Genomic DNA, 72,089 nt, shown 5'->3' with positions numbered 1-72,089 from the left:
TCGATCCTTGTATGAGGTGCAACAAGTTTATAGCAGAAAGGGGAACCGATCCTATGAACATGTGCAACACATTTTTAAGAAAAGCGGAACCGGTCCAATGGACATGTTCAACACATATAAGTTAGATACCATATATATGTGGGGAAACGATCCTAGTACCTAGTCAACCGAATTTTGGAAAGCTAGTGTGACTATGCACAATACTCACATGGAGGTAGAACCGAAACTTGTTTTGGTAGAACCGTTAAACCCATGATTTGTGATTGAGTGTTCTTAATCAATCACATAGTTCTTGAAAATCAGATGAACCAATTCTAAAATTTTTTGGAAGTGTGGAAAATCGGTTTCAAGATTGTAAGTATGAAAAACGACTTGCAAAGTAAAGATGTCGACATAATTGGAACACGTGCAGTAAAGCTTATCTTTTATTGTTCAAAGTTATTCCTTAATAGATAAAGGAAGAAAATCCCATGATCAAAATTAAATAAGTTAAGAATCTTTTATTTAAGGTTTTTAATTTTATATATGGAAAATAAGAATTAGTAATGTGCATTTACTAGTTAGAGTTTTCCAGGGAGATTTTCGGTCAATATTTTGGACAGAGCATTTCCAGAAATTATGAAAAATCGAATTTGAAACTTATTGCATATCTTGAGAATATTTTCGGTTTTGGAAATTCCTTGGTGTCCAAACTTCCTTGTCTATAAATACTTTAAGTTTGCATTTCGAGCAAACTAATCCTTCGTAACAACAAACATCCTCAGTTGTGATGTTACTGGTGTAGCTGCCTATTCGGAGAGGAGAGTAACCTAATTAGGCGAAATCTCTTACGGCCGCTCAATTTAAAGTCTTATTTGGGAATGATAAGCTTTAATAGTACCGTTGGTGGGAACCTAGATAATTACGATTCATCTTTTGTTTTCGATTGATTTGATTGACTAACGGCGGTTTAACTTTGATTGCACCTAGTTTGTTTATGCTTGAGGATCTTGTCTTCTGATATAAGATTCACTCAAACTAGATCGAAGTTTCGACAGGGATCTTTTGATGTTTGTAGTTCTAAAGACGGTCTTGTGATAATCCATTGTTAAGAGACTCCATTATGTGTGTGATTGATCACAAGACATTCATCTTGTTGTGAGGAGGTGTTTATTGAAGTTCTACTAAGATTTGAAGATAAAAAAGATATTGAAGATTTCTTATTTGGGTTTATAATCTTTGGTGTGCACAATACTTGTTTCGGTATAGGAGGGTACAACTATAATCGATCTATCCTTATGGTATTTTGATTGATTATTTGTGTAGATCGGCATCAGTACAATTCTTTGTGATTAAAAGTATTGATTGCAAAATCTTAACAATTACTTCGGTAGTTGAACATAAGATAGACCTAAGAACCGGACAAAGGAATTTATTGATATAAACAAGAGAAAGCTTTGTCGAACTCATGTCACTTGGTTGAAAAGAGTTGATACCAAAAAGATTTGTTGTTCTTTACTGTTTGGAATACGAACCAAAGGAATTTTTCCAAGTATGTGACTTATTACAGGTCGGAGGCGTGGGAATACAGACGGAACTAGGTGAACTATAGGTTTAGTTACTTGGTATTAACTATACGAAGTTTGGTTTGATTTTGTATAGAGGCTTAATCCTGCGAGTATTCAATTCTGGACAAGGTCCAGGGGTTTATCGGCATTTGCGGTTTCCTCATTATCAAAATCTTGTTGTGTCGTTTACTTTTATATTCCGCAAATATAATTGTCTTTATTATAATTTAAAGTAAATTACACAAACGTTAATTCCTATTTACTTGATAAAAATCCTATTGAGTTTGGTTAATTCGGAACCTCTCATCAAGTAAACATACTTCGTTGTTGTATTGTCTCGATCTCGTATCCATAGACGATCACACGAAGTGTGAACCGATTAGTTGTATTGTCTCGAATAAGTCCATAAACAATCACTTTCAGAGAAAGGACTTATAGGTAGGAAAAGTTTTAGATTGAGGTATATTTGGGTACCCTCGTATTTTCAATTGGTATCAGAGCAGGCAAACACGAAAAGATATAACAATCTGTGTTTGGTGCGATCCAACCTATAATATATGAGTCAAAATAAGAAAATCAAAGCTATTAAACTTATGAAAAAAGACTCAGTTAACTATCACAAGATTTGGGAAAAACTATTTATGGGTTTAATTTCAGAAAATGTTTAGAAGGAGCATCTTTTACGAGTTCCACTGACTCTTCTGACAATGTGTCCTCATATTCTCAGGTAGAAGTTAAGCTAAGTCATGTATTCACAATCAATGATTCAGATTCTGAATCACTTCATGAGGATAAAAAAGAAAGTGATTATGTGAATGTAAAGGCTTCTCAGCTAGATGAACTTAGTAAAGAATTCCTCTCATGTGCAACATAACTCACTCTTGCACTAAAAAGGGAAGGAAAGCTTCTTGAAGACCTGTGTTATGTGAAGGATGAAAACGATCAAATCAACCTTGATCTAACAACCTTTAAAGACGATATAAACTCTCTCAATATCTCAAACTCCTCAAGGATTAATTCCTTAGAATAAAAGCATTGATCAAGAAAAGAAGACTAAGATCTTAAGAAAAAAGGCGACAGATGATTATGATTCCTTAAAAATCTCATATGACTCTGAGATAACGACAGTTTCCAAACATGTCAAAAGACTGTAAAATGAAATGTGATCTTTAATGTCAAATAATCAGTTGACTACCTCATCTCTGGATAAACCCTTGAAAACTGGTATAACTCCTTTTTCAAAAAGGAAGAAGAACGTCAACATTAAGAATTCTCAAAATCCGCGGAGTTTGTCACATCATCATAAACATCATTACAAACGATGTTTCCATTGTGGAGTCAAAGGGAATGTTGTCAAAGATTGTCATCAACTATTTGATTCAAACTCTGAAAAAATCACCTATAGTCTAAGGTGTAACATGAGAACTCCTTTTAAAGGAATCCTTCATAAACTTGATTGTCTCCAATCGAAGGTTTCTCCAAAGAACTTTTCTAGAAAAGTTCATCATATAAGAAAAGAGGATCAGAAGACTAGAAGCTCTTGGAAGTGGATGGAAAATAAGACTATGGAGCTAAACAGGAAGGGATACAAAAAATTCTCCAATTCATCAACACATAAGGTAACTCCTAAATATCTTGATCATAGTCTTTTTTTATGATAAATTTGGTGTGCCATCCAAAAGGATTAAAGTTGTTGACAAATCAAATAAGAAGAAATTCTTCTTTAGCCATGGAGAACTTAATCCATCAGATATTTAGTATTTGGGAGAAATACACTGACTCATGAAGTGCTCGAACCTTGTTTGATGAGTTCGATGTATATTGTGTAATAGTTCAAAACTTGCGAGAATCAAGAAAAATATTCACAGGAAATCACTTTCCTAAAATCCTTAATATTGAACAATTCCGGTTATTTTATATTAAGGAAGAATATTTGATTTCCATAATCATTGAAAAAGTTTTAATAACTATTGGTATATATGTTTCGGTCCTATGAGTATTTTTCAATTTTTGGAATCATAGATAATTCAGATCTTTTTGCAAAGCTTTCTTCAAAAGTTTCAGAAAGGTATGCTGAAAAAATGGATGGTAACTCCTTCGGATTTCCTAATATCAATGAAAAAGAAACCATCTCCTATGAGAATATGAATCTTTCATCTTGTATGATCGATTATGAAAAGAAGTTTCATAAGATGGCTCGAACTTTTGCTGAATCCAAGCTGGAAGTTTTGATTCTGAAAAGAAGTCTTGAAAAATCCTTACTAGTTCAAGCTCAGAATCTGAAACAACTAGATTTACTTTCCATAAGAGTAAACGAGGAAGAACCTAACCTCCAAAAGGTTGAGGAATTATTCTTCAATCAAGGATCGCTTCAGGGAATTCAAAGAATCATTCCTATCAAGCAGAAGAGATCTCAAGATCATGAAGGACTCTGATTCCTTGAAATAAAAGATAGTATTTGTTGATTTCTTTCAATGATTGTATTAAGTCTATTATGAATAAAACTATCTAATTATGATGAATAAAATTATTTAATTTATAATTTTCCTGTGATAGTTTTTGATTTACATAGCCTGTGCTTGAATGCTTTATCTTATTGATATGTGTGTTTACGGGATGTTTGATTTCGGTTTGCTAACCTTGATATTCGATCTCATAATGTTATGAACCCTTATGGTTTGGGTGACTTTTTTATTTAGCAGGATTAAGTTATAGCCCATGTTGGTAGGATTTATCAAAGGAAAATGAGGGGTTTATATAGAAACAATATGTGAAAAAGTCACAAAATGTTGAATCGGTTTTGGTTTAGCATAAAAGAATATGTGTTTCAACGGTTTTTTCAACTTTTGCTTGCAAAAGTTAAAAACCGGTTTTCAACCTTTCTCTGGTAAAGGTTGGTTGTTGTTATTCTTTTTTTTTGGCATAAGGATGACAATATAATGATATTTCGATATCAATTCTCCCTGGGCGAAGATGCAAACATATTGGAGAAGTGGATGCGAAATTTGAGATAACGACTTTGTTAGCTAATCATTTTCCTATTGAAGAAAAGCTTGCTTTTATTGCGTATATTTAGTGCTTTTTCTTAAATAAAATTTCGGTACAATTGATGTTTTATTCCATTACTTGTGTATGGATGTGTGTGATTCAATTGGTTCCTGTTAAGAAAAACTATTGTTATCTTGCTTTACTGTTTGATATCAATTGCTTAGGCTTACAAAATTACGGTGCAATTGCGGTACTTTACCGTCTATGTTGTTTCAATTGCTTCCGGTTAAGGTGAATAATTATGCAAGTTTATTTATTTGGTTTGTATGAATTATTTATGGCTTGATGATGGTATTTTTGATAGTGGTAAATAGAGTTGTCGTTCACTCGGACTTAGTTGAGATTGATTCTAGGCTTAAATATAAAATAAGAAATTATATACAAAATATGTCATGGGATGAAGAATTCACTGGGACTTGGGATTTCATTGTTTTTCATATTCAAGTGGTTCAGAAATTAATCCTAACCAATTATAGCTCCAAACACAAGAAATATTAACTCTATTCTTTGCCAAAATAGATTTCGTAAAACATCAATTGTAAACTACAAGCATAGTGTATCAAAACCACCTAAGACTAAGCATACACTATGAAACAAGTAACAATTGATTAATAGAAACATCATAAATCATTTATAATCGGTGCAAAAAGTAAATAAGGAATTAATTAAATTTACCACATGATGATATTCAGCTTCGTCCGTCGTCCCAGCGATGGGGTCTAGCTCATCATGTTGAAAACCCTCTCAAAGAACTTACTTATGCTCAAAAATGGTTTACAAATGATGAAAAGGGGAGAAATGATGAAAAACCGGGTTTGTAACAATTATGCATTTTACAAACTAACTGTTACAAAGAACGATACAACTAATGTGTCACTGTCACTGTAGCATGAACGAATGTCGACATGCGTCTTATGTTCTTCGTGTTCATCAATGGCAGCAGCAGAAGCAGGTTTCTCAAACTTGATTTTTCTCCATTCTGTTCTTCCACCTAACGCTGCATCCCCTTATCTGACTCCAAACTCAGCTATAAATACACCACAGGACCATCAATCTCTCGAGTAAATACAAGAAAATATCGTATAAGATTTTAGGAGATTTTATTCTCCTTTCCTCTATTATACATGTCTGAGTTGTCCGAAACTTTTCAAACTCTCTCTGTATTGGATAGAAACAAATTTTCAGAGAATATATCCTCTTAAATCCCACGTAATATGCTCTTATAACTCAAGCGTAATCCGAGAATATTTGTTACCCTGTTTAACGCAACAACCATTCATGGGCAGATTTTATTCTTTGTTTTCCTTCCAAAAACACGTCCTGCGACCTATTGATTAAGTGACAACATAATCGCAGCATAATATCCATGAAAATCTCCCAGAAATCTTTTCCAAAATCTCTTGTAGTGGTGATGAAATATTTCCCGCCGAAAATGATTTTCAAATGAAGAAGAAGGGGGTGCCCCCTGTCCAGAGTAGGGACGCCTTTAACAACAGGGGTGCCCCCTATCCAGAGTAGGGACGCCTTTAACAACAGGGGTGCCCTAGGGTTTCCCTTATCTAAAATTAGGGTGCCTTTAGTACTTTTCCGAAGGTGCCTCCAACAACTTTTCGAGCCGAATTTTCCAAAAATGTTTATTTCCCAAAAATACCTACAAACACATAAAATACCATAATAAGTACGAAATCGAGTACAAAAAATACAGAACATTGAGGACAAATTAGACACAAAAATGTGTCTATCAGATACCCCCAAACTTATTATTTGCTAGTCCTCGAGCAAAACTAATCTAGAAAAATAAAATCCTAACTCGCTAGGTGGCCCTAGCGACCGAGTTAATCTCGGGAGGGTTTACCAGGGGTGTACCCACAAAACCTTTACTCCAGACCCTAGCTATCTACGCAAAACCTTGGAAGGCACTAAAGAATCTCCTTGGTTGGCATACTCTCATTGATTATAGGAGGAAGTACCCTGATGCGAAATTCCAATTGTTGTACACGAGTTTCCACTCAACATACTAAAATTCATATATAAGTGACATAGATCTACTCAGATACTTTCTGGACATCATAATCGGAGTCAACGAATCACATGGAAAGATTAAGAAGATGGATAAAGAGAAAAGTAGATGGTTTAAAGTGAACGGTGTTTCCCATATCTGTCTGAAGGCCTCTTCCAAGATGAACCTATCCTAATGGACTGAGATACCGGTCTGACTAATATCAACACAACTGGCATATACAAGGGGACCAGTGGTCGATAAACCTAACTCTAGGTCAACACAACTGGCATATACAAGGGCACCAATGGTCGACTTTATTGAATTTATTCCGGTTGGTCTGATGGTCTGGTCTCAAAAAAAAATTTTGGTATCTCAATCACCCTAATTCACCCTAGCAAAGGTAACAACTTGAATCGTGTGCCTCACCAAGTCACTTTAAAAAAAACAAAACAAAAGGATTAGGATTAAACGACATATGACGAAACTACCATGTTTTTTTTTTTTTTTTTTAATTCTAATACCTGAGCTCTGTGCTTTTATGAATAGACTCTTTAGATGTTTCCATCTAATCAGATTGGTTCCTCAACTCCTACAACCAAGATGTTCCCATCCACTAGATTGGTTAGTGCAAACCTTAATAAGCATAAATTTCTAGGCTTTGGAGTTTATTTATGGTAACTAAAAAGTTTCTCCCATACCACCAAACTTAAATCTAGCATTGTCCTCAATGTTCTAAAGATAAAATTAAAAGCATGAACAAGGAGAAACTGTTACCATTCGAAGCAAAAGAGTTAAGGAAAGATATTACCGTGTTGCATGAGATTGGGTTACCTCCCAAGAAGTGCTAAGTTTAAAGTCTTCAGCCAGACATCGGAAGGAATTAATCACCTCATAGAATCATAAAGTAATAGTCGGAATAACTTCGGATCACCAAAACCAAATAGAGCTATCACAAGTAAAAAGAATCTGCAACATGCCAAGAAAATAACAAATAAAGCACAACCTTTTCTAGTTTCCTTTTTAAGACACCTACATCTAGATGTGGTTCATGTTCAGGTTCTATAACAGGGTCTAGATAAAACATTTCCATGGGTTGCATTTCCTCATAAGTTAGATCCCAATGTTCAGGTTCTAGAGTCTGGCAAAATTCAAATACAAACTTAGAAGCACATAATAATAACCTGAATAAATGGGGATCCTCTAAGTCAATCATATTTGATTCACACATATGACCACAATGAGAGTGGTGGTGTTCCTTAAACAAATGTGTCGACCCTAATCTCCTAAAGTAATTAGGTTTAGTCTCAAAACTCAATAATTGACATATTTTAAATTCAAACGTTCCCACAATTGGAATAAAAGTTTTTGGTGGGAAAAAAAATCAATCTGGGTATCATAGCCTGGGTAAACCACTCAACCAGAGGATGGGTTTCTAACAACTGAACTTCTTCCTTGACATTATTAGGTTCGGGAAAACGCATATGAAGATAATCTTGTAAAATGGTTGAGGCACATATGTCAAGTCCCAAGTGAGGGACCTTTATAAGAGTTAAAGCATATGGATAATGATGATCACCCCCAAACTTAGAGTTTTCAGTGTCTCTAGAAAGACTAGTCACAACTTCTTATAAGAGTAGAGTTTCTAAATTTCTTGACTCGAAAACAATATTCTAAGGATAAACTAGTTCCTCTAAACCATCATTGGCTTCGTAATCAAAAGGAAGTACAACTTCGTCTAAAAACGGTATTATCTCTAGTCAAATCCCCGTCCTTTTGAATAGGTGGATAATAATTACAATTATCGGGATTTGAACCATAAATATCATTATCATTATCAAGCTCAATAGGAGTAACAAATTCCTGATCACCATGCCTAAATACTTCAGATTCTTCATCAACATTGTACACATCATACTCATCATTATCATAACATGGAAATGGTTGAACCTCATCTACAAAAGGAGTATCACCAATTCTAATCTTGATATATTGATTATGAAAATAACTATCCTCATTTTCAAGAGTATTATTGGATACACTATATTGGAAATTCAAGTCATTTCGAGCAATAATTTCGTTCGTCTCTAACTCAAGTATACGTGTCGACTCAACTATCCTCTCAAGGGTATCTTCTAAATAAAGCTCCCTAAGTGTTGGATCTAAGTTTTCACTTAATGTGTCACTGTCACTGTAGCATGAACGACTGTCTACAGGCGTCTTATGTTCTTCGTGTTCATCAATGGCACCAGCAGCAGGTTTCTCAAACTTGATTTCCCTCCATTCTGTTCTTCCCCCTAACGCTCCATCCCCTTATCTGACTCCAAACTCAGCTATAAATACACCACAGGACCATCAATCTCTCGAGTAAATACCATAAAATATCGTATTAAAGTTTAGGATATTTTATTCTCCTTTCCTCTATTATACATGTCTGAGTTGTCCGAAACTTTTCAAACTCTCTCTGGATTGGATAAAAACATATTTTCAGAGAATATATCCTCTTAAATCCCACGTAATATGCTCTTATAACTCAAACATAATCCGAGAATATTTTTTACCCTGTTTAACGCAACAACCATTCATGGGAAGATTTTATTCCTTGTTTTGTTTCCAAAAACACGTCCTGCGACCTATTGATTAAGTGACAACATAATCGCAGCAAATGATTTTCAAATCTCGTGCAGTGTTGATGAAATATTTCCCGCCGAAAATGATTTTCAAATGAATAAGAAGGGGGTGCCCCTATCCAGAGTAGGAGCGCCTTTAACAACAAGGGTACCCTAGGGTGGCCCTTATCCAAAAAGAGGGTGCCTTTAGTACTTTTCCGGGGGTACTCTGAGCAACTTTTTGAGCCGAATTTTCCAAAAATGTTTATTTCCCAAAAATACCTACAAACACATAAAATACCATAATAAGTACGAAATAGAGTACCAACAGTACAGAACATTGAGGACAAATTAGACACAAAAATGTGTTTATCACTTGACGAAATAAAAATGTTTACGGGATGAGTTGTTTAGTCCAATTCGACTCCGGATAAGATAAACTAATTTAATTCTGATCTTAGTTAGACTTATCAAAGTGGAGGTTTCGGTTATTCAAGTCTAATCGAATGCCTTAACAAGAAATACTAGTTAACTGACCTAGTACTTGTCTTGTTTAAAAATTAAAGGTATAAGTTATATGGATAATTAGAACCTGATGAAAAAAATGGACTTTATCTTTGTTTTGGTCTTATCGAACAAAGCGGTTGTATTTGTACAATCAGTTTAGCAAAGGAACTAAGATGCTTTGTTGATTTTTGGTTTGCTAAACTAGTGAGAAAAATTGCTTCGGGCAATTGTTTCCTTGGTAACATATCAAAACAAAAATGGTATGTAAAATCCTCGTGCTTAACTCTATAATTTGCAAGTCTATTTTGAGATTTCTAAGATACTTTTCGTGTTGTCCTTTATTTTTTCGTTTCTTTGTCATTTTGTGACAAAAAGGGGGAGAAATATATGAATTAAACAAGTGATACTGGTATTGATTTATATTGATTGGTATCATTAAGGGAAAGGACATTGGTGCTTAAACGTTTATCTAACCCAAGAGTGAAAGAATAGACTATGGGGGAGTAACATATCATACCTACAAAGGGAATAACAAAGACGTGCGGATTGAAAATCTACCTATCTTACCTTTAGTGGGAGTATTATATTTGTTATTATAATGTCAACAGCGGAATTTATGAATTGAATGTATGACAGGTTATTATGCTGTTGAATTCGGGAATCAAGCATATGTGTAATGAATTCTTGTAATTTGTTTATCCATATCATGTAAGAGTTTTGTCACTAAAGTCGACAAAGGGGGAGATTTTTAGAGCATAGCTCGGTTGAACCCACCAAGCATTGGTATGTCAAGATTGGTTGTCATATTTTAGTGAACCAAAACTCATTTAAGAGTCGCTTGATTATGTACTAGAGTAAAACTTCGTATAGGTTAGCTTGAAAGTATTAGGATATGAGACATTACAAGTATTGCGAAGACTTGAAGAAGTGAAGAAGTAAGGACCTACAACGACAACATCATCCTTCCACTTTAGGTTTGTGATATTTGACTTGAACTGTTTCATTCCCTAACATATCTTTCAAGTCGTGCATATTGAAAACAAAACTGCGAAGCATGAACACTCTAGATAGACATAGTATTAAGGAATACAATACGAGGTTTATTTTCTTAACCATTAAACTTTGTATATAAGACATCGACATAATCGTTTGAATGCTATTGTGATTATGTATGGGTATGAGGTGAGGATTTCATCCTAGGAAACAATGTTCTACATGTGTTTTAAGGAAGTAAATTCATAAACTTGTTTTGTGAATCGAAAAGGAAATCGCCAGGCGTTATTGGTATTTTTATTCATTGCATATCTTTTGAAATAACAATATGTGTGAAGTAGTATAACCTTTCATGACTTGTTGTGATCTTGGTAGAACTATTCACAAAGGCCTGACTTTTGTTTTGGTATGAATTTTATTTGTGAAACTGATCTTAAGTAATCACCTGAGATGGTATGGTCGATTTACTGTTTTGTGTATGACCAACTCTGGGTAAAGAGGAACCGATCCTAGTAAGAGGTGCAACACATCATAAAGGGGAATCGATCCTTGTATGAGGTGCAACAAGTTTAAAGCAGAAAGGGGAACCAATCCTATGAACATGTGCAACACGTTTCTAGGAAAAGCGGAACCGATCCAATGGACATGTTCAACACATATAAGTTAGATACCATATATATGTGGGGAAACGATCCTAGTACCTAGTCAACCGAATTTTGGAAAGATAGTGTAACTATGCAAAGTACTCACATGGAGGTATAACCAAAACTTGTTTTGGTAGAACCGTTAAACCCATGATTTGTGATTGAGTATTCTTAATCAATCACTTAGGTCTTGAAAGTCAGGTGAACCAATTCTAAACTTGTTTGGAAGTGTGGAAAATCGGTTTCAAGATTGCAAGTATGAAAAGGACTTGCAAAGTAAAGATGTCGACATACTTTGAACAAGTGCAATAAAGCTTATCTTTTATTGTTCAAAGTTATTCCTTAATATCTAAAGAAAGAAAATCCCAGGATCAAAATTAAATAAGTTAAGAATCTATTTAAGGTTTTTAATTTTATATATGGAAAATAAGAATTAGTAATGTGCATTTACTAGTTAGAGATTTTCCAAGGAGATTTTCGCTCAATATTTTGGATGGAGCGTTTCCAGGAATTATGAAAATCGAATTTGGAACTTATTGCATAGCTTGAGAATATTTTCGGTTTTGGAAATTCCTTGATATCCAAACATCCTTTCCTATAAGTACTTGAAGTTTGCATTTCGAGCAAACTAATCCTTCGTAACAACAAACTTCCTCAGTTGTGCTGTTACATGTGTAGCCTCCTATTCGGAGAGGAGAGTAACCTAATTAGGCGAAATATCTTACGGGCGCTAAATTTAAAGTCTTCTTTGGGATTGAGAATCTCTAATAGTACCGTTGGTGGGAACTTAGATAATTGCGGTTTATCTTTTGTTTTCGATTGATTTGATTGACTAACGGTGGTTGAACTTTGATTGCACCTAGTTTGTTTATTCTTGAGGAACTTCTCTTCTGATTTAAGATTCACTCAAACTAGATCGAAGTTTCGACGGGGATCTTTAGACTGTTTATAGTTCTAAAGACGGTCTTATGATAATCCATTGTTAACAAAATTTGTTCTGTGATTGATTGATCAAAAGCGATTCAAGTTGTTATGTGTAGGTGTTTGTTGAATATCTAAGAAGATTTGAAGACAAAGAAGATATTGAATATTTCTTATTTGGGTTTATAATCTTTGGTTTGCACAATACTTGTTTCGGTATAAGAGTGTCCAACTATAATCGATCTATTCTTGTGGTATTTTGATTGATTAGTTATGTAGATCGGAATCAATACAATTCTTTGTGATTAAAAGTATTGATTGCAAAATATTAACAATTACTTCGGTAGTTGAACATAAGATAGATCTAAGAACCGGACAAAGGAGTTTATTTATATAAACAAGAGGAACCTTTGTCGAACTCATATCACTTGGTTGAAGAGAGTTAATCAAACATATTTTTTGTTCCTTTACTGTTTGGAATATGAACCAAAGGAATTGTTCCAAGTACGTGACTTATTACAGGTCGGAGGCGTGGGAATACAGACAGAATTAGGTGAACTATAGGTTTAGTTACTTGGTCTCAACTATATGAAGTTAGGTTTGATTTTGTATAGCGGCTTAATCCTGAGAGTATTCAATTATGGACAAGGTCCCCGGGTTTTTTCTGCATTTGCGGTTTCCTTGTTAATAAAATCTTGCCGTGTCATTTACTTTTGTATTCCGAAATTATAATTGTCTTTATTATAATATAAAGTAAATTACACAAACGTTAATTCCTAGTTACTTGATAACAATCCTATTGAGTTGGGTTAAGTCCGAACCTCTTATTAAGTAAACATATTTCGTTGTTGTATTGTCTCGATCTCGTATCCATAGACGATCATACAAAGTGTGAACCCATTTGTTGTATTGTCTCGACTCAGTCCATAGACAATCACTTTCGGAGAAATGACTTATAGGTAGGAAAACTTTTAGCTTGAGGTATATTTGGGTACCCTCGTCTTTTCACTCCATCAAATCTTCTACGTGATCTCCATATTCCTTGGTCTTTATGAGCATGTCATCAACATAAACTTCCATCTTCGTATGCACGCATTTATTGAAGATCCTTTCTACCATTCGCTGGTATGTGGGCCCTGCGTTTTTAAGTCCTAGTGGAATTCTTGTATAACAATATAGTCCTCTTGGAGCGAAGAAAGTTGTATGTTCTTGATTTTCTTCTGCGAGCGGTATCAGATTGTAGCCTGAATACCCGTCCATCAGTGAAAGCCGATGATATCACGAAGTGGATTCCACCATTTGTGGTATATTAGGTAAAGGGAAACTGTCTTTCAGACAAGATGTGTTTAAATCACTGAAATCAATGCAAATTCGTATCCCCTTATTCTTGTTCGGCTCTATACCATGTTCGGGATCCAGTATGGATACTTCGCTGGTCTTATAATTCCCGAATCCATCATCTTTTGGAGTTCTGCATCTATTTGCTCATGATATGCAGTTGTTATTTTTCTTATCCTCTGCCTTATTGGGTTTACTGCTGGGTTTAAATCTAACTTGTGACGCGCAACAAGTGGACTAATCCCTGGCATTTCATCCATACTCCATGCAAATACATCTTGGTACTCATGCAATAATATATCTAATTTATTCTCTTCGTCCACCTCCATCTTCGTTCTAATTTTCACCATCTTTGGCTCTTCTTCTCTTCCCAAATTTATCTCCTTCGTGGGTTCTACAACTGCGAAGTTCATGACTGGTTCATTAAGTGGAGATGGTTCCTTTAATTTCTACAAGAGGTCGCCCTCCTTTTAGAGTATTTCACTCGGTATGGCCCATCCTTCTTTCGCTTTGGTCATATATACCATTAATTTTTCTTCATTCTTTGCTTCCAGAGCTTTGTTCATCTGGTCCTTATTCTTTCTTATCTTCTCTTCGTAGTTATGAACATCTTTCTCGCTGCAATCCCTCGCATCCTTCAGATCTGCTTTTATTTCTCCTACTCCACTTGGAATTGGAAATCGAATAGCTTGGTGGAAAGTTGACGCAAATCCTTTTATTCCATGCACCCAAGGCCTGCCTATGAGTGCGTTATAGGGTGAATCAACATTTACCACGCAAACGGTAACTCTCCTGCGGAGATTTTCACCACTAATTCTCCCTTTGGTCTCGACGCAACTCCATTAAATCCATATATATTGTAGGTAGATGGCACGAGATCAAAGTCTTTATACCCCATGGTTTTGAATGCATGATAAAAGAGAATATCTACCGAACTCCCCATGTCCACCAATATCCTATCCATCGCCCAAGTCTTCCTATCCCTTGTAGGATCATTCTCCCATCATGAATGTTTGCCAAAGGTTAAAGTTATAACCAATGGTTCTGTGAGTGAAGATCCTTATTCGGGTGCATCTAGGGATGAAAATGAGACTACTTTTTCTTTTGCCATTCCTCCAATGGTCCTTTCTTAGCCAAACTGAATATCTCATTCCCATCGAAATCTGTTTTGTGCACTATCTTCAACACGTTATCATGAAAATTTTCAATGCTCTTCGTGGAATATATTATATAATTACAATTCAACCTTTGCGCCCCTTTTTCTATTTTGATGTGGTACACTGGTGTAGCTTGCTGGTTTTGATTTTCTTCGCGAGATGGAGGTGGTGGTGGTAGTGGATGGTTTTCCAAGAAGTGGGCTAAATTTCCCTGATTTATCAGACGAAGTATTATTTTACGTACATTTCTGCAATCATTAGTATTGTGCCCGTTGAATTGATGATATCTGCAAAACTCGTGACTTCTTCTCCTGGGTGGTGGTTCCATCCCCATATTTGGTGGGATATGAATTTATTCAGTTAATACAATTGCTTCCCATACCTTCTCTATAGTAGTATTAAGTCCCGGGAGTTTTACATCTTTGTTACTTGTGCATTTGGCCTTCATTCCCCGTACCTTTGATTTTGGTTATGTCTTCGCTGATCTCCCGAGTTGTTGCCTCGCTGTTCATATCTTCTTTGTTGATCGATTCACTCTTGGTCTCTGCTTGATACAGCTACTAGCTTAGATTCATTCACATTCAAAGGTTCTCCCCTTTCGTATTTTGAGTAACTCTCCACTGCATGTGCCATTCGTGGTAAATGACGCGAAGCTCCTTATTTTAACGGAATTTGCATCTCATTAACCTCTCTTTGTTTCTCCTCTAGAGCTATATACTCTTGCTGATACTCTCCCAATTCATTCATGGTTAACGAGTTTCTAATTCTGAATATTTGGGTGTATAAGAGATCAGTTGGGATTAGCGCATTTACGAAAGCCAAAATAAAATTCTTCTCGTATACTCTTCCCGCGAGTTCACTACATACGGTCCTCCATCTCGTCAAAAGAATTCGTAGACTTTCTCTAGGTCTTATCTTTAGGTTAAACAAGGTTTCAATTCCTGGTCTCAATATGTTATTACTTATACAAGTTGTCAGGAATATCCTCTGCAAATCTATGAAAAAAGAAATAGATCTTTCTGGAAATGCATCAAACCAATCCAACACCTCTCCTGTAAGGCTTTCAGGAAATATTTACACATCACCGCATTATTTTGTCCCCATTGCATCAACGATAGAGTGTACTGCTTCAAGTGTTGTACTGCACTTTCTGTTCCGCTGAATATGCTTCCAAAGGTTGGTAACGTACATCTCGCGGGGATTCTTGCATGCAACACTTTGTAAATAAATGGATATTTATCAGCTTCTTCTATTGCTTCTTCTAATTGTACCCGTCCTCCTCTTCGCGACTTATTTATCAGCGTCCTCATGTCTCGCAATTTATTCAAAACTACTTGGTTCAAATTTCCACCGCCTTCCTCGGGTACATTTTTTCTTTCTTCGCCGCGTCTCCTTTCGTCTTCGTACATCCTCTCTTCTTCGCATCTTCTCTATTCTTCGAATCTTCTCCTATGATCCTCCTATATAGTTTCTTCCAAGGCCTTCCTTAACTCTCTTTCTTTGCTATCCTCTCTCCGACGTGTCCTTCTTCGTTCTCTTCTTTCTTCGTATTTTCTTTCTCCATCTTCGTTAACTTTGTGCAGATCGTATGCCAAACGTAAATGTCTCCATGCTGATGAACTTGTCCTCGTTCTTGAGTATGAATCTCCTGCTCGCTAGTCATTGGCTGTTCTTTCTTTATTAAGTTGACGATTTTCCTGCATTAAGGTTGCGTTCTGTCTTGCGAGTCGTATTCGTTGCTCCAACAGATCCGTTTCTCTTTCTCTTCCCGACGAAGTGTCTCTCTTAACTGTTCTAATGTCATGTTCTCTTCATTAACATTCTCCTCTCTTTCTTCATGAACTTGTTCTTCTCCTACAAGGTATTCCAACAAACTCAAATTTTTGGCATCCACATGAACCCTTTTGAGTTGTCTCATTAATCTTCACTGGAAACTATTCCACTTTTTTTTCATCTATTAACCAATACACACTATACTTGTGTTCGCCATCGTTGATCTCAAGTATTTTTGATCGATATCTTAAAGAAGCATAAAATTCCCCTTGCACTATATTAAAGATAACTCTAATGTATACTTTTGTAACTACTGGAAATCCAGTAACACACCCAAATAAGAAAAGAAACAGATCTAAGAAATGATAAGGTTTTCGGATAAGAAATTCTTTATTGCGTAACCACTCCAAGTAGTGAAAATAAAAGTTCTTATTTACAAGGATACCCTAATCTCTCATTCTAAGCAAAGCTCTCTCCTCCCAAAGAATCCGACCTCCCATACGTTGCCGAAGGACCCCTATTTATAGACCAATCGACCCTAATGGTGTAAAGCTCATTTTACTTCGTCTGCATCTCGTGGAGATGCTTTATACTTCGCCCAGATCATTTTCCATAAAGTTTTCCCCTTTCTTTCGCTGAAAACTTTGGATGTTTGTCGGGACAGCTGTCTCTTTTCTTGCTCCATAATTTACTGACTTCGCAAATTATCTTTTCAGCCAAGTAACCTTATTTCGCAAGCCTTTACTTCGTGATTGGTATCTTTCCGGGTACTCCAGTTGATCCTTCACAACTTAGACTCTTCAAGTTAGTTACCTCGCCAAAATATGATATCTCGCGCATGGTTTTTCATTTCACCAATCATTCAATAATGACGATCCTAACTTGATTTGACATGTCACTGACGAGGATTTTCTGGGAATAGTGTAAGTTCTTTCGGTAGAGTTCCCTTGAATGACTCGTGTCTTCTACTACGTCCACATGGCGAATCGTATCTTTGGTATCTACATTTTGCCTTTTCTTATTCTACTCGAAAGAGGTGAGGGTGGAATAAGAACCGTCTGAAGTTGTATACCTCCATATGTCCCCTCTTATGCTCTTCCACGTGGTCTCTTTCCCCATGCAACCGCTGATTACCGGTTCCTATTCTTAGATCGTGGATATCCTGGTTTGACCAGTTATAAATACCCTCATCCTTTTAGAATTTTGTTTTTTAACCTTTTCTTCTTCTCTCCCTTTTACCGTCTTCTGTAAATCTAGGACTTTCTTCATTCTGCTTCAATGGCTCCCAAGAAAATCCCTAACCCTACCACATCTAGGACTTATGAGGAATTCAAAGTCGACTTCAAGAAGATGGGTTTCTCTCTGTCCTCAGCGATTGATTCTACTTCTTCTCCTTCGGTTACAACTACCAAATTCATGGAGCTGAACTACCGATGTACTCAGTCGGGGATTTGGACTCCTACGAAGATGCTGATTATAGTCAGTCAACTGAAAGCAGGCCTTTCTTTTCCCTTGTATGATCCAAATAACCCCCTCTTTTACGAGATCCTGGTTAAGCTTCAACTATGTGTTTATCAATTATGTGGAAAAGCTATTCGTCTTTCCAATGAGTTTGTCAGAAGGTATAATGGCGTTCCTTCCCAGATTCCACTCTTAGTGCAAGATTATGACCCTGCGGATTATAATATTGACTCTTTCTCGGCGAATTACGTTAGTAAAGCTATGACCATGAGAGCCTATCAAGAATGGGGTGTCAAGATTTCTCGCAAGACTTTGGATGACCCGTCCAAGGCCCTTCTTATGGATGTTGATCCTACCGGTACGAATCGAAATAGGTATCTTCATTTTTCCAATGACGATGATTGGATGATATTTCCTTTGGTAGTTGAGGGCCCTTTGGTGTGGGGTTTTGATGAGAATGGTAATGCTCGGACCGATTCTCTTCCGGAGCATGCCCATCTCGCGGCAGACGAACTGGGCAGACTTCGCTGGTCAGAGATGCCCAACCAGATTAGTTTTATTTTAACTTGACTTCTTCGTCTTTTATTCACGTCATTTTCTAATGTCCTTGTTTTTTCAGTATCCGCTTCCCCCACCCGGTCTAGTGAAGGATCGCTCACGAAAGCCAAATAAAGTGCGGGTTTGCGTTTCGCAACCTTTCTGTTAATCGTTATCTTGTTGATTTCCAACCTTCCACCTTGCTGGAGGGTGGGCCTCAAGCCATGGCGGGCCCTACTACAAATCTGAGGAAACGAAAATGTCCTGTGGTTCCTGCTGCTACCGCTCAGGTATCTCTTTCTTTCTTGGTTTTCCTCCTTCTTTTCGTGTAATTTCCTGAATTCGTGAATTTTAGGACAATTCCTCCTTATCTCCTTCTGTCCTAGAGCCCTAACATCGTCTTCGCCGAGTTCTTGACTTGGATAGTTTGACTCAAGCCAACCGTCCTACCCAGCCTGCTTTTCCTCATCACCAGCAACCTCCCCCTTCTCACGTGGTTTCTCCTTCTCATATTGCTCCAAATACCTAATCAGCTGAACTGCCCATGGATATTGGCAAAAACAAAGCTTACGAGGTGGAGGATCCATGTTACGTCCCTAACATGGATTTCTTAAGTGAGATCTTCGTTTCTACTCGTCAGAACCTTGCCCTAAGGTCAGCTTCCCCTGAGTCTTTGGCCTCTTTCAGTTCTGATACCTTCTTGGCTGAGGATCAATCCTTCATAGTCAATGCTTATTTGAACCTCTCGTTTCAGAAACACGCCTCCATAATGGGTTTGGTGAGTTTGAAAACGTTAAGCCTGATTTCCCTCTCTTTCCCATATTTTTCAGAATTTTCTGATATATCTTCAATTTAGGGAAACAATTGGGACATGGATCATCTCATGGAACTTCGCGCATCCAGATAAGTGAGCTTCGTGGTAGGTTCAATTTCTTGAATTTCTTTAATTTTCCTTAGTTATTTCAAAAGTAACGTGCCCATTCTCCCTTTGGATTGTACCCTCCTCTGCTTCTTTAGGGTCCGAGCAAGGGATTAAGGAGCAAGTTTCTCTTCTATCTCGCGAGAAGGTTTCTACTCTTCAAGATGATGTTCGATATTTGAACGAGGATCTTACTACCATGTAAAAGGATATATCTAAGATCGTAAATCTAATTCGAAAAAATGCTCAAGATGATAAGGTCAAACTCTTTAATGAGTTATGTGATTCGCGCGGCATTCCTCGCATGCCTCTGGTTCTCGAAGTATTTTCTGATGATGAACCTGTTGTAGATGAGCCAATTTCTATTGATGAGGAGACAAAAACGGACGAAGATCTCCAAATCAATGACTCTGAAGGCAAGACACCTTTAATTCAGAAGGATAGAAATGTTGGGACTGGTCTTCGCCAATGTTCCCAAGAAACGGGTGGTGATGACGACGAGGAAGAGGATTAATGTTGTATCTTTTCTAACTTTATTTTGACTGGGCGCTACCAAGATTGGGGGCAGGACGTTCTCTTTGTAAATAATGTAATTGCCTTTACTTCATGTCTTCATTGTGTCATCATAAATAATGCTATTGTGGCAGGACATTCTCTTTGTAAATAATGTAATTGTCTTTAATTCATGCCTCTATTGCGTCATCGTAAATAATGCTACTGTCCTTATTTCGTTTTCCTTGTGTGTGAAGTATATACTGGAAAATGATGAGTCTTGCGAGGATTATGCTAAATAACAACACAAAATATAAAACTATATACTTTCCTCTTGTTCTTATTGAGCATTAGTTGATCAAGACAGGGTTACCCTAGTTAAATCATCATTTATTATTGGCTGATCTTGGCGGTTTGAATTTATTTCTTAGTAGTTGACCTTCCTCGCTGGTCCAACAGTGAATTGTTTAAGGCAAAGTTTTGTTTCTCCACGAGGTCTTAATGCGCCTCCTACTTAAGGTCTTATTGTGCCCCATCCTTTTTGAAGGATCTTAATTAGACGAAGTATCAGGCGCTTATTATTCTTTGAAATAATTATCCACCAACTCCGTCTTAACAGTTTGTGAACCCCATTTCGCGACAATGCGACATCCCTATCCATTCCCATGAATGTTAGCCCCATGATATTGCCTTATTTTTTAGTCACACAGCTCCATAATCTGGAGGGTTCCATCACTTTATATTCCCCCTGATTTCCCTTTTAAGGAGGTTAACCCTAACATGCATGTTGGTCTCCTCCCATCCAGTTATTACGACATTTAGTTGTTTTCATTACTTCTTATCCCCTGCGCTGATATGGATCGAGGTTATGAAGTCACACCCTAAGTGAGGTTTCTTTGGGATCGAGTGCATTATAGCCAAGACTTGCCGTACGGTCATGTCCGACAACGCTCCAGACGTCCCAGTCACCTGCATCTCAACCGAATACGTCGGCGCCTTGGTCATACTCCGCACTCCTTAACGAAGGCCATCATAAAAGGGACCCTCAACGGATATGTCTTATCATTTCCCCAAGCTTCCTTTCTGAGAGTTGTTCACGACATGCGTTAGGTATTGCCTCTTGCACTTTCATGCGAACTAGGGTGCATGCCGGGGATTCTCAGCCTTCCTAGGCAAAGGGTTTAAGTTTCCCTAGAAACTGTTTATTTCGTGGGTCTTATATGCCTCATAATCTGAGGTCTTATTTTCCTGTTCCGTATGTCTTACTTTGCCCATATGTAAATCAAACACGAAAGATATTTTATTAATAATCTCTGTTCAACTACACATTTTCTTTTGGAATTACAACTTTATTCATGGATAATACTTCTTGATATACACAGGGTTCCAAGGGTGATCCATCTTTCGATCTTTCCCTTTGATTTCGTCGTATATTATCTTCCCTTCCGCGTCTGTGTTTTTCCCTTCGCAATATGCCAATTCGTATGCCTCGTTTCCAACTACCCTTTTCATGATGTATGGACCTTCCCACGTGGATTCCATCTTCCCTCCTGATCCCTTCTGGTATGGTGGAATCTCCCGCAGTACAAGGTCTCCTGGCACAAAACATCGTGCTTTCACTCTCTTGTTATATTCTCTTGACAGCCTTTGGTGATAGTTCTTCATATGATGTAACGCGGTTTCTCTATTTTCTTCGAGGTCATCCAATTTTGCGAGTATTAAATCTGAGTTTAGCCTCTTTTCCCATGCTTCTCTCCTGGTTGTCGGGAGGATGGCCTCGGTTGGAAAGACTGTCTCCATTCCATATGTCAAGCAAAAGGGGGACATTCCAGTGGCATCTCGCCTAGTGTGACTATATGACCATAGCACGTGTGGGATATGCTCACACCATCCTTTATGGTGACCTTCCAACTTCTTCTTCAACATAGACACTAATGTCTTATTTGTGGCCTCCGCTTGCCCGTTACTCTGCGGGTATAGCGAAGTCGACTTCCCGGATTGAATCTTGAAGGTGTTAAATAGCATGTTCACATTCTCCCCTTCGAATTGATTTCCATTATCCGAAAAAATTAAAACCGGTATCCCGAATCTACATATGATATGCTCTAGGACGAAGTCATATACATATCCATCTATCGTGTGTTGCAGGGCTTTAGCTTCCACCCATTTCGTGAAATAGTCTGTTTCCACTACTAAATACCCCCTATTCTTAGTCCGTGTAACGAATGGTCCTACAATATCTATCCCCCACATGTCAAATGGCCAAACACTTAATACAGAGTTCAAGCTAGTACACGGGGAATGTATTTTTTTCACATACCTTTGGCATGCCTCGCATCTCGTGGAGATGTCTTTTGCGTCTTTGTGCATGTATGGCCAGAAGTAACCTTGTGTCCTTGTCTTGTGAGCTAAGGATATGGTCCCGCTGTGGTTTCTAGCATCTCCATAATGAATTGATTTCATAATCTCTATTCCCTCTTTTCGCGACAAGCATCTCATCAAAAGGCCCATATATGACCTTCTATACAGTATCCCTTCTCGTACCTCGTAGTTCGTGGCTTTGCTTTTAATATTATTTGCCTCTTTCCTATCTCGCGGGAGATCTCCTTTCATCAAATAGTTGTAGATAGGGGCTCGCCAATCGTTTTCATCTACCTCCATATCTCCTTCTTCAATGATCATAACCCTCAGTTCCTTCTCTTCCCGGCTTACTGATGGCTGAATCAACCGTTCAATCCGGATATGCCAAATTTTCGGGTCTTCAATCATTGAAGCTATAAAGGCAAGAGCATCTGCGTGTCTGTTATTATATCGGCCTATGTTCCTCCAAATTATTCTTGGTATCTCGGCAAAATACTCCTTTACAAGTTGTAAGTACTTTTGCATCACTGGATCAACCGCGTTATACCCCCCCTCAATTTGGCGAACTACTAGCTGTGAATCGCTGGTAATTCTTACGTCATCCAATCCTATTTCGATCGCAATCCTTAAAGCTTGTACTACTACTTCATATTCGGCTTCATTATTAGTTGCCTTATATTCTAAGCGGAAGCAAAATACAATTATGACTCCTCCTATTGAAGTGAATACTATCCCCATACCTTCTCCTGAGCTGTTTGTAGACCCATCAACGAATATCTTCGATCTTCGAGGATGGATTTCTTGTAGCAGATCCTTTGGGTTCGGGCGTCCTTCATCTACGTCCATCATCTCCTCTACCCCGTCATCTTCTTCTAACGGGAATTCAGCTAGGAATTCTGCAATGATGTGTGACTTCATGGAAGTCTGAACTTCGTATTTAGCCCAAAAAATCAATCTGGGTATTCCATCTCTCGACTATTCCCACCCTATTCGAGCTTTTCAAGACTGATTCTATAGGTACTCTTATTAAAACTTTGATCTTGTGAGTTTGAAAATAAGATAGTAACTTTCTAGACGCGTATACCAGTGCTAGTATCAGTTTTTCAATCTTTGCGTAGTTCCTTTCTGCTGAGTTGAACGTTTTTCTTATGTAAAATATTGGCTTCTCCACCCCTTCATCTGTTCGAAGTAGTACTACACTAAGGGCATTTGGTGTTTCTGCAAGACAAATAAGTAATTCTTCCCCTGGTTCTGGCTTTTGTAATATTGACAAGTTGATTAAGTACTCTTTGATGTTTTGCAGCGCTTGCTCACATTCTTGTGTGCAAGAAAATTTTGCACATTTTTTTTAAAATGTCAAAGAAATGTTTACATTTATCTGAAGATCTCGAGATAAACCTTCCCAAAGCTGCTAACTGCCCATTTAGTTTTTGCACATCTTTTATAGTGGCAAGTGACGACATTTATAGTATGGATTGTACTTTAGCTGGGTCCACCTCGATTCCTTTCCTCAAAACTATATGGCCAAGAAATTCGCAGATTCAACTCGAAAAATGCATTTCGCCGGATTTATCTTCATTTTATACTTCTTCATTTTCTCAAATATTTCCTTTAAATCTTTCACGTGATCCCCTGAGTCCTTAGTTTTCTCGAGCATGTCGTCCACATATACGTCCAATGTTGTATGCACCCATTTGGAAATTTTTTTCTCTACCATCCGTTGGTATGTAGCTCTCGCGTTCTTTAATACGAATGAGATTCTCGTGTAACAATACAGCCCTCTTGGAGCGAAGAATGCTGTATGTTATTGATCTTCTTCATTTAAAGGTATCTGGTTGTACCCTGATTAACTATCCATTGAGGAGAGTCTTTTATATCCTACCTCCGATTCCACCATTTGTAGGATATTGGGTAAAGGGAAGCTGTCCTTTGGACATGCAATGTTTAAATCACTAAAATCAATACATATCCTTATCCCATTATTCTTCTTTGGTACTATAACCATATTTGCAATCCACTCCGGATATTTTGTTTGTCTTATGATACCCGCATCCATCATCTTCTGAAGTTCCTTTTCAATTTGCTCATGATAGGTGGTTGCTATCTTCCTTATTCGTTGTGTTACTGGTTTAATTGCTAGATCCAGAGGAAACTTGTGACATGCTACTCGAGGGTCAATTCCCGACATTTCTTCCATGCCCCACACGAATACTTTGCGGTTGTCATATAGCAACTGGATTAACCTCACTTCTTCGTCGGCTTCCATCTTCGTCCCGATCTTCACTATTTTCGGATCTTCGCCTGTACCCAAATTTATATCTTCGTTGGTTCTACATCTGCGAAATTCATGGTTGGCTCGTTTAGCGCGGTTGGTTCCTTCAATTTTAGTATCGGAAGTCACCTTCCTTTTATTTCACTGGGTATTGCCCATCTTTTCTTTTCCTTGGTCATGTATACCATTAGTTCCTTTTCCTTAATTGACTCTAATGCGCTCCTCCTTATTTCCTTCCTCCTTTTCTGTCTCTATTCGTAGTTTTCGATATCCTTCTCTTCGCAGTCATTCGCGTCTCCCCAATTTCCTTTTATCTTGTCGATCCCACTCGGCATTGGGAATCGTACCGCCTGGTGGTAAGTCGATGCAACCCCTTTTATTCCATGAATCATGGATTTCCCATGAGGGCATTATATGGCGACTCCACGTCCACCACACAGACAGTAACTTCCGTCTCTAGCTCACCCGCAAAGATCTTCCTGCATATTTCACCCTTTGGTTTCGTTGCCACTCCATTGAATCCGTATAGATTGTACCCCGAAGGCACCATGTCAGAATCTTCATATCCAAAATCTTTAAATGCATGATAGAAAAGGACGTCCACCGAGCTTCCCATGTCCACTAAGACCCTGTTTATTTCCAAGATCTTTCCCTTACCGCTTCGATACTCTTTTCCCCGCGAGCATTCGCCAATAGATAAGATGATGACTAATAAGTTCGTGTGCGATACTTCCTCCGGTGCATCTTACGCCAAGACCTTTTTTTTCCATTCCTCCAGAGGTTCCCTTGTAGTTGCATCTTTTCTGATGTCTACACCCAAGTAAGATTAAAGACCAACAACTACTAAAACATACAAGATTCAAGATGAACAAGATGCAAGAAGTATGAAAAGTAAATATTGACACAAGCATATAACGTGGTTCGGCCATTAACACCTACGTCCACGGGAAAGAAGATGTTTTCTTATTGATTATAAAGTCTTATCCTTGAAAGAAGTAGAAATATCACTTAGATTTCTAACTTTATCTCTATCTAGATCTCTCTCAGGAATTCTCTGTAGAAAGACCATCTATTGATACATAAGTTGTCCATCTCCTTCTACATGGACCGGTATTTATAGACATAATAAGACTCGTGATGGTCTGGCCTCGCCGAGCATATGATTCTGTCGTCTGTCTCCTCTAGGCTTCGAGCAAGCTTCTATACTACCCCTCGTGATGGCATGCTAGGTTCCTCTCCGAGATATCTCGCCCTGTACACCGTTGTGTCGTTATTCTCGAGTAACCTCGTACTGCATCATTCTTGGGCTATAGTATAGGTCGTACGAGCTCTCCGAGGTGTTGTAGACTCGCTCGTGCTTTTTATGATTCTTCATTAAATGCGGTCCTCCTTTTTAGACTTGACCATATGAGTGGATTAGACTACTCCTTTACACGCGTCATTCATGTGACGTTGTAGCAGGTGTATTGATTCAGACCATCTCGCCTTTTTAGAGGATGAATCGATGATCCTATCTCATCTGTTTCACCTCTTAGGATGCTGACACGTGGCTATCGATTATTTTACCTTCACATCCCTCTTCACCATAGGGATTATCTCATTTCTTTCGTTGTCCCTTTTGTACACTCTTGAGAGCACATTGTCGTGAAAATTTTGGATGTCTTCCTTCGAATGTACTATGAAATTATAGCTGGACCTCCACGTTTCCTTTTTTATTTCAATCTGATGCCCCTCTGACCGGCTCTTATGGTAGTCACGTTGCGGCGGTGTGGCAGCCTCTGATCCTCCACGTAGTGCGCGATCTTTTCTTGTTCAATGAGACGAAGTATGATCCTTCGGAAATTCTTACAATTGTTCGTATGATGCCCCTGAAAGCGATGATATCGGCAAAACTCATGATTCCTCTTCCCCGGTTGTGGTTCCTTACCCAGGTTTGGAGGGACTGGGAATTCTTCAGTCAATATGGCTTCCTCCCATATCCTTTCTACAATTGTATTAAGTCATGGGAGTTTCAACTCGGTCCATGCTAATGCGCTCGATCCTTGCTTCGTTGTCTTCATATTCTTCGCCTCATAACGTCTTGTCTGGTGTTGTTTCCAATTATGCATGATCCAGTGCGGTTGCCACGTCTTCCCTCGTCCATTGCGTTTTCTTATCCCTTTCCGAGCTCCCCATCTCTATTGTCATAGATCGCAGCTCCCATAAGATCTCATGATCTAAAGTTCTTCCTCTTACTTCGTAAATGTTTCCTTCGCTCTTGTTACGTTTATTCTCATCCTCGTGCCTCCCTTTCTCTTCGTATTTTAGTTTTTGATTTTCACACCTCGCCTCCAGCAGTAATATCCTCAGGTATCTTTCCCGATCATATCCTTCCCGTAGCTTCCTTTACCGCGTTCTTCTTTCTTTACTTTTCCCATCTTCCTCGTAATCTTCCCATGGATCGTTTCCTCGTTGCGGAATCTTCATTTGAGACGAAGTTGTTATCGCTTCTGAACTTATATCTTTCTCTTGCAAGTTTCCAATCTTCCCCTCGTTGTTGCGTCTGTAATCCTGTCGTGTCACCTGACCTCCTTGCTTTACCGTTCTCGCTTGCTTCTCAGATTTGTACCTTACTCGTCATTTCTCCCGACGGGGTGCCTCATTCGGATCTTCCAACGTCATGCTCTCCTCAACATCCTTTCCCCTTTTCTTCCAGGTTGTTCTCCTTTTTGCGATAGCCCTAGCTTTCCTAATTTGGATAGGTTCTTCCATAAGTTCAGTATCTTTCTCCGCCTCGCCTTTCCGCCGGCTTATGGTGCATTCTCCTTCTACGACCAATGCCTTTACTTTCATTTCTTCTCTCCGTGCCTCCAGCCGCTTGCTCTTCCTCGTTGCTATCACGTGTCTCGCCCGATCTGGTGTCCTTGCCATCAACTAATCCTTGGTTCGATATTTCCAAGTCTACTTTCGCTCTATGGTGCAACACCCAGAGATTATAAAACAACTCGCCAAGATCTCTAACTTTTATAATTTTAAAACAGTTTCAACCTTTCTCAAACTCTTAGATGAGGATGAATCCCCGATCTAAGTCCCTGTTTCTAGATGCCAAAATGTAACTACTGGAAATCCGGTAGCACACCCAAATAAGAAAAGAAACAGATCTAAGACATGATAAAGGTTTCAGATAAAAAATTCTTTATTGCTTAACCACTCCAAGTAGTGAAAATACAAGTTCTTGTTTACAAGGAAACCATAATCTCTCATTCCAAGCAAAGCTCTCTCCTCCCAAAGAATCCGACCTCCCATACATTGCCCAAGGACCCCTATTTATATACCAATCGACCCTAATGGTGTACAACTCATTTTACTTCGTCTGCATCTCGTGGAGATGCTTTATACTTCGCTCAGATCATTTTCCATAAACTTTTCCCCTTTCTTTCGCTGACAACTTTGGATGTTTGTCGGGACAGCTGTCTCTTGTCTTGCTCCATAATTTACTGACTTCGCCAATTATCTTTTCAGCTAAGGAACCTTATTTCGCCATCCTTTACTTCGTGATTGGTATCCTGCCGGGTATTCCAATTGATCCTTCGCAACTTAGACTCTTCAAGTGAGTTACATCGCCTTAATATGATACCTCGCGCATGGTTTTTCATTTCGCCAATCATTCAATAATGACGATCCTGACTTGATTTGACATGTCACTGACGAGGATTTTCGGGAAATAATGTAAGATCTTTCAGCAGGGTTCCCTTGAATGACTCGTGTCTTCTCCTAGGTCCACGTGGCGAATCGTATCTTTGGTATTTACAACTTTAGAGGCATGCCTTACCAACAAATCTTGAGAAAGATATATACGCTTCAAATGGGGATAGACTTGTAATCTTCTTCCCGCACTCTTTAGTACATTCTTTCTAATGCTTGATCACAACTTTCAGCAAATTCTCGCAAAGATGTCCTAGAGTTCATGTAATGATCAAAAAAAGAATTGATACTCTCACTTCTTTGTGTCGTATTCATTCCGGCAAAAAAAGTCCCTCTATTATAAATCGGTATCCATTTTTCACGAATATTAAATAAGTCTTTAAGCCATGTATTCTCCGTAAAATCAAATTCTACTAGCATTGAGCCATTGACTGCCATTGAGTTTCAAAATCTTCTACTGTGTATGTGAAGCGAGTAACTTCCTTGACGGTTTTTTAAATTTGGACTTCTTAAAAAATACAAGACTTAGCTTCTCTCCAAATTTTTTCTTAATGTGCCATAAACAAAAACGATGGCGGGTTTCGGGAAATACCTACGCAATTGCAGTTGTCATAGCCTGATCTTGATCAGTAAGTATAGAAATGGGAGGATGACCTCCCATTGCTTCAAGCCATGTCATAAACAACCAGGTAATCGTGTCTTTAGTCTCATCTCCTAGCAATGCAAATCCAAATGTTATAGATTGCCAAAAGAAACAGCGGAAAATGGGTCATTTGTCCAAATATTTTTAAAACATGGTTCAAATGGACGAGTAAAAATTAGTATGGGTGAAATGGACACCAAAAAAATAGCAAGGATGAAACTGGATTCATCCTGACTTTAACTTAAAAAATAGCAAGGATGAAACTGGATGCATCCTGATGTAAATTAAAAATAAGAAAAAATATTTGAAAATGGGTAGGATGAAACTGTTTACATCCTGACTATTTTTTCATTTTTATCCATTTAAACAGTGTCAAAATCTAAGTGTCTTTTTCATCCAGAAATTATTGATTTTGGTCTTTTTAACCAATTTTGTGAAGAAACTGTAGGACTTTAAAGCTGATGTGCTTTGATTGGGTCCGTTTGTTATCCTCTTCTATAAAGAATTCTTGAAGAGGTAAACTCAACAAATTCATTAAAAGTTCAGTTCATGCATTGGTACCAGATAATAACATGCTATTAGTCTAACTGCAAATGGATACACAGATTGACGATAGATAAGGTTACAAATATACATTATTATGATTGATCTTTGTGAATACATTCAACTATACTAATTGCAATAGAATCAATACACCTCCAATAGGGAAACCACCTGTTTTGTTTCTTTACGAGCAAAATGAAGAACAGACCCCAAAATCCAACTATAAACCCCAAGGAAACAAAACAATACAACAACTTCTCTTCATCTGATGATCTAGTATCGGCAGTACTAACATCATCTTCACTCTTGCAACTTTTCGTGGTCGGGAATCCAGATAGTAAGTCATTGCCAACATAAGCAGAACCATGCAAACTCAATGTGTCGATTGATGACAAACATTGTGGGATATGTCCACAGATTCTATTAGAACTCAAATCCAAGGATTCTAAACTGGACATGTTTCCGATATTTGCTGGAATGTTATCGGAAAAGAGATTATGCGACAGATTCAGCATAACAAGTCCATTTAATAAACTCATCTCTCTTGGAATTTTTCCATCTAAAATGTTACATGATAGATCGATTCCGGAATTATATTCGTACAGAACCTCAAATTGTGCTACTCTGCCTTTAGTAGCCAACTCAAATTGCATTGTCCAGATTGGTAATAGTATCAGGTAGTTACTACGTTGAATTGGTAGCTGAAATTTCATCAAGTTTCGTATGTTTCTGGTAATTGGACCTGAGAAGTTATTTATTGACAAGTCTAATATTTGAAGGGAAGGCATATAATAAATCCCTTCAGGAATGGACCCATTAAACTTGTTTGACCGTAAAGAAATAATCTTCAGGTGATTGAGTGAATGAAAACCAGAGGGTATAACACCTTCAAAGTTGTTATGTCCTAAGTGGAGACCTCGCAAGTACAAAATTTGTCTATTGGCTTAGGAAAAGTACCATTGAGATTGTTATAGCTAAGTTGAAGATATTCCAGACCTTCTGCTCTTTGAATCTCATTTGGAATGTTTCCAGTGAGATTGTTGTTGCTGAGATTTAGAACAGTAAGACTTCTGCAGTACCCTATACTAGTAGGTATATTCCCTGATAGTTTGTTGTTCGAGAGATTAATGAGATTCGGATCATAATATTTTCTTAGTTCTTGTGAACATATGGAAGAGGGAATTGAACCTGAAAGTTGATTGCCACTTAGATTAATGTATTTAGCACTTGATAGTCTTTCTCCAGCTTCTAATGATATTTCACCACTAAGTTTATTATGTGATGAATTCAAATCATAGACACCTTGAGGTGGAAGTGGCAGAGGACCAATAATTTTGTTGTTAGACAAATCTAAGGAAACTAGATTTTGGAGTTTGGAGATGCATGAAGGGATAGCTCCTTTAAGGTTAGTATCCGACAAAATCAAATATTTCAAATGGGTTAAGTTATAGATGAAATTAGGGAATACATTCAAATGCACTGACCCCAGTGCTAAAGTCTCCAATTTAGCTTTAGCGTACAGATGTAAGCTTTCATCTCTATTGATGGTTAGCCTATTTGAGGTCAAATCTAGGGTGGTGAGGTTTAATTCGTTAATCAAAGAGATCAATGAAACATTCCCACCGATAGAGTTTTTAGACACGCGAAATTCAACAAGTTTCTTGAGCGTAGTAATACAACTTGGAAGTGTTCCAGTAATGTTATTACTTTGAAAAACAAGTCGTCGAAGGGGAAGAATCTCGCTGATTGAATTAGGTATTGGTCCTTGGAAATTGTTGTAAGACAAGTCGAGAAACTTTAGGTTTTTTAGGTTCGAGATTAATGAAAGATTACTTGTAATGTTATTGTCGGAGAGGTCTAGATAATGCAACCGAGAAAGATGGTAGAGTAAAAAAGGTACTAAGGATCCTTGAATGGAACAACCTGAGGCAGAGAAACTGACTAACTGTGGTGCATTTGAACTCAGAATTAATCCAGTTGCATTAGTTGACGAAATCTGAAGTTTTTCTAGATTAGGCCAACTATGTTCAAACATCCTAGTTAGATCTGTGTGAACATTTTTGTTAACACTCACATCAAGGTCTTTAAGTTGAGGAAGATAAGGAATTGAACCATGCAGTTCGCAATAAGATAAGTCAAGTATAGAAAGTGAGGTTAAATTAGCAAGTTGTACTGGGATTGAGGTAGTGAGAGGGTTGAAGTTCAGATTTAGATAGGATAAACGGGAAAGATTGTGAAACTCCAGAATTGGGAATACTGAGCCAGATATATGACAATAAAATATATCGAGATCCCTAAGATTCCAGAGATATGATATATGTCTGGAAAAATTCGACGTGGCCTCAGATAGATTAATACCAGTCAACCTTAACACCTGGAGATTTTCTAAACCCCTAACCGATTCTATGGATGATGACTGTAAGCAATTTGTATCATAATAAGATCCCCTCCGTGGCAACAGAACGCAAGATAAATCGAGGTGCTCAAGAAGTGATAGGTTACTGATTTGTGTGGTAATCGACGCTGAAATGCTAGAATACGAGAGATCAAGATGAGATAGTTTCGTTAGATAAGAAAACTGAGGTGTGATTTCTGATTCTGAAAACTCATTGAAAGCAAGATCGAGATACTCCAGGTGAGTGATATTGGAAAGGGAAGGAGATATTTTACCTCGCAGTGCAGTATTTGGTCGTGGGTGGGTAAAAGCATAGTCATCATATAGGAAACTTTCAAAGTCTATATTCCGGAGGTCGATGGATATGACATGAAAAGACTCACTTGAGCATCCAATACCATGCCAGTCACAGCAGTTTTGATGCTGAATGCCTTGTTGCCATGAAGATAATCGGTGCGCGGGGTCTTCCAGAGAAGATTTAAAACTCAGCAGAGTCCTTCTTTCCTCTTCATGGCATCCATGAGAGGCTAATGGGCATTCAGTGATGCTGATCAGTAAAAGCAGACTATATGTTGCCAGATGCATAATGAATTTTTATTTTTCTCTCTCCTCACCATTCTCCTTTCTCTGCATTATTTTGAAACTATTAGGTTTTAGATCCGGTATCCTTTAGGCTTTAGATCCTGTGTCTCTAGGTGTTAGATCATTTAGGTTTTAGGTTTCTTAGTTTTCCATAGACTCTAGGATGTCTTCAGATAATCGTTATACAAAGATTGATCGTAAGTTTTTTAAATTTTCTAAGCCAACACAGAATCCTTCAACCTCCATTACCCTAACTGAATTTTACTCCAAAGGTTCATCCCAAGGCATTTTCCCCTTACCTTTAGCCAAACATCTGCATAATATTGTTTTTGAAGCTGCTAAAAATGGAGATGCAGGAAGAAGCTAATGGAAACATTATTTCAACGGAATCTGGTTTACAGTCAATAAAATTTCTAATAACAATGGTTTTTATCTTTTTATTCTCCTATCCAAATCAAATCCAAAGTTAGATCCTGTTTCCTTTTACATCCCATCTGGCAATTGTTATGAAGGTTGGTTTTCTTTTGCAACTTCACTAGGAGAAATTTTAGAACCAACCGCACCTTTTAACTCATATCATTCATATCGTCAGCCCCAGCAAATCAACCACAGTCGATCATATGCTCAAGTTGTAAAATCAAACTCTTCCAGTTTTTTGCAAAAACCAAAGAGTAATCCGCAACCAAAATTTCTGAAACAACCTAAAATTCTGAAGAACTCTCCATTCTATTGTGATAGTCTAGCTGCGCCGTTACAGAAATCTCATTCTTTGATGTCCATAAATATTAAGCAGCAGGATAAACACAATCTTCTGGGCAAATGGAAGAATGCTTTTGTGATTTCTGCACCTATTCCGGTAACTTCATGGGAAAGCATTGGTAAAGCTCTCCAAGATAAGACGCATAGGAACATTCCATTTTTATTATTCCCGATCAATTCTTGTCAAGCTGTTTTCCATGTGGAAGAAGGTGTTTCTAAGGAACAAGATTTTGAGTTTGTTTTTACTTTCCAAAACGTTAACTTTACTGTGTTCAGATGGAATACTCAGCTATGGAATATGGGTTCAAGCCAAGCTACAGATTTTTATATTGAAATTTTTGGAGTTCCATTTCAGTATTGGTCGTCGGAGGTTATGCACTCCATTGGAGGATTTTGTGGTGAAGTATTGTTCATCAATCCAGTTTCATTGAGATTGCAAGATTTAACTGCAATAAGAATGAAGATCAGGAATGTAAAAGGAATTAATCATATTCCTCGTCTAGTAACCCTAGTAACAGAGACTGGCACTCACTCTGCGAATATTTTCATTGCTGAAGCTCCTGCGACAAGTCATCTGAACCCTAGTTCATTCAATTCTGGGATATGGATGACTCAGCAATCTGGGAAGAAAGATTCGGAGAAGCATGTTGAACTGAATAAGGCAGATCCTCAGCACTTTTATCGCAATCAAGATGGTCATATTCAAAATACCACACTTTACCCAGTTCTTACGGCACCTGACTTGCTTGTCAAGCAAACCTCTTTGAAATCACAACGCAAGAAAAGGCGTAAGAGAAGGTCAAAGAAGAAAACAGTTGTGCATCCGATGATAACTCAAGCTTGGACTGAGAAACATTATACTAAGCAAAATTTGGTAGAATCTGATCCTGTGGCGATGGATGTAGATGTGGCGATGAATGTAGATGTGGCAATGGATGTAGATGTGTCACCGGCTTTTAAGTTTACCTGCTCAGATATTTGGCAACAACCACCACCTTCATACCAATCCGAAAACCCACCTAGAAATATGATCAACCCACCTAGAAATATGATCCCCAACCATACTAAAATTCTATCAAAAAATCCTTCAAAAACAACTTTCACATACACACGTACCTTTCAACGAAAACCATTTGCCATTATATGTCCAATTCCAAGAATCATTACCCCGTGGAGTACATTACCCGTTTTCCCATCAATACCAAGTCAGCAGCCTTTGATTAAATCTTAGATTATATCAATTCCATCTCCTTTTAAAACTCTACTTTTTCATAACACACTGTGCCAACAATCAACTCGGACATATATTCCTTACATCCATAATCATCAAAAACAGTTCAATGTTCCACAATGGGTTATCACAGAGGTACAAAGATTATTTGATCTGGGAGTTTCTCTAACAACAAGTTTTAATTTGATGCCTAACCATTCAAAGAAATTTCTTTTGGGAAAGATATCATTAGAAGGTCCTGTGCACAAGGAAAAAACTTTTAAGGTTTCTGCTGGGAGTGTTGGTAAAGACTTTGCAGTTCAAACTTTAATTTCTCTGGAGGAAGTTTCCTGTACTTCGATTCATGAGTTAAAAGATAGAGTTCAACCATTAGGGGGTTTGGAAGACACTTTTATGTCTTCTTTAGATGGCGCATCCACAGACAATGAATCTTCTAATGGAACGCCTATTTTTCCACCAGGTTTTGAGCCAGAAAATAATGATACTACTGATGATGCTAGCTCCTCATATTTAGTCTCTAAAAAATCAAAAAGGCTGGTCACTGAGTGTAAAAGATTGGGTTTTGATCTTCAGCAAGTGGGTTCGATAAGTGATAAGAGAAGAAGATGTAAGAAGGTTATGGGTTCATCCTTTTATTAATGAGTCTACAGATACTATCCTGGAATGTTAGAGGACTTTGCTCCTATAACAGAAGACTTATAGTGAAAAAGATGATTCAAATGACTAAAGCTACTGTAATTCTTTTACAAGAGACAAAGATGGAGTCCTGCACAGATTATGATATTCTGCAAATTTGTGGTAATTCAAATTTTGGTTGGACTTTTCAACAGTCTTCGGGTAATTCAGGAGGGATGATAATTCTGTGGAACAAATATCTAATGGAGGTATTAGATTCTCTTGTGGGAGAATACACTCTTTCAATCTTATGCAAAAATAAGGCTGATAATTTTCAATGGGTTTTAACAAATGTGTATGGTCCTAATAAATCTTATGAAAGGAAATTCTTTTGGGAAGAGTTGGACAACAGTTTCAGATTATGGAATAGTCCTTGGTGTTTGGGGGGTGATTTTAATACAATCACTAAATGTGCTGAGAAGAAAGGTTGCACAAGAATTTCAAAGAGTATGAAAATTTTTAATGAGTTCATCTCCACTCATGATCTTATTGATCTTCCCATGAAGGGTGCAAGATTTACCTGGTCTAATGGTCAGACAAACTCCATAATGTCTAGATTAGATAGATTCCTCATATCTCCATCCTTTGAAGCCCACTACCCTTTTGTTTCTCAATTAGCTAAAGCTAGACCTACCTCAGATCATATACCTATTCTTCTTGACATTTCTGATCCTTCTTGGGGACCTAGCCCTTTTAGATTTGAAATAATGTGGTTCTTGGAGAATGGTTTCATTAATATGTTGGAGGAGTGGTGGTCTTCTTTTTGTTTTGCAGGTAGTCCAAGTACTATTCTTTGGTGTAAGCTTAAAGCTCTTAAAGAGAAGTTAAAGGAGTGGAACAGGGATACTTTTGGACACACTACTTCAAGACTGAAGCATATATTATCTGAGATTCAATCACTGGATAGTTTAGCTGAAGTGGGTGAGTTGTCCATGGAACAACTGAATGGAAAATTACTTCGCACCGTTGAATTTGAGAAACTTACACACATGGTAGAGGTGGCGTGGAAAATTAAATCAAAATCAGATTGGTTAAAAGCTGGTGACAGAAATACTCATTTTTTTATGAGTAAGGCTACTGCTAGAAGAAGACACAACAGAATTAGGCAGTTGTACGTGGATGGCAAGCTTGAAGATGATAGGAGTAAGTTACAGGATCATATTGTGGAGTTTTATAAGAACCTGTTCAGGGAAGAAGAACAAATAAGACCTGTGCTTGAAGAGATTACTTTTGATAGCATTAATGCTGTTGAGTCGGTTATTCTAGATGCTGTTTTCAGTGAGGAGGAAGTTTTGTGTGCTGTCAAAGATCTTGGCCAAGACAAGGCGCCTGGACCTGATGGTTATCCTCTGATGTTCTTCACCAAATGTTGGAATTTCTAAAAAGCTGATGTTATGGGCTCTATTCAAGAATTCTGGGAAACAGGTAGTTTCGACGTTAAACATAACTCCACTTTTATTGCCCTTGTTCCTAAGAAAGATCATGTTGAATCTATTAGAGACTGTCGACCTATTTGTTTACTAACTAGTTTCTATAAGATTGTAGCTAAAATTTTGGCTACTAGATTAAAACTAGTCATGCCTAAGTTAATCTCTCTTGTGCAATGTGCGTACATAGAAGGGAGGCAGATTATTGATGGTACTTTAATTGCAAATGAGCTGGTTGACTCTAGATTAAGATCAGGCAAAGAAGGAATCGTGTGTAAGATTGATCTAGAAAAAGCTTTCGATAGGGTGAATTGGAGTTTTTTGGAGTTTGTTCTGAAGAAGATGGGGTTCAGCATAAAATGGTGTAAGTGGATCAGATTTTGTTACTCAACGGCATCATTCTCTGTTTTAATTAATGGGTCTGCTTTTGGTTTTTTTAAAAGCACTAGAGGAGTTAGACAAGGATGTCCTATGTCTCCACTGCTTATGCTGATGATACTATTCTGTTTGGGGATAATAAGAAGGAAGAGCTTTCAAATATGTTTTCTATTCTTCACTGTTTTGAGTTCATTGCAGGCCTTAAGGTTAACACTTCGAAAACTAGGCTTATTGCAATTGGAGAAGTGCCAGACTTAAAAGAATGGGCAGAAGATTTTGGTTGCAAGACGGATACTTTGCCTTTCATGTATTTGGGAATGCCATTAGGAGCTAAACAGAATAGTACCACTATTTGGAATCCTGTCATTGAAAAGTTTGATGCTAGATTATCTTTCTGGAATCAAATTTCACTATCTAAAGGTGGTAAGATGGCTCTTCTTAAACATATTCTTACTTCTATTCCTTTATATTATTTTTCACTTTTCAAAGCTCCAATTTCCATCATTAATATTTTGGAGAACAAAATGAGGAACTTTTTATGGGAGTATAAAGATTCAGGAAGTAAGAGCTCTCATTTAATCAATTGGAAGATGGTTATGGCCGGAAGAAAAAGAGGAGGGTTGGGAATTCTTAATCTTAGGTTGATGAATCAAGCACTTTTGGCTAAATGGAGTTGGAGATTTGGGGTGGAAAAGGCGCAGCTGTGGTGCAAGCTTATGGTGGAAAAGTATGGCTCTGATTTCTCTTACTGGACTCCAAAAAAAGTTAAATCTCCTCATGGTGTCTCTTGTTGGAGAACTATTGTTGATTGTAGTAATCTGGTAACACAATATTATTCTCTTAGAATACATTCAGGTACTCTCACTTCTTTTTGGCATGACAGATGGCTTGGAGACTCTTGTTTTATGGACTCTTTCAATAATCTGTACAAACTAGACAAGGGGTACAATGCTAGTGTTGCTGATCATATTACAGCAGATGGATGTTGGAAGTTTGTATTTAAGAGAAATCTAACAGATGCAGAATCAAACTCTCTAGCTGCTCTTTTGCAGATTATCGGTTCTACACCTCCTAGTCTACAAGGAAGATCTGATTGCAGAAGATGGTCGTTGCACTCAAGTGGAGTTTTCTCAGTAAAAACATTATATGCGGAGTTAAACAGCAATGCAGGAAATGATAACTTTCCTCATGGCTTTGTCTGGATTACAGATATTCCACCTAAAGTTAATTTTTTACTGTGGTGTGATGTTCATGGAAAGTTGAATTCGAAAGATATGATGCAAAACAAAGGGATGGATATTCATAGTTCTTGCATTCTCTGTGGAGACAGTAATGAATCTCAAGATCATGTTTTCATACATTGTAAGGTGGCTCATAAGATATGGTCCTCTGTTACACCAATGGATCAATGGGCATGGGTATTCCCTAACTCAATGGTTAACCTAGCAAGGACCTGGCAGAACGATCATTATTCTACTCATAGTAAAAGTGTTTGGAATCTTATTCCGGCTGCTGTGGTTTGGATTTTATGGAGGGAAAGAAACTGCCGCACTTTTGAAAATAATTATGTGTACAAAACTGATGACGACTTGTGTTTACAGGTTAAAACTCTTGTGCTAATGTGGGCTGCTAGTGTAGGTAATAAAATTCATTTGAACTTCTCTTACACTGTTCATCATTGGAGTACAGTCTTTCTGTAATCTGTTGTATTTTGCTTTGTTCTACCTCTGGTAGATTATTTGTACATTCTTTATCTTTGAATAAATCTCTCAATTCTGATCAAAAAAATAAAAAGAAGATGAAACATTGGTATTTGAGTCATGTTATTGGGTAACTTCACGACTATCTAAACCTGAATATAATTCTGTGAAGTTTTTATTTTATAACTGAATATTTAAGAATGCAGGTAACTACTTATATATAGTTTTCGCATAACATTGCATTACAACTTAAAGAACTGCATGTGAAATCGATTTCAACTTTTCTTGATCGACTGATGTTAAGCTTGAGCTGAAAATTGAATACCTAACCTCTTTCCTTCGCCTGTCGGTAGGTATGAACAGAAAGACATTTCAGTCGCAATATACCACCATTACACAGAAGTATCATAGATCGGTGATTTGAACGTTTGTGGAATGCTATTAGAGATGCGTATTCAGTGGACTGTAGAGTTCAGACACTTTCCAGTCAAAAATCTAAATTCATTTATTGATTTGACTTGAAAATTAGCTCTTTTTCTTTCACAGAAGACTTTTCTTTTCTTGCCTCATTGATGTTTCACCTGTCATAGGGACCATGTACCACTTATGTCTATGACAGGTAAAACAATAGCATTGATCTTCTTTTTTTGCCTCGTTTGTTTGAAAACAGATGCCCCTGCTGCTGTTAATATTTTGCTTGTAGTATCATTATAATGTTTTCAGCAATCATGAAACAGTATGTGCTAAATCACCATATTTCTTCTCTTTATTCATCTTTGTTAATCGAAAACAAAATTTCTAAATCGTATATAGTAAAATGTGCACGTGCAATTCGTTACAAGCTGTATTAGCTTTCCTTTGGATAGCAGTATTACGTGATACAAGTAACTTACACACTAGTTTTGACGAAATTAAAGAGACTATGTTTGCATTTGCAGTAAATAACAGAACTAAGCTGATTCCACCCTTGCCTGAAGCGTACTCTGGTAACTCCATGTGTGCTCGAAAGAGGGTTTGGGTTCTTAGCTTCGTTATTGAACAAGCTAGGTGGTTAACTCTAACAATGATTTGAAGATTAGAAGTATTTTTGAATCGATGACAAATAAACCTTTTATTCACTCCGTTTCACTTTAGATGATGTTCTTGGAGTTTTCATGCAGATTAAGAAATGGAGAAAAATACGAAGTTTTTCCATCCATATCTTTCAAAAAAGTCTTCAACATTAATTACTATTAGAACTTTGAAAAAAAAAACTTATAATTCTAAAATAAAATGCTAGGATATTATTGGTAGTTTTGTGGAATAATACGGTATCATAAATGACGAGGCAGGCACTAGGAAGAACGTTTAATGGCGAGGATTTACCATAGATTCAACAAGTATGGAAATATTGACATTGATGACAACTTTGAATGAAGGACCAGTTGAAGGAAATATTGACATTGATATCAGCCTTTCAGTTGAGGTTTCTGATGCCATGGAAAATGATGCTGAATTCATGGAAGCATTCTTATATTAATACTAGGTAGGTATTACCGGGGCCTACGGCCCCGGCTCAACCTTCGGTTTTTCTATGATAGGAAACTGATCTGATTGCTGGTTTGCTCCTGCTCTCCAAGTACCCCAAACTGATTTCTCATAGGAAGTTCATGGTGGGCTGCTGTTATATAATTGAGAAATTCATCAAGCTCCTCCAAACTCTATTCAAAGATTGGGTGCGTGGTCAATTAGTTATGGATGTTAACTAAATGAACACAGATACCTCATTGCCAAAAGAGATAGTCGTATAGCAACACTTGCGGATAGATGGATATCTGTCGTCGCAAGATCTTGAATTTCAGGTGGCAACAACAGCTATCCTTCTGGCAGAAGTGCGCTAGATAATGCAATTGTTGGATGAACACGGGGGTGCAATATCAGCCAACACTTACTAAATGATTCGGACACCTTCAAGTTCAATATTGCTGCTTAGTTTAGGTTAGTGGTAGAACAGGAGAAACAACATGCTAAATAGAAATGCTAAAGAAAGTGAGAACATATGGAACATTTTTCCAGATTCAAATACAATAACAGTACAAAGTATGCAGGTACCTTTACAAACAGTAGATCAGAAAATTATAGAAAAATTACTAATCCTAGTACCATATATAGAGCTTGCCCACCACCTGTATCAAAACACTTATATCTCCTATCTTTTTCTGTTGACTATCAAACGAAATGAACCACACGATGTGTTTCAAATAGTATATAAATAAGGTGAAATCTAAAACTCCTATGAGCGCATCGGTTGCAGTTGAAATTTCTGCAAGCAGTCCACTTGCAGTTGAAAATCCGAAGACCTTAGAAAATATGATTGCTTGATCAATAGAAGAGAGCCAATAAACGTAAAGTGCAACACTTAATCTAATTCAGATCCGACAGAAGATATCCCTGATTCTTCAACCTCACCAGCCATTGTGACTGGATATCCACAACGCGTTGACCCTAATTGTTGTTCGTGACCATTAAAGCCCAATCCATGCTTTTTTGCTACTAACTGCTTCTTGAAAGAACCCTGATTTTGGACATACTAAAATCTTTCTAGGCATATTGAATAGAGACAAAAAAAGTTGTGAAATAGCAAATTCAGATAACCCCTTAACCCATTTTTTTTAAATGGCAAATCTGCCCTTTATGTATTAGTGTTAGTAATATTGATTAGTGATTAAATATTTTGCTTAGTGATTAAAATAATTTTCTGAATAAAATTATAAAGGTTGTTTAGATGAAAAATTTTCGGGAAAAAAAATCAAAGTTTTTATTGAGAAGGAGAGAAAGAGAAGGAGAAAGTGAGAAAATTTTAATTCTTGATTCAGTGGAGGATGAGGAGGGTCATAATTCATCTAAAAAACCTAGGAAAATACACATCAACTATACCAATGATTCCCAAATGGCTGATTTCTTAGATTATGAGAATGATTTTACATCCACTCAAACTCAAACTCAAGATGATGATTTTTATGAGCCAAATCCTGATGATGAAGACATTGATGAGGAACCCAATGCTTTTGATACACAGGAACACTTCTATCCTATGCTTAATCTCACTTATATAGCTCTATAACTCATAACAAAAGAAATTTCAAGCAAACATGCATTCTAGCTAACACAACTTTGAGCTCTTTTCTCCTTTGGGCTTCTGACTTTTCCTCTGCAATGAGTATTAGAAGGAACCTTTCGATCAGTAATTCAAACTTAAAACATGGTAACGGTGAAATTTTGCTTGTAAAGTCACCAACTCTTCATATATTGTCGACAATGAATCGTTAGAAAATGAATCCTCTAGTACTAATTAGTTACTATGATGATTTCGCCTTAATGCTACTGAAATGTGGCAGGTGAGCTACCAAACTCAAAATTTTATTTCAAACTCATAAACAGTCTTTGGCAAAACCTAACAGCAAACCTTATAGACCAAACATTCCGACGAACGTAAAAGATTAGAATGGGCAGAGCTAACTTGGTTTATTATGGGCCACCGCATGATCTCGGCCGTCCAGTCTAGAGATAATCTCAGCCGTTTTTTTGTCCATTATAGACACCACCTGACACCACCTTTCCTTAGAACATTGATTTATAAAACCACTACTAGTTCAAGCAAATATCTATTTTCATGTGTAGCTTCTTTTCTCCACATCTCATCATTAAACTTCACTAAATTACAGATTCGAAAACTATAAGAAACCACTACCATCTGGTCCAATAAAAAAATTGGTTGCGCTTAAGGGGCAAGCTTGAGAACCACCTCATTACAAGTTCCAAGAACAAAATCTCCTATCAAGTTGTGTTGATGTTTTGAAGACAATGAAATTGTTCAACAGTTCACCGCTTTCGCTCCGTTCTCCACTTGTATACAGGTCCAGAAGTTGGAGAAACAATCTCATCCTCTCGAAGTTTACGTTTCCGGCCCTTTTTCTGCATTTAATAAATTTGATTTGTAACAGAATACAGATTAGAGAAACACAAAGACCAACAACTGAAAATGAACTAAAGATCTGAGAATATTATTAATACCTGCAATTCCTTCTTCAAAGCCATCTCCATGTACATCTTCTTCAGCTCATTTGCTCTTTTTTTACGTGCTTCCAGCTCTCTATAAGATATTTCTGTTTTCCTGCACATGGACTCTAGAACGTAAGTTTCAAGAAGATCAAAAGATAGCTGTCCCGTATGGATTAAAATTGAGGATATCCAATACTGAAATCGCTTAACTTCGCCACAACCAAATTCAACATAGCAAGAGTGGCACAACCAGAAGGCATGTTACCCATTCGGCGAAAGAATGGAACAGAAAGCATACAGTTCTTTACCTTTTGATATGAGCAGGGATATCCTGAGAAGGCAACTTTCCATGTGATAGTAAATTTGATTGAATTTCTTTGGCCTCATCCCTGGAAAATCATGATAGAGATCAAGGAGCCAGTCAAACAAAAATGTGTCCACGAAGATGTGTAGGAAATAACAATTGTTTTCCTCTCAGAGCATCCAGAATGGTGGATCCAAAAAGACCAAGCTGTACCAGGCTTTAGGCAGTCAGCCAAAACCAAAGTGGTGAACACCTCAGGGGTGTTAAAACTGGCCTAACTAAGGAGAAAATATTTTAAACCTAATAATGCACCGGCCTGGTAGAAAACTAAATCTTAGGTGAGGTTTTAAAACTTAGCCTAGAGGTAATTCACACTAAATTTTTTAATGGCCAGGATTTTTAACGCAGTCCTGTACCAGGAACAGTTCAACTGCCAATTTTTGCATTCGAATTTGGTTTTTTTGGCCATTCCAAAATATGGTCTCTCCAATTGCCGGGTGAATAAAAGTTCACTCTCTTTAACTTTGTTTAAGTAAAACTTGCATTGAACTTATCCATCACTTTCTCAAGTAACCTCCAAACCAAAGTGACTACTCTATTATCATATGATTAGTGAACAGTAGATTACACAAGTTACTAACGTAATTACTCTAAACAGGAAGGTTGGTGGGAACTGCAAACCTGTCTTCGGCAAAGTAAACATGTTTGTTTGGCTTCCGATCACCAAGAGAGTGCAACATGGAACTTAACCTTTCGATTTTCTGTGGCAAAAACAGGGAATTTGAAATGAAAAAACAACATGAGATTTTTAATTTTACTACACACTACAAAAGTTACTCGTAGAAAACATCATTCGTTTAAGCATTTGCACCTTCTCCTCACTTTGCCATTTCTGTTTGATATACGCCATATCTTGGGTTTTCATCAGCATGAGTTGATCTTGAGTGAATTTGGCCTCGCTCCTGGTGAAAACATAATAATTTCATTCTTGTTCTTTTATGTGCTTGAGGTGTTGTTGGTAAAAAAACAAGGGTTAAAAACACAATGAAAAACAATTTTTTTTTTTACTTACTCTGGTATGTGGACTCCATCAACAGTCTTCGATCTGATCATATTATAGTAGAACTCATCTGGGTTCTTGTTTGCAGCCTTCTCCTTGAGTATCTACAGATCCAGACAAAAAATAAAACACTAAGCCAATAGACAGATCCACTTTTCAGCAACAATTCTATTTTAACAAATACATTACTTCCACATAATGAAAAACAGTTGCAAGGGAGAATTGAAAGTTTACCTTTATAATGTTCTCCTTTGTGTGGTATGCCTTTGCACGCTGACGGTAATCTTTGTGCTTTTCAAGAATCCCAAACTTTTTTCTTGCTTGCCTGAAAGTATGGAAAACAAAAATGAAGGTTCCGGATATCACCAAATAAGGTACAAAAGTTGTGGATAAATGAGCAGTTACTCACGGCTGGGATCGTTCTTTGTGAGCTCTCCTAGGGACAGAATTCCTTAGAGACGACATTGTTATGAGCAAATCAAATTAACCAGTCTCCTCACACCACCTTACTCTTGTATGGGTGAAAAAAAAGATCTTCTGATTCACTGCAAGGTTTGACAAATAGCACAAAAGTGTTCAAAATTAAGTCTTGGTAAGAAAAATGAAGCAGGATAATGCATTAAAAGAAAACAAGCAGTGTGTTGCCACTTCCCATATCCAACCAACATTTCACCATTACTTCTATTGACAACACATTACTATGCCCAGTTACAACAACATAGCCAAGGAACAACAACGTTCGGCCTCCAATTTCCAAAGCTAGAAAAGCAGAGTGACGCCGTAGTATTACAAATTAACTTTTTAAGAAAAAAATATATCTGTATGGTCAAATTACAAAGTGGTTTCCTTTTTCAATGTTACTTACAGATTCCATCAGTGTGAAGCAACGAATCCAATTCTAAAAAGAGATCCCAATACAAGTAATGAATCCAATTTATTCTAACCAATCCGACTATGAGAGAAACAGTGTCAGAAAACAAAAACCGAATCCATCACTGTCACTGATCAATGTTTTCTTTTTTAAGCCAGTTTCAACTAATCCTATACAAGTGATTCTGAATTGCTTAAGACGGCTAACAAATTTGAGAAACAACAAACTTAGATAATGAAATGAAACAGCAGAAATTACGCCAATCAAGTAGTAGAAATTAAAGTTATGGTTTCTGATAAGTAGAAATTATAGTTAAGGACATCATTAGCTACCTCCTCTTAATCAAGCTATTGACAATACCTCGCTACATTTGGCAACAACATAGCTAAGGAACAACTCCAATTTCCAAAAGCGAGAAAAAGAGAGATAAACCCCACTACAACAAGTTTAACACTTGCAAAGATTCTTATAACTGTTGCGTCTAAGTCGTGTATGTAAAAACCCTCTTACAAACTATAAGGTGCTATAACGATAAGATTTCAAAACTAGACATCGAAACAGTATAAACAAAACTCAACCAAGATATCATATATACCACCCCACTACGACATTCCAAGTACTAGACAGTAAATATGTATTCTTTCCAACACCCTAATTGTTCTCAGCATGTTGCCAATCAAAGCTCCCAACAAAACAACATCTCTCTCCTAATCCTAAATTTCAAATCAAAATTGATAATAGAAACAAAACCTTTAGTAAACCCATTCTTAAATAAGACTAATCTTACCCATTCTAGAATCAAACTGATAAACTTGAGAAACAACAAACACGGATAATGAAATCAAACAACAGAAACGACATCAATCAAAGCTCCAACAAAATAACATCTCTCTCAATCCCAACTTTCGATCAAAAATTGATAATAAAAACAAAAACCCATTATTAAACAAGACCAATTTTACTTATTCCAGAATCAAAACGATATAAATTTAGTACATCTTTTACCTAAGATAGGGTGTTGTAAAATTGACCCTTTATAGATAGCTCCTTCAAACAGTAAGTAAAACCCTAAGTTCAAATTGACCATACACTGAGCAGAAAAAGAGTATCCTTACCTTTATCTTCTTCGTTTTCCTCTGTCTGTCTCTCGGCGCCTCTTTTCTCTGTTGTTTTTTCCTGAAGAATAGGGTTTAAGAAGAAGAATCTCTAAAGACGTTAGCCGCTGGTCTCTCTCCACACACCCAGACTAGGTTATAGGCTCTCCCACCCTCATACATACAGACACCCCTTAACATAAAAGGTGTAAAACAATAAAAACATGTATGCTGGTTAGTACCTATCACTATCTCCACGACTCCAAGTAAATTCCTCCACCGCCCGGACCCATCAAAAACGGAAGATCTAATTACTCCGAAACTTCAATTGGAATCATAGTACAGATCAAACAACATTAATCTATTCCACTCCAATCTCTATCATCAATCCATCAATCAGTACTTAAAATCAATCACCAAAAAAAATGGAGTCCCATCACAGAAATTTCTTCATTAATCTCCTGTTAATCTTAATACTGTCGTTCTTCATGTCTACTACTACTGGTTCATTCTCAATCAGAGAAGCCAGTATCCGCGACATCCAACAAGCATTACTGGAGAACGAGTTGACATCCAGACAACTAGTTGAATTCTATCTACACGAGATTCAAACACTCAACCCTCTTCTTCGGGCTGTAATCGAGGTGAATCCAGATGCATTAGATCTAGCTGATGAAGCTGATTCGGAGAGGATAATTGCTAAGGGTAGCCAATTGGGGGAGTTACATGGGATACCTATCCTTCTCAAGGACACCATAGGTACGAAAGATAAACTCAACACAACTTCTGGATCATATGCGCTGCTGGGGTCTGTGGTGCCGAGAGATGCAGGGGTGGTCGAGAAGTTGAGGAAATCGGGCGCGTTGATTTTGGGGAAGACGAGTTTAAGCGAGTGGGCATACATGCGTTCCTTCCATAGTCCGAAGGGTTGGTCTGCAAGAGCTGGCCAGGGTAAGGTACATTGTTAACGTAGTGTTAGTCTATGCATGTTAAAGGGATTTTTGTACCTTATGTTGTTGTGTGGGGCGCTAGGCGAGGCGCCAAGCCATTGCCTCGCCTAGGCTCCCAGAAAAAAAGTTAAAAAAAAAAAAACAGTGGCATACATTTTCCAGAGCCTTGGGCGTCTTATTACATAAGCAACTGGTGCGCCTAGCTGGCCTTTGACAACATAGACTGTACGTACCCACTGTTATATTAGTTAGCATGCTAGGAATGATGTAGAAATGTTTGATTTATGTATATGTGGTGTGCAGAATCCGTATGTTTTGTCAGGCACTCCATGTGGTTCGAGTAGTGGATCAGCTATCTCAGTAGCTGCGAACTTGGTAACGGTATCATTGGGTGCTGAAACGCATGGATCGATACTTTGCCCGTCTAGTCATAACTCGGTTGTTGGAATTAAGCCTACTGTTGGACTCACAAGTCGAGCTGGGGTCATCCCGGTTGCGCCTAGACAGGACACAATTGGGTAAGCTTCCCCATTTCCAGCATATTTCATTCTATTTGAAAGTAATTGTAAAACTGGGATCAACAGTTTTTTCATCTTGCATCGAGCAGACCTATTTGCAGGACCGTATCAGATGCGGTTTATGTGCTCGATGCAATTCTGGGTTTTGATCAGCTAGATGCTGAAGCAACTAAAGCAGCAGAAAAGTACATACCTGATGGGGGTTACAAGCAATTTCTCAAAAAAGATGGTCTGGCAGGCAAAAGAATAGGGATAGTCAGGCATCCATTTTTCAGCTTTCCTCATGAGTCGAACATTTCACAAGTTTTTGAAGGGCATTTTGACACAATCAGGTAATTACAGGGGTTCAACTAGTCTGAAATTGAATTAAGGAATTCCTGTTTTATGTATAAAAAGTTGTGTTTCCTTTTGATACAACTGACTTTCATTTGGTAAATCAAAGGAAGCAGCTGCGGTTTTAGTGGACAACCTGGAAATTGAGCACATCGACATCATTACTAATCCTGGTCATAGTGGTGAATTAACAGTAATGAAGGCGGAGTTCAAACAGTCGTTGAATATTTACTTGAAAGAGCTAATTACTTCTCCAGTGAGGTCGTTGGCTAATGTAATTGCCTTCAATCAAAACCATAAGGATTTGGTAAGAGTTCAAACAGCTCAATTGTTAACACTAGAATAACACTTGCACATCTGTCGTGATATTTAATTGACTGTTGCCAGTGTACGTACTTCAACTACCACCAAATGTTGTGCAGGAAAAGGTAGATAAGTTCCCTCAAGATATGCTAGTAGCGGCGGAGAACACACATGGAATGGACGGGGAGAAAGAAAAGGCTATAGTGGAGCACCTGGAGAGATTGTCAAGAGATGGGTTTGAAAAGTTGATGTCGGAGAACAAGTTGGACACAATCGTGACTCCAGGTTCAGATTTTGCAGCTGTGCTAGCGATTGGAGGATACCCTGGCATAAGTGTTCCAGCAGCTTATGATGAAGATAATGATGGTATGCCAGTAGGAATCTGTTTTGGAGGGTTAAGGGGCACAGAGCCAAAGCTTATTGAAATTGCTTATGGATTCGAACAGGCGACACTAATTAGGAGACCTCCGTCCTTAAAATCAGAAGATGATAACAGGAGTATCACTCAGCTTCTAGCTAGTCAATAGCGCAGTAGTAATTCTACCAGACGAAGATGTTGTATTTATTTTCCTCATCATTAGGGTTTGTTTTAGCTCCCATGTTGTTCTTTTGTCTTCACAGTATTCAATCTAGAAGCATGCTGTTATTATTTTCAGAAGCCTTTTCAGAGTAGAATTTTTTTAATGATTGCAGTCTTTATTAATCAAACTATTATAAGTTGATCCAGAATACTGGTTATTAACAACCAAATTCACCAACAACAGCAAAACCCACCAACAACAGCAACAATTGTGAGTCCTGCTAGTCGACCTCAACAATTTTTACTCCATTTCATTGCCTTCTCCTATGCTAAGGGAGTCGAGGAATTATTTCCCTTCGAGTTTGCGAGAAAATAATTTCTTAAAATACTCCTCATACCCAGTTGTTCTGAACAAGGCAGGTGTCTCTGGCGTGATCATGTCAAGTATTGGACCTATTTCCCTATCTGCTCTTGGGTTATTAAATGTTGCAATTGAGAGCCTCTTCTCTGTTGACTTTACTATTGCTCTGTGTTCCACGCTACGGTAAATCCCATTACTCATAATCTTCCATGCACAAGGAAGCAATAAAGGATTAATAGTCAATTTTAAACCCAACTGAATTTGTCCTAGACTTTGATAATTCGATTTTATTAATTCTTTTTACCTCCAAAGCATCTCCAATGTTCACTATAAAGGCATTAGGTAGAGGTTTAATGGAAACCCATATCTTTTCTTTTTTAATCTGTAATCCATGCACTTCGTTAAGTTGAAGAAGGATAGTCAAACCACCAGGATCTGAATGTTGTGTTAAGCCGATAACGTTTTCTAGTTGAGGGCAAGGAGATTTGAACTCCTGCCTCTATCTTCTTCCTGAAAACTTAAGGCCGAGCTTGAAGTACTAGGATCATAACCTTGTTCTATTCTTCTTTCCTCTTCAGCGATCAACCTTTGCTGCACATCATCAAGCTTCAACTTCTCGCTCCCTGCAGAATTACTAATAGTTGTTCTTGCGGTTTCCCAACTCTTTGGTAATGACGACAACAGCCTTAAACCTTGAAATTCATCATCAAAAGTAATACTAATGGAATTCGTTTGGAGAGGACAGTTCCAAGGACGCCACAAGAGAATGGAGTAGCAGAACGTATGAATTGGACGTTGAATGCACGTGTTAGGTGCATGAGGTTACAGTCTGGTTTGCCCGAAACCTTCTGGGCACATGCAACAGAGACGGATGCTTATCTAATCAATAGTACACCTAGTAGTCCATTAGATATGAAGATACCAGAGGAGGTTTGGACCGGCAAAAAGGTAAATCTTTCATATTTGAAAGTTTTTGGTTGTGTTGGTTATGTTCATCTTAGTCCCGGTGAGAGGTCTAAGATAGGTGCTCAAGCAAATAAGTGTATATTTCTCGGTTATGGAAATGACGCTTTAGGGTATAAACTTTGGGACTACGAAGGTCACAAATTTATTAGAAGTAGATACGTCACTTTTAATGAGAATGAGATGTACAAGGACAAGAATGCAACACAAGTTGAAGATGTCGGGTCAAGCAACGTAGATAAGGATTTGTATATCGATATTGATAATGTTTCTGGGAAAAGTGTGGTACAAGAAGAGCACGGTGTTGCTGATGGCAGAGAAGTACAAGGTGAAGAGACTTCTGCTGCAGTGGGAGTTACTCCTGTAGTTCCACAAGAAGTACGAAGATCATCAAGAACTCCAAAACCAAACCCAAGGTATGCTTTGAATTATCTATTACTTACGGATGGAGCTGAACCTGAAGATATTAAATAAGAACTAGCGGTTGATGATTCATGCAAGTGGCAACTTGCTATGGAAGATGAGATATATTCACTTGAGGAGAATGGCACATGGGTGTTAGCAAAAATACCAAGCGGTAAGAAGGTGTTGTATAACAAGTGGGTTTATTGGATGAAGTCTGAAGAAAATGGAGAAATTCGCTACAAGGAGAGGTTGGTTGTAAAAGGTTTCCAGTAGAAACCGGGTATCGACTACAACGAGATTTTTTTCTCCAGTTGTGAAGAACACTACTATTAGAGTAGTGTTAAGTCTAGTGGCTTCGGAAGATCTCTACCTTGAACAGTTGGATATAAAGACAACTTTTCTTCATGGTAACCTAGATGAAGAAATTTACATGAAGCATCCAGAAGGATTCATAGTAAAAGGAAAGGAAGAGATGGTGTGCAAACTAAAGAAGAGTTTGTAAGGTTTAAAAAAAGCCCTGAGACAGTGTTACAAGAAGTTCGATAACTTCATGCATAGAAGTGGTTACTCACGGTGTAATGCAGATCATTGTTGTTACTTCAAAAGGTATGGTTCTGACTACATCATATTATTGCTATATGTGGATGATATGTTGGTTGCCGGAACATCTCTACAAGAAGTTGAGAATTTGAAGAAACAATTAGCAAGTGTGTTTTCTATGAAAGATTTTGGTGAAGCAAATCAGATTCTTGGTATGAGAATCATAAGGGACAAAGATAAGGGGAACTCTTATTCTTAGTCAAGATGAATATATTGAACGTGTGTTGAAAATGTTTTATATGGAGAATGCTAAACCAGTTAGTTCTCTACTTGGAAGTTAAATTCGTCTTTCAAGTATGCAGTGTACGAAGACAGATGAAGAAAATGAGTACATGTCTAATGTACCATATTCTTCAGATATTGGGAGTCTAATGTATGCTATGGTGTGAACGATACCAGATATTGCACATGCATGGGAGTAGTGAGTAGATATGCAAGAAACCCAGGAAAACAAAATTGGGAAGCTGTGAATTGGATTCTCAGGTATTTGAGAGGTAACACAAACGTACCATTGTGTTATGGAAAAGGTGGTTCTATCTTGAGGGGTTATGTGGATGCAGACTTCGCAGGTGATGTAGATAAAAGGCGAAGTACGACCGGTTATGTTTATAGTATGGGGTCAGCTGCAGTGAGTTGGAACTCACGATTAAATAAGTTGGTGACATTGTCTACTAAGGAAGCGGAGTACGTAGCAGCAACAGAAGCGATCAAGGAGATTATTTGGTTACGAGGTTTGTTAGATGAGTTTGGAAAGGAACAACGAGATAGTGTTCTGTTTAGCGACAATCAAAGCGCTATACATTTAGCCAAGAACTCAGTGTATCATGCTAGGACGAAGCATATAGATATTCGTTATCATTTCATTCTTGATCTCTTATAAGAAGGAGAGTTGAAGATCGAGAAGATTCTTGGTTCGAAGAATCCGACGGATATGTTTACCAAGGTAGTTAAACCATACAACCTAAAGCTCTGCAAGGCTTTAGTTGGTCTCTCAGAATGAGGATCTGTGAGGGGAGCCGCACTGACAAAGAAAATGTTTTAGCACCGTCAAATCCAAAGTTGAAGAAAGGAGAATTGAAGACTATAAATGAGTCTTCAAAGTGGGAGATTGTTAGTTAATTGAAGACTAATTAACTATTTCCTAAAGTTAGCCGTGATATTTTAGGAAAGGAGTTTCCTAAACCGGTTATAATTCTTGGTGGCCAAGTTTGTAACCTATGTAAATAGGTAATTAGGCCTTGTAGAATTGTATTGTGTAGAAAATGATTAAGAGATCGGTGAGAGATTTATTGTATAGCTTTTAGGGCTAAAGCTAGGGTTTCATTGTGATAGCACATTGGTGAGGAACAAGAGACAAGGTTATAGTCTCGGGTAATTGTTGCGGTGTAACCAAGGGTTTGCTGGGATTCACACGGAGTTGTAATCGTTTTTCTTCATAGTGGATTTGAGTTGGTGTGGCTCAAAGTGGACGTAGAAAATATATACACATTTAATGTATTGGTCGAACCACTATAAATATTGTGTCTTGTGAGTTGATTCATCTTTCTAGTATTATTATAGTTTCTTGTGCTTGGTTTACTTATTATTCATCATAATATCTCAAGATCTGTTTTTCCGCGGTTGTCAGTGATTCCATAAGAAAATCCTGACAGAGTGAGCATGTAAAACATATCAGCCCAATCAAGTTTTTGGTCTTCCGAATGAACAAAGGTTGCCCGAATCCTTCTATCTCTCATTCTTCCTGCCAAAAATTCTTTTTCTTGTCCATTGGGAGTTTGAAGAAACCTTTGAATAAATTATCGACTCCATGGTTTACCACCTAGTATTAATAAGACACACTAGTTACTTTGCTAAAGCCTGACCATATTCAATCGAAATGTACATATTGTTTGAGGGTGAAAATAGTTTCTGCTGATTGCAGTAATTTCGGGTGTGTGGGTGAGAAACGAGTCTAAACCTAAACAATGTACTGAAAGGGAGTACTTTAAATTCAAGAGATCAATCTGTACAAATCCGGCCTAAACCAAGAAATGGTCGTTCCAGACTTTCTTCGATCACAAAGAGGAGGAGAAGGGTTGGTTTTGGGAAGGGAAGCGAAGAGAGTGTTGAGACCAGAATAGTTGATCCTAGAAGAGTAGTTGTTTTGTGACTTGCATCAGAAAGTGGGAAGCTAACAAATGGGAAATCTAGCAAACGGTTTCTGAGTGTTGTATGCTCCTGACCCGAACTTGTTGTTCGGTGGAAATAGGTAAGACCTATTTATACAAGTCGAAGTGAAACGTACTCTGGTCTCATTAAGAAATGGAAAACGGATGAGGAAATGGGAAGAGGTGGTAACCGGTAACGCCTGGAACTGATGTTCCATAAAAGAAAGCGTTTAACCATCACCCCTTGTATTTACTAACCGCCTCATCCTTATGACACTGTCTTATAAGTAGTGTACGCCGCACGGTGTAAACCGCCAAACCAATACCCCATGAGCATCCCTCAGTTTGTGACATGTGTTGATGTCTCGAGTGTTTTCGTGGAAAAATTGTAGCATGTTGTTGTTGTCTGTCAAGTTGAGCTTGGGAGACTTGCCGGCTCGGTGGTGACCTTCGACGGTCGAGATTTTGCATCTTAAGAGGAAAGGTATCCGTTGATTATTGCAACCCTTCGTTTGGTAGCCAGTGGCATGAAAGCATGCTCGGTATGGCTTTAATATGTTCTGGTTTAGGCGCGGCCAAAAGTTAGGATTTTGGCTTTGTTTAGGCGCGACCAAACTAGGGCCAAAAGTTGCCATGCGTTAGCTGGTAACCTTGGACGGCTAAGATTTGCATCTAGGGTGGAAGGGTGGCCGTTGACCGTCGCACGCCTTCGTTTTAGTAGCCGCATAGGGAAGGATGGCATGGTATGGTGCGGCAAGGTGGTTGGCATGCCATTGGCACATGTGGCATGGCATGCCTTGGCGCGGTTTGGCGTGGCCAAAACTAGGGTTTTGGGCCAAAGGTTACCATGCGTTGGTTTGCGACCTTGGACGGCTAAGATTTGCCTACAAGGTGGAAAGGCGGCCGTTGATCGTCGCATGCCTTCGTTTTGGTAGCCGCATAGGGAAGGACGGCATGGTATGGTGCGTCAAGGTGGTTGGAATGCCATTGGCACATGTGGCATGGCATGACTTGGCGCGGTTTGGCGTGGCCAAAATTAGGGTTCTGGGCCAAAGGTTACCATGCGTTGGTTGGCGACCTTTGACGGCTAAGATTTGCATCTAAGGTGGAAAGGTGGCCGTTGATCGTCGCACGCCTTCGTTTTGCTAGCCGCATAGGGAAGGCCGGAATGGTATGGTGCGGCAGGGTGGTTGGCATGCCATTGGCACATGTGGCATGGCATGCCTTGGCGTGGTTTGGCGTGGCCAAAACTAGGGTTTTGGGCCAAAGGTTACCATGTGTTGGTTGGCGACCTCGGACGGCTAAGATTTGCATCTAAGGTGGAAGGGTGGTCGTTGATCATCGCACACCTTCGTTTTTGTAGCTGCATACGGAAGGTCAGCATGGTATGGCTTAGGCGCGGCAAGATGGCTGGCGCGGCATGTCATTGGCTCATGTGGCATGGTCGGCATGCCTTGGCATTTTTTAGGAGCGGCCAAACTAGGGTTTTGGCGTTGGGCCAAAGGTTACCATGCGTTGGCTAGCGACCTTGGATGGCTAAGATTTGTATCTAAGATGGAAGGGTGGCCGTTGATTGTCGCACGCCTTCGTTTTGGCAGCCGTAAGGGAAGGCCGACATGGTATGGTTTAGGCGCGGCAAGGTGGATAGCACGGCATGCCATTGGCACATATGGCATGGTCGGCATGCCTTGGTGCGGTTTAGGCATGGACAAAACTAGGGTTTTTGCATTGGGCCAAAGGTTACGTGTGTTGGCTGGCGACCTTGGACGGTTAAGATCTGCATTTCATATGGAAGGGTGGCCGTTGATTGTTGCAACCCTTCGTTTTGGCAGCCAACGACATGTAGCGCGGCCGGCATGGCTTTGGCATAGAATCGTGGCTGGCATGGTTTTCCATTGGCACGGTGGCGCGGATGGCATGGTTGGAATGCCTTGGCGCGAAGGTGTGGCTGGCACGGCATGCCATTGGCACGGTGGTGCGGCTGGCATGGTTGGCATGCTTTGGCGCGGAGACGTGGCTGGCATGGTTTTCCATTGGCAGGGTGGTGCGGATGGCATGGTTGACATTCCTTGGCGCGGAGATGTGGATGGCATGGTTGGAATGCTTTGGCGCGGAGGAGTGGATGGCATGGTTTTCCATTGGCACGGTGGTGTAAGAATTTAGGGTTTGGTGTACGAAGGTGATGTCGGTCAATACTAAGGGTTCTACCGTGGAACATGACACATATATATGTAAAAAAAAAGGTACCTTGGTATTTCTTACGTAGGCGTGTTGAATGATTCAATAAATGCGCTAGTGGTCCTAGTGACGTCATGTCAGATGTAAGGTTTTACGATTTTAAACCTAAGCTAAAAACCACCATCAAAATTAAGTCCCCTGCTTAGCTCGGAACATGAGCATTGTTGCGAGGTAAGCCTAAGATGGTGACAGTCGAGGACAAAATAGAAATGACAAGTCGTGAAAAGATGGTCAAGAAGACGCGACTAACCTTTTTCGAGAGGTAAAGAGAGTTCGTGATTCTCGTGTTGGCGGCCTTGCATAGATTCTACTTGTAGTATTGCTGGCTAGACCGTGAAGTGGTAAGATGTAGATTGTCGGATTGGAATGGGAGCCGCAGGCGTTGGTCGGCTTGGAATGGGAGCCTCGGGCGTTGGTCGGCTTGGAATGGGAGTCGCAGGCGTTGGTCGGCTTGGAATGGGAGTCGCAAGCGTTGGTCGGCTTGGAACGGGAGCCGCAGGCGTTGGTCGGCTTGGAATGGAGGAAACTGGCTTCGGTCGGCGGAATGGTGGAAACTGTTTTCAGTCCGCAGAATGGTGTAAACTGGTTTCAAAACTTTGGCTATCAAACGATGGTGATGACGCTGGAACTTCGGTTATCAAATGGTAGTGATGGCGCCTGGCAACTTTGTCGAAATCAGGGTTTGGGATGCCGAAACCCTAATTAGCGCTCCTTACTAAAATCATTGTAGAATTCTCGTGCGAACTTTGATTTTGACGGTCTGAAACCCTAATTAGCGCTCCTTACTAAAATAGTAGCAACAAACTATTTTACGAAATGTGTTGAAGCTAAAGCCTACACACGCGAGATGGAGATGTATACGATTTCATCCTTGAGCATATTATATGTAGATTTGGTATACCGGTATTGATCGTTTCAGACAATGGAAAGCAATTCGAGGGGGAAAAGGTGAAAATGTTGTTCAACGCATTTAAAATTCAATCCGGGAAGTCGAATCCGTTATATCCGCAGAGCAACGGGAAAGCGGAGGCCACAAACAAGACGTTAGCGTCCACATTAAAGAAGAAGTTGGAAGGCCACCATAAAGAATGGTGTGAACAGATCCCAAACGTGCTATGGTCGTATAGAACCACTAGACGGGAAGCCACAGGGATGTCCCCCTTTTGTTTGACATGCGGAGTAGAGGAAGTTTTACCAGCCGAAGTCATTCTGCCGGCAACCAAGAGAGAGGCATGGGAAAAGGGGTTAAACTCAGACTTGATTCTCGCGAAGTTAGACGACCTCGAAGAAAACAGAGAAATTGCATTACAACATATGAAGAATTACCATCAAAGACTGCCGAGAGAATATAAAAAGAGAGTAAAAGCACAAAGTTTCATACCGGGAGAGCTTGTATTACGAGAAATTCCGCCATACCAAAAGGGATCAGGAGGGAAGCTAGAACCAACGTTATAAGGCCCATACATTATAAAAGGTATGGTTGGAAACGGGGCATACAAATTGGCGGACTGCGAAGGGAAAGGCACGAACGCGGAAGGGAAGATAATATATGGCGAGATTAAAAGGAAAGATCGAGAACTGGATAATCCTTGGAACCATATGTATATCAATAAGTATTATCCATAGTTGTAAAATTGTAATGCTGAAAGGAATTTGTAGTTCAATGAAGATTATTAATGGAATATCTTTCATGGTTAACTTACATATGATCGAGATACGACATTCAGAACAGGCAAGTAAGACCTCGCATTAGGAGGCAAATAAGACCCACGAAGTAAACAATTTCTATGAAAACTTATAACCTTCGCGTAGGAAGGATGAGAATCAATGACGTGCACCCTAGTTCGCACGAAAAGTGCACGAGGCAAGTCCTAAAGCACGTCGTGAACAACTCTCAGAGAAATAAGATATGGTAAATGATAAGGCCTATCCGTTGAGGGTCCCTTTTATGATGGCCTTCGGTAAGGGGTGCAAAAATATGACCAAGGCGCCGACGTATTCAGTTGATCTGCGGGTGCCTGGGACGTCTGGAGCGTTATCGTCCATGTACGTATGACAAGTCTTGGCTACGATGCGCTCGATCCCAAAGAAACCTCACTTAGGGTGTGACTTCGTAACCACAAGCCATATCGGCGAATGGGATAAGAAGTAACGAAAACAACTGAATGTCGTAATAACTGGATGGGAGGAGACCAACATGCAGGTTAGGGTTAACCTCCTTGAAGGAGCAATCAGGGGGAATATAAATGGATGGCACCCTCTAGATTAGGGAGATGCATGACCGGAAAAAAACGGAAATATCATGAGACTATTATTTATGGGAATAATTAGGCTCGTCGTATTGGTGGGAAATAACATCAGAAGTATATGATAAGGCGAGGTTAAAGGGTTGTTATTCGCAAGAATAATGAGGGTTTGAAACCTCGTCGAATTAAAACCCTTATAACAGGGTGAGGCACAATAAGACTTTAACTAGGAGGCGCAATAAGACCTCGTATAACAACGAGAAAATCAAAGCAACAAAACTTAACCTATAATATTTCGCAACCAGGCGCAGCGCGAGAAGTAAATCAGTAAGCGATAAAGGCAGAACTACCAAAAAACAGATATTAATTCGATTTATAATTCCGCCTTGATCAGCTAATTCTCAACAAGAATAAGAAGAAAGTATATACTTTGTGTTTTGTGTTCTTATTAAGCATTATCCTTGCAAGACTCAACATTTCTCAAGTATATACTTGGTGCATAAGGCAAACATAGTAAAGACGGTAGCATTATCTACAACAATACAACAGAGGAATGAAGCAAAGGCAATCACGTTATTTACAAACAACACGACGCCATATATCCAAAATACCCTTCCCACCAAGCTTGGGAGCGCCCAGTTGAAATAAATATCATAAAAGTTACAACATTAGTAAGGAGAAATTTAAGACTAAAAGAGACGCTGCTGTAGAGGATTCACAAACACGGCCTCTTCCTTGACGTCACCACCACCCAATTTTGGGGGACCCTGGCGAAGATTATCAGTCCCAGCATTGCCAGTTTCATGAGTTAAAGGGACCTTGCCTTCCAATTCATTAACTTTGAGATCTTCGTCAGTCTCTGTATCCTCATCTGTAAAAATCGGCTCATCCACTACAGGTTCATCGTCAGAAAACACTTCGAGTACCAGGGGTACACGAGGAATGCCACGAGAATCACATAACTCATTAAAGAGTTTGACCTTATCATCTTGAGCGTTTCTGCGATTTAGCTTCACGATCTTAGCTGCGTCCTTTTCCATGATATCGAGATTTTCATTCAAATATCGAACATCATCTTGAAGAGTAGAGACCTTCTTGGAGAGATCATCCTTCTCATGAGATAGAAGAAAGACTTGATCCCTAAGCCCTTGCTCAGACCCTAAGAAAACAAAGGAAGGTACAAATCGAATGGGAGAATAGGCGTGTTACTTTTGAGATATTAAGGTAGCATTAAAACGACTAAGGAAGTGGAAATTACTACGAAGTTCGCTAATTTGCTTTTACAAGTTGGAAGAGTTCCTCCTCCCATCTACGAGTTGACCCTCAAGTTGGGAGATTAGAGAAATAGACTTCTCCAGTTGCTAACGGGACATGCGAAGTTCCACGAGATGAGTCATACCGCGATTATGTCCCTATAAATTGAATATATATTAGAAAATTCTGTGAAATGTAGCAAAAAGAAAAAAGGGGAAGCTCGGACTTAACGTGTTCAAGCTCACCAAATCCATTATGGAAGCATGCTGCTGCAAGGAAAGGTTCAAAGAAGCGTTCGCTATGAAGGATTGATCCTCATCCAAGAAGGTATCAGAGCTGAAAGAGGCCAAAGACTCAGCGACAGCAGACCTTAGGGAAGGATTCTGGCGAGTAGAAATAAAGATATCCCTTAAAAAATCCAGGTTAGGGATATAACATGGGTCCTCCACCTCGTAAGCCTTGTGTGTGCCTTTATCCTTGGGTGGCTCAGCTGAGGAAGCATCTGGAACAGTTTGAGAAGGAGTAACCTCGTGAGTAGGAGGAGGTTTCTGATATTGAGGACGAGCAGACTGGTTAGAACGGTTGATTTGAGTCAATCTATCTAAGTCAAGAACTCTGCATTGACGCTTCGTGGGACTTTGAGCAGGAGGGGATGTGGAAGGACCATCCTGAAACCCAAAAGGTCAGGAATAATGCGATAAAGAGGGAGGAAAACCAAGTAAGAAAGAAATACCTGGTTAGAGGCAGAAGAGGTCGTTCGAAGATTGCGTCTTCTCAGATTTCTGGAAGGACCCGTTGTGACTTGAGGATCCGAAGGCTCCTGCGAAATGTAAAATTAGGAGAGAAACACGATAACAATAAAAGAAGAAGTCACGAGGTATGAACTTGTGCTTGATTAGAAGACATGGCTTCGGAAACAACAGGCTTCTTTGAACGGTTCTTCAGCAGACCAGGAAGAGGAAATGGATACTGCAATGCAGATAAGAAAGTCATGAAATAATATGAGTAAAGAGTAAAGAACTGGAGAGAAAAGAGAGCTAACCTCGTCAGGCCTTTCGGGCCAGCGAAGCCTACCAGGTTCGTATGCTGTGAGATGGGCATGCTCAGGGAGAAGTCCAGACCGAGCATTACCGTTCTCATCACAACCCCACACTAGGGGGCCCTTAGCTACTAAGGGAAACATCATCCAATCTTCGTCACTAGAAAAACGAAGACGGCTATTTCGTGTCTTACCAGTAGGATCAACATCCAGAAGAAGAACCTTAGTAGGGTCATCCAGAGACTTGCGAGAAAGCTTAACACCCCACTTTTGGTAGGTCCTCGTGGTCATAGCTTTACTAGTATAATTCGCGGAGACTTGCGCCATAAGAGGGATTTGGGAAGGACCACCATTGGATCGTTTGACCAACTCATTAGAAATACGAATTGCATTCCCATACAACTGGTAAATACCTCGTCGTTTGTCTAATATCTCATAAAAAAGAGGATTCTTTGGATCGTACAAAGGAAAGGAAAGGCCAACCCGCAATTGACCGACGATAATCAGCATCCTTGCAGGAGTCCAGGTTTCAGCCTGAATCCATCGATAATTCAATTCCATGAATTTGGTCGCCATAACCGGAGGAGAAACTGAAGAATCAACTTCCAGGTTCAGAGAGAAACCCATCCTTTCAAAGTTTTCTTTGAATTCCTCGTAAGTCCTAGATGTGGTAGGGGCAGGAGAGTCTTCTTAGGAGCCATTAATGAAGAACGGGGAGAGCTTGAAGTCTGCAGAGATAGTAAAAGGGAGAAAAGAGAAGAAGGAATAAAGGAATAAAGTATTTATGAATGGGCAACTGGTCAAACCTGGTCATACACACGATTGAGGAATAAGGACCGGTAATCAACGGTTATACGAGGGAAGAGACCACGTGGAGGGCATGAAGGAGGAGACGTGACGGTTGGATAACCCCAGACGGTTCTTACTCCACTCTCACATCGTTCGAGTAGAATAAGAAAAGGCAAAATGTAGATACCTAAAAGACGCTCTCCGTGTTGTAGCATGAGAAGACACGAAGTATGCGTGGAAAATCCTTCTGAAAGATCTTGTATCATTACCCAAGAATCCCCGTTAGTAACTTGTCAAATCAAAAGTCAGGTCGTCATTATTACTGATTGGCGAAATAAAGTAAGAAAATCCATTTGCGAGATAGTACTTTGTGGCGAGGAAATTCGCAAGAAGAACCAAAAACACGAAGGATCAATTGGAGTACTCAACAAGACAGCGATCATGAAATCAGATAGGCAAAGTAAGGTTACATGATTGGAAAGATAACCTGCGAAGTCAGTAAATTATTGAACAAGAAAGGAAACAGCTGTCCCGACAAGTTCCCGAAGTCGTCAGCGAAAGAAGGGGAGAAACTTTATGGAAAATGGTCTGGGCGAAGTAAAAAGCTTATCCACGAGAATACGTTGATATTGGACGAAGTAAAATGAGCTGTATTCCATTAAGATTGGATGGTCTATAAATAGGAACCCTTGGGCAATGTAAGGGCGGTCAGGTTTTTGGGATAGGAATAGTCTTGCTTAGAGTGTGAGATTAGGGTTTCCTTGTATCCAGAAAACTTGTACTTTCATTACCTTGAGTGGTTGATCAATAAAGAATTTCTCGTCCAAAATATTTGTTATGTCTTAGATCTCGTTTGTTTCCTATTTGGGTATACTACTGGATTTCCAGTAGTTACAAGTTGTGTCAGCAAAGAGTATGAGATCAGAAAAATTGCGCCAATTGCATATTAGCAGAAACAATGGATCAATGTGATCCACCTGCATGTACTATTGCTTATATGAGTCCCAAAATAATAAATACAGATTAGGGTGATTAACAACCAAATTCAGGAGTACATTGCTTATATGGATTGATTTTAATTTGACTTCAACTACATGGCCCTTTCACATCCAAGCGGGTGCAGTCTTCATCGCCTTCTCCTATCCTTAGGGAGTCAAGAAATGATTTCGCTTCGAGTTTACGAGAAAAGAATTTCTTAAAATAATCCTCATACCCAGTTGTTCTGAACAAGGCAGGTGTCTCTTGTGTGATCATGCTAGGTATTGGACCTATTTCCCTATCTGCTCTTGGGTTATGAAATGTTGCAACTGAGAGCCTCTTCTTAAATGTTGAGTTTATTGTTGCTCGGTGCTCCACGCTACGGTAAATCCCATTACTCATAATCTGCCATGCACAATGAAGCAAAAAGGAATTAATAGTCAAAACTGTCTCAGGTATATGTCCTGGATTGGATAATTCGATTTCATGAACTCCTTTTACCTCCAAAGCATCTCCAATATTCACTACAAAGGCACTGGGTAGAGGTTTGATTGGAACCCATATGTTCTGTTTTTTAATCTGTAATCCATCCACTTCATTGAGTTGTAGAAGGATAGTCAAACCACCAGGATCTGAATGCGGAGTTAAGCCGATCACGTGTTATGGTTGAGGGAAAGGAGGATAATAATTTATCCTCATTTGTTGTATCCCGCTTTTGAACAAATCTGCCATGACTACAGTCTCCATTTGTAAAGCCTTCCCCATCAACTCAATGATAGCCGAGCCAAGTTTACTCAACTCTGATGAGTAGGATTCAATTGTCTCCCTGCGAGAAGAGATGATTAATTTGCCCAGTTATAGAATCATTCGCACACCACCTGAAAGTCCTAAACATTGATGCATGGTACTGCTAGAGATGGACTGATACCAAATACTCCGACTCCTTGGGAGCCGCATTACAATCCAGCTCAATTCGGCTTGCTATATAGAAATGGGAAAAAAACAAATCATGCACTGATATGGAAAGCAAAATAAGCAGAGATCCAAGTAACCTGAGAGGTAAAGGGACTTTGGGGAATTGCCTAGGGTTCCTCATATGTCGAGGAAGAGTTTGCATTAAAAACATATTAGCCCAATCAAGTATTTGGTCTTCTGAATGAACAAAGGGTTGTCCAAATCCTTCCAGGTCTCCTTCTTCCTGCAAAAATTTATTCTTCTCAGCCATTGGGAGATCGAAGAAACTTTGGATTTCTGATTTCACCTTCTCAACCAATAAAATTTCAACTCCATGGTTGACCACCTACATCATAAAACTGTATTTACTTGTTAATAACACCTATACCTCCTATTATATGTCAGCATCTCTATTCCTACCAGCTGACCAATAAACAAAAAATTACAATCCACATATTCATAATATATATATATACCTGAAAGAAACCCCATTCTTTGCAAGCAGAGGGAAGCCTCTCCAATTCTAACTCTCCATCGATGGGTTCTGGTTACAGTACTTTCTGCAAATCCATAACAGGTACTGATTGATCTATCATAGACATAACCGTGATATTATGATCACCTAAGGTTCCTGGTCATTGCGTATGTATCGAGGCGGGACTTGTACAAGCAATTGTTTGGCAACCAATTCTTGAACACTAGGAACAAACAATGAACTACCTGCTAGCTTTATTATTTTTGGTGTCTCCATGAATCTTCAAAACAGCTAGCAGCTTCCAAATCGTATTGATGAAACCTCCTCTGCCTCTGCTATATATCAGAGTAAGAACTCACTTACACACTCTCTCTAATGTTCTTTGTATCCTTTTAGTGCACTACGACTCCAACCATGTTTTAATTGATAGCCCCGTGTCTAGATTTATTTGTTGTTCTTGGGTGTTTATCATCATTTTCGCATCATGTACTAATAATTCAAAAACCACAAAATAGAGAATATGTCATATGTTTCAGATTTTTCTCAAGGAAGCCGGTGGAGTGGTGCACATCAGTAATGCATCATTACCAACATATGAATCCTGCACGGAACCAGTTTTGCATCTTGAGGCTCATCGAATTTGTGGCTCTCCATATCTTTGGATGGAAAGGAATTGTCGTATCTTTGAGAAGAATCATATCTTCTAAACAGATACTGATTTAGGTGTTGAGGTGAAATCCTTAGTCTTATTTTGGACTAGTGCGGTAGAAGAGTACACTTAAACTTTCGGAGTTCAGTCTTCAATGACTGGGATTGTATCTTCTAGTAATCTCTGTAATTTTTCTTTTTACTCTCTACCTCTGGTAGAGCTCTTGTACATTCTTTTCATCTAATATAATCTCTTCTCTTCTGATCAATTTTTTTTTTTGTGGCTCTCCATTTTGTGTTTTGGATTTTCCTTTTAAATCTCTAGCCAAAAATTGCAATTTGGGGTTTCGTTCACAACTCACACTTCCTATGTTTTGGATTGGAGGTCGGTCAGAACATATGCCCTCTCCACTATATACTTTCTCCTTTAACTCTGTGATTTATAATTGCTCCCTTTGATATTACAAAGTTTGGACTTTCAACTGGCTCCATTCCATTCCTTATCACCTTTTCCTTTGAATAGTACTAGAATGAGCTTGATGATTTGAACGTTTGTGGATTTCCTTTGAATAGTACTAGAATGAGCTTGATGATTTGAACGTTTGTGGAATTCTGTTAGAGATAAGAATTAAGTGGACAGTAGATATCAGTCATTTTCCCAGTCAAGAAATTTAATTTAATTTAAATGTTTACAGTCATTTTCTTTTATCTGCATAGTACCGCTAACTATTAAATAACTCAAGCACAAATTTGGAGTCAACGGGGATATATTCGGTACTATAATAACTAGTTTTCCATGAAAAGAAAACCTACAGATTACTAGTATAGAGTTGTGGCAGGAAAGTGTATGAGACCAGAAAAATTGAATCATTGAATTGCATATTAACACAAACAATGGATCCATGTAATTCAGCTGTAGGTACTATTGCATATATATGAGTCCCACCCAAAAGGATAAATGCAGATTAGGGTGATTAACAACCAAATTCATAAGTACATTGCTTATATGGGTTGATTTTAATTTGACTTCAATTACATGGCCCTTTCACATCCAAGCGGGGGAAGTGTTCATCGCCTTCTCCTATCCTTAGGGAGTCAAGGAATGATTTTCCCTCGAGTTTACGAGAAAAGAATTTCTCAAAATATTCCTCATACCCAGTTGTTCTAAACAAGGCAGGTGTCTCTGGTGTGATCATGCAAGGTATTGGACCTATTTCCCCATCTGCTCTTGGGGTATGAAATGTTGCAACTGAGAGCCTCTCCTTTGCTGAGTTTATTGTTGCTCGGTGCTCCACGCTACGGTAAATCCCATTACTCATAATCTTCCGTGCACAAAGAAGCAACAAAGAATTAATAGTCAAAACTGTTTCAAGTATTTGTCCTAGACTTGGATAATTTGATTTCGTGAACTCTTCTTACCTCGAAAGCATCTCCAATATTCACTACAAAGGCATTAGGTAGAGGTTTAATGGGAACCCACATTTTTTCCTTTTTAATCTGTAATCCATCCACTTCGTTGAGTTGAAGGAGGATCGTCAAACCGCCAACATCTGAATGTGGTGTTAAGCCGATGACATGTTCCGGTTGAGGGCAAGGAGGATAATAATTTATCCTCATTTGTTGTATCCCGTCTTCAAACCACTCTGCCATGACGTTAGTCTTCATTTGCAGAGCCTTCTCCATAGACTTAATGAGAGTCAAGCTAAGTTTACTCAACTCTGATGAGTAGGATTCGATTGTCTCCCTGCAAGAAGAGATGAATTTTTCCAGTTATAAAACCGTACGCACACAACCTGAAAGTCTTAAACTTGAATGATGCATCGTACTAATAGATAGATTGACACCGCATGCTTCGACTCCTGGTGAACCGCATCACAACCAACCTCAATGCCTCGCTTGGTATTGCTTTGCAGTAATCAAATATTATGTAGAAATAGGCAAAAAAAAAAGAAAAAAAAAAAAAAAAACTGTAGTAACATCATATTTCTAGAAAGCAAAATAGACACATATCGAAGTAACCTGGGAGGTAGAGGGAGTTTGGGAAATAGCCTAGGCTTCCTCATATGTTTGGGAAGGGTGACCATGTAGAACAAATCTCCCCAATCCAGCTTTTGGTCTTCTGAATGAACAAAGGCTTGTCCAAATCCTTCCAGGCCGTCTCCTTCTTCCTGCCAAAATTTCTTTTTCTCTTCCATTGGTAGTTTGAAGAAACCTTCAATATCTGATTTCACTTTCTCTACCAATAAATTGTCGACTCCATGGTTTACGACTTACATCATGCATTAACTCAATTTACTTTGCTAATGCCTTACCATAATCGATCATAATATGTCGGCGTCATTATTCCTACCGGCCGATAAAAAGAAAATTACAATCCATATTCGTAATTGAATATTCACATATATGCATATATGCACCTGAAAGAAACCGCATTCTTTGCAAGCCGAGTGAAGCCTATCCAATTCTAACTCTCCGATGATGGGTTCTGGTGACAGTACTTTCTGCAAATCGATAACAGGTACTGATTGATCTATCATAGACGTAACAGTCACATTATTACCTAATGTGTCCTGGTCATCGCGTATGTATCGAGCTGGGACTTCTGCAAGTGATTGTTTGGCTAATTCTTGAACACTAGGTACAAACAAAGTACCACCTAGCTTCATTAGTTTTAATGTCTCCAAGAATCTTCAAAACAGCAACTTCCACTCAGAGTAAAGAACTCGCTCATACTTTAATGATTTCTATATCCTTTGATTGCACTATATTTGATTCCACCCAGGTTTTAATTGATGGCCCCATGTCTTGATTTTTCTGTGGTTCTTACGTGTTTATTATCATCTTCGCATCCTGCACTAATAATTCAACAATCTTTTTGAGTGGGAACACAAAATAAAGAATATCTTGTCCTATTCTTCAGAATTATCTCAAGGACGCCGGTGGAGTAGTGCACATCAGTAATGCATCGGCACCAACATATAAAACCTGTATGGACCAGTTTTGCATCTTGAGAGTCATCTAATTTATTGCCCTGCATTCTGAGTTTCCTTAGAATCAATAATTGCATGCATGTTTTGGTTTCGTAAATGACACTTCCTATATTTTGGTTTGGAGATGGTCAGGTCATATGTCCTGTCCATTATGTACCTTTTCTATTTTACTCTTTAATTGATAATTACAATTTTTGGACATCCACTATCTTTTTGGCATTCCTTGTCGCACTTTTTTTTGTGTGGTCATATGTAATATCCATTTGTGTTTATGTTTTCCTTCCACCCTTTACGGACTGCTAGTTCAATTATGTGGGAAGCAGAAGGACATCTCATTACATTACATTATCATTTCACAAAAGTAATTGAGATTGATGATTTGAACTCTGTGGAGTGCTGTTAGAGATAAGAATTAAGTGGAGCTAAGGTCATCCTCGTTGCTCCTGGACAAGACACCATTCGGGGACCTCCCTATTCTCACCATTTTCCATTCTTTTTGAAAGGTAACTGTTGGATCAACGCTTTTTTTATCTTGCCTCGAGCAGACCGATTGGCAGAACCGTATTAGATGCGGTTTGTGCTTGATGCTGAACCATCAAAACAAAAAGAAAAGTTCATACCTGACAGAACTACCTCTGCCTGGTCCTAACAATGCAGGAGTAAAATACCGCACACCTATTAGTCATGCGAAATAACGACCATCAGGTCTGAGCGAAGACAACCGCATACAATATATCTAGAATGATGTAACAGATGACGTCAGCTTAATCACGAAGTGTGAGGAGCTATGGGATGTTATAGAGCACGTGCGAAAAGAGTCAATGTAAGTGTGCGTCAATGACGCATGCCAGATCCGAAAATAAGGGCTTTATTAGTTGTCATCCACTATGTAAATCCCGATATAAGGGACCGAGCGACCTTGTATTTGGGAGAGATCCTTTTGGAGAGTTTAGACAAGGAATTTAAGAGAGAGAAAGATTGTTTGTTCTCCAAGTTAGAGTTTTCTGATTATTTGTATTCAAATTAAAGATCTAATAGATGTTCTTATGAATTTTATGATGATTACTTGAATTGTTCTATAGAATTTCTTTAGGGTGTGGTTGTAGCATTTCCTACAACTACATTTTGGCGCTAGAAATCAGCTTGGAATGATATACCCTGTTGGTGAAGTTTCTTGAAAACAAATTAGAAGATCTTCATAATCTTGGAAAAGTTCGAAAGATTCAGTAAATAATCTTTGTTGTTTCAGAAAAACAATCATCGTTAGTAAATCGTTACAGACAGAAAAGATGGTGAGGCAAGCAATTACAGCAGAAAAAGCAGTAGCAATTAGAAGGAGTAAAAGAATCACTGGTAGAAGAAGGAATGAAATCGCAGAATCGTCAAGGATGGGCGAAAGAAACAATAGAGGAAATCAATTCCAAACTCAGATCCAAAACGAGCCAGTGCAGAATAGAATTATCAATTATGATAGACTAAGCGTTCATACTTCACAAACAGATTCAACAAAAGAAGGAAGAGAACGAAGGACTACAAATGAAGTACTTATAGAAGGAAATGAAGAAAACATGACGATTGAGGAACTTCGACAGAGACTGGTTGCGGAAAGAAGGAGAGAAGATGAAGAACGAGTGAATCTAACGCGCCAGAATAATGAATTAAGAGAAGAGAATCTAAGATTGCAAGAGCAAAGATCTAGAAGCGCGACGCGCTCCAGGTCAACGTCTATTAGAAGAGATATTAGACAAGAACCACCTTTGGACAACGTCATCGAGAAATTCAGATAAATGAAGATTTACAGAATCCACGCGGTGATCGCATAGAACGACAACTGATTGATGATCGATATGTGCCGCATGGTGAAGATTACCGCACGCAAGAGGGTAACAGCGATAATAGACATGAATGTCAAGGAGAACGATATCGCGTTCCTCATGATCAAGAGTATGGGAATGAACCAGAACAAGGAAGGATGATATTACAAGAAAGAGAAATGCTACAAAATCATTACGAGCGCGAAAACGACGCTGAGAGATACAATGACGCACATACCAACTTGAGGTGCGAAAGGGAAAGACAGAGAAGAATACAGGAAGCTGAAGAACGAGAATTACAAGAGGTTGTGCGTCATAACAATCATGACAATAAAGTGAGAGTACGTGAACGTTATCGCACGCTCCAAAACCAGAATGAGTAAATTGATGGAGAATGGGGAGGAATTATACCAAAAGGCAGAGAAAAGGCAAGAATTCAACAGGATCGCATAGAGGAAGGTATAATGACGCCCGAATGCATGCATGATATGAAAGAGAGAGGCGCGGGAGAAGGAGAGATGAAGTCGAAGAACAAGAACTACAAGAGGAAATACAACATAACAGACGTGAAAATAGAGAAAGGAAAGCAAGGTTGAAAAGGCCAATGCAACAAGACCCGGTAATAAATGAGCAAATCATAAGAGAATTAGTAGAAGTAAGAGAAATGGTGACAAACAGAAGAGAGTGAAGAAGGCGAAAATTGGACGAGGCCATTGAAGAAGCAGGAAAAACGCCATTTGCAAGACAAATACAGATGACGGGAATACCTCCCAAATGCAATTTACCTGTGTTCACTAATATTTTCGATGGGACAACCTGTGCGGTACAACACATAAACGCTTAGGTGAGATTTTTATTACAGTGGGAAGATCATGTTGCGGTTTTATGCAAGTATTTCCCATCTAGCTTATCAGGCGAAGCTTTGAAGTGGTTCGAGGGATTACCTCCAGGAACAATAAGGTCATTCAACCATCTATGGTCAATATTTCTAGGATCATATATCAGTAATAATGTATTACGCAGGTATAGAGGAGGTATTTGGTCTGCGAAGAAGGACAAATGAGAGCTTGTGAAGCCTAACCATGCGATGGAGAACCATGTGTAGTAATATGGCCGGTCGGGTAGATAAGAGAAATTTCATACTAGCATTTATTAATGCACTGTTTGCAACAGACTTGTTGTACATGCATATATTCAAAATTAAAAATACCATATCAATGACGGAGCTACGCGAGTGTCAGGAGGAGTACATTGCTCTTGAGGAGAAACAGAACAAAATGGAATCTTATCCTATCGCGAACACAAATACAAAAGCTGGGAATGCAAGTCTACTCCTAAAAAATAACGAACACAGTCGCAAGCACATCTCAAGGAAAACAAGAAAAGGTGGTGGTTGTAGATCAACAGAAGCTAGTAGATATGTGTAGTCGAGATCAAGAAGAATTCGAAAGAGAAAGACAGTTCAATAATCGTGGAGGAAATAATAAGATTCAAAGACTTGATAACCAACCAGAAGGATATGGAGGACAAAAGCAATATTATAATCAAAGTCAAGGAAATAATAAGATAGTATGGGAGCACGTCAAAATGCCGCATCTAAATACTGCAATAGACAAAATCTGGGAAGCAATAATTTTGATGGAAGAGATACCAGCACCACCAAATATGGGAAATGATCCACCACCAGGGAGGAGAATTGGAGAATTCTGTGCATACCATCGCTTCCATGGCCACACGACGAACAACTGTAGGAATGTGGAGAAAATAATACTGAGAATGATTGATCAGGGGAAGTTAAATCATTTTCTGGTATAACAACCACATAATTACCACCACCACCACCACCAAAAGGTCGTGCACCCTATGCGGAGAAAGGAAGGAATACATATTTGATTGAAGTAGGGGCAAAAGCAAAAAATCTATATTGTAATTCCATAATACATTCATTCAAAAGTATAGATGACTTCCATGATAATGTATTGAGCCGAGTTTTCGCAAGAGACAGTGATGGAAGAGAGATATTGAATCTTGCGAAGATATCACCCTTTAAGGAATGGCAAAAGAAGCCTATTTCTTTTACCGCAGAAGAAGTACCAGGAGGAGGAGAACCGGACGAAAATCCATTAGTGGTTAAGCTAGAAATTAATCCAAAGGCAAAAGAAGATGAAGATGAAGAGGGGAACGAAGACACATGGGCCATTAATAGGATATTGATTGATCCTGCTACTTCAATTGACATTCTGTTTTATCACACATACAGACTATGGGTGGTAGAGATGAAGAACTTATCCCATCAACGTATTAGATTTATGGTTTCAACGGAACAGCTAACAAGCGAAAAGGAGAGATCACAATTCCTTCTAAAAAGCATATCATCTGAAATAGTATTATGTGTAGTCGACGTAGAATCACCCTATAATGCTTTGATCGGAAGACCATGGTTACATGGTATTCTAGGAGTGGCGTCCACTTTCCACCAATGCATCAGGTTCTCGCTTCCTCAAGGTATAGGAGTATTAAGAGGAGATCTAATTTGAAGGAAAAACCTGCCATGAGGTTTATGTTGACAAATGTGAAGAACGCGCAAGCAAGAGAAGAAATTGGAAAAAACAGATACGATAAAGTCGGCGAAGTGAAAGGTTAATGGTATATGTTGTCAGTAAGGAAAATGAACTAAGAAATACTTTTATAAATGCGATAACAACCGCACAGGTGCACAGGTGTGAATTCCACGAAGGAGATATAGTACTGAGGAAGAAACCGCGTTATCAAAAAATGGCAAGGGAAGTGTGGTAAACATGTGGGAAGGACCATACAGAATCAGAAAGGTTGTTGGGGATGGAAAGTATGAGTTGGCAGATGATAAGAATGGAAAATCATTTAATGATCAATGGAGTCTAATATATCTAAAGAAATACGGTCTTTGCGACAGATATCGCACAACAAAAGAAATGGAACTCATGAGAATTGATGTATTGGGTAACATACACGAACTTCAGGAAGAACAAAAAGAGAAAGAAGCAAGCAAGAAATCTCAGATGTAAAATTTTCTAGAAGACAATTGTCAATGATGCGAATAAGAAAGGAATAGAAGATAACAAAATTGTATTAATCATGCACATGAATGTGATGAACATCTTTTGATTATGATGATATTACACCAGAAAAAGGCAAAAATAAGACCTTAATAAAAGGCATCAAAAGTAAAGACTCCAATTAGGGAGGATAGATATCCAATTGTGGCGTGCACCCTAGTTCGCATACATCAAGAGGCAATAATAAGATCTAACGCGTGTCACTATTGGACAAATCTAGTTATCATGGAGATTTGGGGTGAAATAAAAGCCCATCCAGGAGAGACGCCTATATCGAAAGATTAAGGTGATAAGATCTCTCTTAAGGAGTGCAGAAACTCGATCAAGGAGTTGAGGTACACGGTTGAGTCAAGAGTGCCTAGGGCGTCTGGAGCGTACCTGGACGCTCTTGACAAGACTTGACTATGATGCACTCGGTACGAAAAACCCCACTTAGGGTGCGGTCTTGTAACCATAAGCCATATCGGCGGAGGGATAAGAGGCTGCGAAAACAACTGGTTGTTG

The 72,089-nt window shown here is 38.7% G+C and overlaps 5 protein-coding genes and 1 pseudogene across 5 annotated transcripts; 1 reads left to right on the top strand and 5 right to left on the bottom strand.

Moving 5' to 3' along the window:
* Positions 1-21,298: 21,298 nt before the first annotated feature.
* Positions 21,299-23,224, bottom strand: LOC113351047. The gene has a single exon (XM_026595119.1). It carries the CDS (start codon positions 23,222-23,224, stop codon positions 21,299-21,301), a length of 1,926 nt encoding a protein of 641 aa, XP_026450904.1.
* A 7,128-nt stretch (positions 23,225-30,352) lies between these two features.
* On the bottom strand, positions 30,353-31,483 carry LOC113351046 (MDIS1-interacting receptor like kinase 1-like). Its single transcript, XM_026595118.1, has one exon. The coding sequence runs from the start codon at positions 31,481-31,483 to the stop codon at positions 30,353-30,355; it is 1,131 nt and encodes a 376-aa protein (XP_026450903.1).
* A 10,707-nt stretch (positions 31,484-42,190) lies between these two features.
* Positions 42,191-46,122, bottom strand: LOC113347682 (probable U3 small nucleolar RNA-associated protein 11). The gene is made up of 9 exons (XM_026591352.1): positions 45,987-46,122; positions 44,410-44,545; positions 44,235-44,325; positions 44,013-44,104; positions 43,812-43,902; positions 43,622-43,701; positions 42,945-43,025; positions 42,649-42,748; positions 42,191-42,549 (listed from the first exon to the last, which is right to left on the bottom strand). The coding sequence occupies exons 2-9, from the start codon at positions 44,463-44,465 to the stop codon at positions 42,457-42,459; spliced, it is 684 nt and encodes a 227-aa protein (XP_026447137.1). The 5' UTR covers positions 44,466-44,545; positions 45,987-46,122; the 3' UTR covers positions 42,191-42,456.
* A 123-nt stretch (positions 46,123-46,245) lies between these two features.
* On the top strand, positions 46,246-48,657 carry LOC113347683 (probable amidase At4g34880). The gene is made up of 6 exons (XM_026591353.1): positions 46,246-46,921; positions 47,219-47,433; positions 47,523-47,765; positions 47,805-47,812; positions 47,883-48,073; positions 48,189-48,657. Exons 1-6 carry the CDS (start codon positions 46,391-46,393, stop codon positions 48,594-48,596), a joined length of 1,596 nt encoding a protein of 531 aa, XP_026447138.1. The 5' UTR covers positions 46,246-46,390; the 3' UTR covers positions 48,597-48,657.
* A 12,920-nt stretch (positions 48,658-61,577) lies between these two features.
* LOC113347681 lies at positions 61,578-64,092 on the bottom strand (annotated as a pseudogene).
* A 438-nt stretch (positions 64,093-64,530) lies between these two features.
* Positions 64,531-66,519, bottom strand: LOC113347679 (probable 2-oxoglutarate/Fe(II)-dependent dioxygenase). The gene is made up of 3 exons (XM_026591350.1): positions 65,706-66,519; positions 65,106-65,430; positions 64,531-65,008 (listed from the first exon to the last, which is right to left on the bottom strand). Exons 1-3 carry the CDS (start codon positions 65,879-65,881, stop codon positions 64,715-64,717), a joined length of 795 nt encoding a protein of 264 aa, XP_026447135.1. The 5' UTR covers positions 65,882-66,519; the 3' UTR covers positions 64,531-64,714.
* Positions 66,520-72,089: the final 5,570 nt, after the last annotated feature.

The sequence above is a fragment of the Papaver somniferum genome, chromosome 2 (genome assembly GCF_003573695.1).
Source record: "Papaver somniferum cultivar HN1 chromosome 2, ASM357369v1, whole genome shotgun sequence".
NCBI classification, from domain to species: Eukaryota; Viridiplantae; Streptophyta; class Magnoliopsida; order Ranunculales; family Papaveraceae; genus Papaver; species Papaver somniferum.
Note: the sequence above shows the minus strand (reverse complement) of the source record. Positions and strands in the feature narration are given on the sequence as shown.

Bases quoted from the DNA above. Each gene is read 5' to 3' on its own strand.
- LOC113351047 (XM_026595119.1), bottom strand. From the start codon at position 23,224: ATGAAGTCACACATCATTGCAGAATTCCTAGCTGAATTCCCGTTAGAA.
- LOC113347683 (XM_026591353.1), top strand. From the start codon at position 46,391: ATGGAGTCCCATCACAGAAATTTCTTCATTAATCTCCTGTTAATCTTA. The intron at 46,922-47,218 runs GTACATTGTTAA...TGTGGTGTGCAG, and splicing joins CAAGAGCTGGCCAGGGTAAG to AATCCGTATGTTTTGTCAGG. The intron at 48,074-48,188 runs GTAAGAGTTCAA...AATGTTGTGCAG, and splicing joins ATCAAAACCATAAGGATTTG to GAAAAGGTAGATAAGTTCCC.
- LOC113351046 (XM_026595118.1), bottom strand. From the start codon at position 31,483: ATGTTTGAACATAGTTGGCCTAATCTAGAAAAACTTCAGATTTCGTCA.
- LOC113347682 (XM_026591352.1), bottom strand. From the start codon at position 44,465: ATGTCGTCTCTAAGGAATTCTGTCCCTAGGAGAGCTCACAAAGAACGA. The intron at 44,105-44,234 runs GTAAACTTTCAA...CTGGATCTGTAG, and splicing joins CAAAGGAGAACATTATAAAG to ATACTCAAGGAGAAGGCTGC. The intron at 42,749-42,944 runs GTAAAGAACTGT...GTCCATGTGCAG, and splicing joins ATCCCTGCTCATATCAAAAG to GAAAACAGAAATATCTTATA.
- LOC113347679 (XM_026591350.1), bottom strand. From the start codon at position 65,881: ATGGAAGAGAAAAAGAAATTTTGGCAGGAAGAAGGAGACGGCCTGGAA. The intron at 65,431-65,705 runs GTTACTTCGATA...CTCTTCTTGCAG, and splicing joins AAACTCCCTCTACCTCCCAG to GGAGACAATCGAATCCTACT. The intron at 65,009-65,105 runs GTAAGAAGAGTT...TGTGCACGGAAG, and splicing joins ATATTGGAGATGCTTTCGAG to ATTATGAGTAATGGGATTTA.